Source organism: Pararge aegeria, chromosome 13, assembly GCF_905163445.1.
Source record: "Pararge aegeria chromosome 13, ilParAegt1.1, whole genome shotgun sequence".
Taxonomy (NCBI): Eukaryota; Metazoa; Arthropoda; class Insecta; order Lepidoptera; family Nymphalidae; genus Pararge; species Pararge aegeria.
This window is the reverse complement of record NC_053192.1, coordinates 4,619,857-4,676,787: the sequence shown is the minus strand read 5'-3', so window position 1 is coordinate 4,676,787 and position 56,931 is coordinate 4,619,857. Positions and strand designations below refer to the sequence as shown.

The window sequence follows — 56,931 nt, the reverse complement described above, 5'->3', positions numbered from 1 at the left end:
TAATTCACACACGACAGAAGTGAAACTTCTGAAAAGTAGCCTAAGATAGATTAGGATGGATCTAGAGTATTACTATACTACATTTATCCTAATACTCCTGGTATTAGGATAAATGTAAGATTTATTATTTTTTTACCAAACTTCATAATTATTAAAAAATTTAATGTAAAATATTATATTCAATGTAAAAATTAATAAAAAGTTATTAATATTTTTTCCTAGAGCGAGCTGTTACCTTGGCCAACGAATTAGTTTGGCCATCCAAAGGGGCAATGCTGCCAGCATCTTAGGAACTGTGCCCCGCTGCGGTGGTTTCGCGGACGTTTTAGATTTTATTTAGTTTTAAATAGTTTATTTTAGGTTATATTTATATTTTAAAGAAACAATATTACTATATTTAATTTATTTGTTCTTAGTTTTATAATTAATTAATTTTATATTCAATAGGAAACAGAATGTGTGATGTAACCTAGGAGTATCTCATTCTCTGCCATACATTAAAGTATTTATTTCTTTATCGTGACTTATTTTCGTTTCATCGAGTTTCAAATTGCGATTCTAAAGAAGTTTCACTCCTATCATAAAATATATGCAGTACCTTACTAAAAAAAAAGGACTTTTTGACTAGTTGAGAAATATAATCTGTTTATTTTTCTTTTTAAAATGGATTATTCACTATACTACTAGTATAAACACTCACCTAAATGATTAACTTATTCGTAATTAGAGGAAAAAGTTATCTTCAAAATGGCGGTTCAAGCCCATTACTTCAAGAGTTCAATTCCAAAATGTACTTTGTTATTCAGTATTCTACATTTTAATATTGTTGTTGATTTTTCCTGTTTGGCAAAAAACGGTTCCTCCAACTTGTTTGTGTTCATTAATTGAAAAGAAAGAATAGTAGTATTTCAATTTATATTCTGTTTTTAAATTTTCAGTTTTTATTCCTGATTGTGCTAGTTTTGACTAGGCATAATTTTGTCAAAAGATTAAGCACATTTTGGAAATAATAGTAATGGTACAACATAACACTATTACTAAATTTGTTTTTTTTTTTTTGCCTTTTATGAGAATGTTATGATTTATCATTTATCTTTCATATTGTTACTGCAGACCATGCACATATCAAAGAAAAGAACTCTTCAATTTTGAGATAATATTAAGAGGAATATTCTAAAACGCTAAGAAAACCACATTTCATAAAAAAATATCTACCTATTGAACATCATAGCATTATGCATTTTATTATGTTTTATAAAATTTCTGTATTTTTGATTTAGCTATAAGTTATTACGAGTTTAATATTAATGTTTCGGTATGCACCATATTTTTAATAATAGGAATGCACCAGAATTAAATAACTCTAATTAATTATTTCTTAGTAACAGTTTTATGTTTTATTTACATCGTTATATGTAAAAGTGATGAATGTGGAAAATTTGCGCGACTAGCGTTGAACGCTATTAGCTGCATAATAAATATAAAGAGCTCTTATAAAATTCGTATGCTATCCAACCACTGTACAACTTTAATGGTGCTTGCACTCTATTGTCGACATTACAGGCTTGTTACGGGTTCTATTACATAGATTTACATGGTTATCTATAATTTAATTGGTTGCAATATATTATTTTATCAAAGACTTGTTTTTACTTATAGTCAGTTCTAGAAGTTAGACCGATTTCGTCCCTTGTTGTGGAGCAGAATGTGCGCGTAGAAGTTTGACTCTTTGACATGTTTGAGTCGCCTCGGACTTGATTGTATCTGCGAAACAAAATTAAAATATTTTACATACTCAATAAAACGGTGAACGGTATCCATTTCAATATCCATGTTTAATCTATAACTATCATTTAACATTACTAAAAACGATAATTAATTTGAGTAACTAAAAGCTACTGAAGTTTTATTACACTGAGAGATGTCATGCAATCATGCCAAATAAACATTTGTAAATATTATACCGAACCATATAATAAAACTAATGGCATTTCCTCTAATGCTTATAATTGAGACCAAGCAAATGGCCCATCTATCACCTTATAGGTGATAAATAATAATAAATAAATAAATAAATATACTACGACAATACAAATATAATATAATACATCGCCACCTAGCCCCAAAGTAAGCGTAGTTTGTGTTATGGGTACTAAACATTACTGATGAATATTTTTATATTTTATATATATATAGAAAATACATATAAACACCCAGACACTGAAAAACACTTCTGCTCATCACACAAACATTTTCCAGTTGTTGGAATCGAACCCACGGATAGATATCGGGCTTCGCAGGGCGTGCAAGGAATATGTCTTGCAACGTGCCGCCCTGTGTGTATCAACCTGAGGGGTAGGTGTAAAGCCTCATATGCCTATTATTACACTGTCAATCATGCCTTTTAGACCGGATCACAGCAACGCAACAATGATGCTTGGCGGTAGAAATAAACATGAATGTGTAGTAGGTATTCCCCGAATGAGCTCTGTGAGGAAACACTATACTCATAGTAATCTAATAAAAAAACTAGGTACTTCGAAAAGTTTTAAAAATTCTATTAAAGGCTCACGCTCATTAGACTTTGCTGAACCACACTGCACCGCATTATAAAACTCTTTTCTTAGTATTTCTTACGAATGTGATCATCGCCATCATCTCACTACCGTGTAATTCTTATGTACGTCAATCAATCAAAAGTGCCACCTATGGGCCTTGAATAAAGATATTTTTGACTTTGACTTTGACTTTGAAGTATATATTATGGCATATCCATTGCTCGTCTTAATGCGCGCGAGCTTCAATATTTAAAAAGCCCGTTGTATTAGTTATTTTAATACTTATTGATTAAACTTTAAAATTTACAGTTCTTTTAACCAAATAAAAATATTTCAATAAATTAAACCGATACCTAGATAAAAGAGCTTTTGTCAAGTCTTTGGTATGAGTTTAATTTCAACCAGGAAGGTACCTCTTCAATAGGTAGTTAAGCAATTCAAAGAATCTCCCATGTTAATTTGCGAGATATACGTGCTGTGTTAATGATTAAAGCCCAAGTGCTTAGAGAAGAAACTGTGCCGATTATAAATCTAAACTACAATTTAGATGCTAATTAAAAACTAGATTTAACAGGATTGGTTAAGATTGTACAACCTCCATAAGATAACATAAAAAAGGCAATACTATTTGTAAAATTATTATTGATGTTAATGCAGGAAACTCCTGAAACAAAAGCAATACTGGCAAATATTGCGCTGGGATTAGCATTAAAAGTCGACGCTATTAATGAAAAATACGATTAGTAGCCCTCTAACACCTGTGCAAAGTACAGAATCTTATACCTCAGTCTTAAAAATCGAGAGACGATTTACATCCAAATTTATTTTAAATTCAATTCATTTAAGACTTTATTTGCTCAGTGTTTTTCTTATCTCCAAACAGGGACTTGGAGAATTACAATTTCATTTAATTATTATCATTATTAATCTTCTTTTTCAACTCAACTGTAGGTTTTCTTATAATTTTTCTTTTCTTTATATTTTTATTACATTTTGTTTACCATCATCATTATATTTTTCAAATACAAAATGTTAATGTTCTTACAAGTCGGATACATCTACAAGAATTTCTTCCAACATCTTGATTAGTATTAAATTTTTACAGTGGTTATTGGATTTAATGTCATCGATCATGTTCTTTGATATGTCTTTATAAAGGTTTTTAATTTTTGCACTATTGGATCAGTGCTTCTCATAAATTCCTCCTTGATACGACACCAAGCGATGTAGACACAATAAATGTCTCGTTCACGTTCTTTACAATCTATTCTAAGATATAAACGTTCTTTATATATTTGTTTAAAATATAAAGAACGTTTCCAACATTGGTTTCATTAAACTTCTTCGTTTGAAAATTATATATATTTTACAAATTTGTAGTATTAACGTCTTTGTTACTATCTGAATCGGGGCAGCAGGTCCTTATAGTGTCTAAACTGTCTCTTTGCTTGTATTCTCTAAGGTTCTTGTGTAGTTGGATTCTAGGTGATACGTGCATCATGCTTCCCATTGATCCTTTCCGCCTTTCAATACTCTCTTTGATCCTAAACGAAATCAAAATTAATCTTATACCATTCTCTACATGTTCTTCATTTCCACAAATATATTAGGGCGCCATTTATAATGACATTTAACAGAATTTAATAGCATGTTCTTATATTGACAAATGAACCGTTGATAGAGAGTGAAATAAATGGACGTTCCCAATACATGAAAAGACAAAACTATCAACTAATGGCAAAATAGCATCTTCGAAATATGTAAATATTGAGCAATCGGAATAAAATAGGACTTTTTTTTGTCAAACTTCGTATGTAAGGCCAGCAACTGCATCGTCATTCTATTATTGAAAAGTCTAGCAGTAAAAATATGTTAATATTTTGTTCTTAGGTATGCTGTGTTTATTTCCGTCAGTAAACCATCCACAAAAATGTCAGGTTAAATTTTCGAATCAACTTTCTGCACACACATTCTAAATAAATTAATTAAAAATACATATCGTCTTCCGTAAACTATTGCGCGTATTGTAATAAGGTAGTATTAAATGGCTTTCATCTAGAATCTTAACCTTTTAAAATTAACTCATTTTAGTTCAGACTGGCAAAAATAAATTGCATTCGATTTTAACCATATCAGAAACATTGCCATAAAATAACGAAACAGTCTTAAAGCCTAGTAAATTTATAAATTCTGCCTTTTTTTGAATAAGTAGTGGAAGATACTTTCCTGATAGTTAAGGCCTTAAATTAAATTCATTATAATTCTAGATCATCGGACATTAAATTGACATTATAATCTAATATATCACTTAAGCTGAATCTAAATACATATTTTTTTAAAGTACAAATCTATGCCTTTCAATGGGCTAAAACATTGTTCTGTATGTTTGTAAAATTTATAATTTCACAGGTTTTTTTGAAATAAATGATTATGATTAAGATTATCAAGATTGTTCTCATAACCAAAAGTTTTAATACAAATAAATTTTGTAGTATTTTTCAGATTCATCAGGTTCTGTTCTTTCGTGCAAATTTTGTTTTCTTAATTTTGTTTCTTTCTGTCATTAACATACAAAATTTTCATAAAAATCACAATTTCGTATTTTGAACAATAAATAATTATTGACTCTGAACATCTAGCAAGATTTTTGGTTTATCTTAGCGTAGCGTAAAGTTCACTGAGTTCTGGAGGTCAGAACCTTATATAATATCTTCGAAATTAACAATAAGCTTTAATTTAATACCAAATTCGATATATTTGACACCTTTTATGAAGATGTATTGTGTATTTTGAATCGCTCTACATCTAGACTGTTACAATCATAACTTATCCATGGTCGAGTAAAAAAAAATACAAAACAAACCTAACCTTTTCTTCATCAATCTGAATATCTTCCGCTTGCAGACGAATATTATGAAAATGATGAGCCCGGTGAGCACGTTGTATGCATCGGTAAAACACCAAAATTTATTAGCCTCGGGGTAGAATGTGCTAATCACTTCCAGCAGCCAGTTGATGCCCATCACAAGGAACAGCTTCACGTAAAGTAGGAGCCTGGAATAAAACACAAAACTGTGCGGACATTGATTATGGTTATGTTAAATGAATGGTAAGTGTTAGGTTATGTGAAATGTGATGGTAAATATATCTCAGACTGAACATAAGACCGATGTCTCCATCTTGTACAGACTAAAAATGAAAATGTGGCTACACAACATTTGTCTGCGTAGGTCGACTACTTCGGTCACATTGCTTGGTAAAATGCCAGCAGCATAGAAAAGCTGACCAGATAAGAGAGGGAGTCGATGCACCCATCTGTAGTGCTATAAATATGGTCAGCAAGAGACAGACCTAGCAAAAATAGTGAAGGGGGTTTTATCGCATAGCAACGATCCTCAAAATAGCAAGAAGAATGCGAAAAGAGAATGGTAAATGTTGATAAATGATAATTCTTGGATAGAACGATAAAAGTAGAAAATCTTATTCGGAGTTTATTTGAATGATCCAATCCGCGGAGCAAAATACCTATCTTTAATAAAAAAAAACACAATAACACAAGTTACTTCGAAAATAATTCAAGTGGTTTACTGGGATTTTTTACATATCTTCTGTATTAATTCTCAAATGTAATAGACGGCATATATATAAAGAGGCCTTAGTGCCGTGCCTTAGTGTGCTTGTTTGGATTATCGATGATGACGATGATGATAATATATAGAAGAAAAATATGTATATTATACTTACTGGTTGATATATATTGATATCTAAATCTACGTCATTAAAAAATCTCATGTTTGTACGAATTTTAACTTCGTTGGCGTTTTAACATCGAGCTGACAAAGTATTCGAATTTTTAAAGTTAGCCAAATTAAAATCTTACAATATTCTCATAGTATCGCCAATGATATTTGTATTATATAAAATATATATAATATCATCGAGATCTGGCCGCATATATTATGTCATATTGGTAAAATTCAACCATAAGCGATTCTCATAACATACTAAAAGAAGTATACTTAACATAAAAAAAAATATCCTGAAAACTACTGCTTATTTAAAATTTCGATTAAGATGAAAATATTGGTTACATCTTGGTAGATTAACTTATTTTGTTATTGATGAGATCACAGAAAGCCAGATAAAAGAAATATTGGAAAGATCACTAATAGCTATTAATACAGTTTTACCTTTGCCTTTCGCTATTTTGTCGGTCGTGAGTGGCACTCTCCCGGGACTTCAGAACTGAGGTCTGTCTCTTAATCTGAGTAATCTTAACCGCGGTCAGGATGAAAAATAGAAGGTTCGCGAACCACAATAGGATTATCGGTGCGTAAAGGTACAACAATCTGCTTCTACCTGAAAGTTGAAATGAACTTTAATGGTCCTACCTAATATTATGCTTGCTATAGTGTGTTTGTTTTGTTTGTTTATCCTTCCCTCACGCCAGGACTTAGCAACTAATAGAGTAGTAGATAAGAGTACCTACCTAACATTGGCTGTTTTTGGCAAATACTATGGGAAACGTTTGGTTTCCTGGAAAAACTAATAAATCTTTTTTTTTTTGTGGTGAAGTTCTCACGGATAGCAGCGCTCCACGGGGAGGCACAGTGTTTATGTCGGGCTCGTACCGGCTAAACCCCAACGGTTCCAACAAGTCGCCTGGTGGCGGGGCCACGGAAACGCTTTCGCACACAAGCACGACCAAGAAAAAAAACTAAAAAACCTAACCCAACCTTCGTCCGAGTTTTAAGGGCATAACATAGCTGTTTTATGGAAGTGGAATAAAGAAAAACTATCAGTATCACCCTAATGAAACGTGAACAGGGAATATTGAGAGTGCCAAATATTTTTGAAAAAATTACACACAAAGCAGCTTTTCTTCTTTATAAGATATAAAATAGATATAAAAGTCTGCTTACCAGACAAAAAGCATCCTTGTCGTCTTATCATTGGCAGGAACGGGTTTGGTGGTAATCCGGAAAATTCCAGAGAAACCATTATGGCAGTCAAAAGGGTCGGTATTCCAAACGCATAGAGTGCGTACGCGCAGAACTTTGCTCGCAGGGACAACTTCTCAATGGTCATACCACGTTTCCCACTGAAACAGATTATTTAAAACTATTTTTCCCATCATTATCAGCCCAGTAAAGATTTTTCTTTCTTTGCTAAGAATGAGCAGTGTTATAGCCGTAGTATCGATGGTGGAGTGCAGATGGGAAAACTTCTGACCCCTTAAAGAATATCATAAAGAACTCTCAGGCATGCAGGTTTCCTCAGCATATTTTCTTTTACCACTGTAGCAAGTAATATTTAATCGCTAATTCCGACAAGTTAAATGTGCGAGCCGGGAATCGAACTCGGCCCACCCAATAACAAGCTAATGTCTCAACCAATAATCTATTCTTATATATTATCTCTAAGACCTTTAGGAGATTAGCAAAAATAATGATATGTAAGAAAGAACGCAGAGCAAAACAAATAATAATGCGAGAGGGCGATGTGACGCGGTGAGTCGGGTATAGTTATAATGCGAATAATAATTGACTTACTTAGGTTGTACGTGGATAAACTCTTTCGGACCCGTTATTAGTTAATATAATTAATATATGGTGGAGTATAATATAGTGGCGTCAAAAGAAAGCAAACATTGATCGTTAGTACCGATGTTATGCGATTTTTGTAGTTCCGAGTTATAATTTTTTGAAAGTTCTTATGATGATGTAGGTATATCATCTCTGTTAACTATTTTTGCTGCAGTACGAAATTTTTAGAGCAAATTTAACTACAAACAAATAGGAATAATTAAATCATAGTAGGTAATTTACCTAAGCTACAGTTCAATACTACTACTTCATAACAATCATTTAAAAAAAGGAACAGCTAAGTAAATCCACAAAAAACAACGAATCTGGCAACATACATTGCATACAATAGGTTTTTTTTCATCATCATCATATCAACCGATAGACGTCCACTGCTGGACATAGGTCTTTTGTAGGGAGTTCCAAATTCCACGGTTCTGTGCCGCTTGGATCCAGCGGCTACCTGCGACGCGCTTAATGTCGTCTGTCCACCTCGTTTGAGGTCGACCAACGCTGCGCTTACCAGTCACAATAGGTCTTTAGGTACTAAGAAGAGATTTGTATTCTTTGGTGCTACCTACGAGTTTTCAAAATGTACAAAATATATGATTCACCTGAAAGTCCACCAAATGTCGAAGCACATGACATTCAACCAGAAGAAGGCGGATTGCAGACTGAAGTAGATGACAATAGCTGAAATAAGAAAAAATACCATTCAAGCATAATTCCGGAAACTTATACATATACATTGTAATACCTATCCCTATCCCTATCCCTTCCCTACTAATATTATAAATGTCAATGTAAGTTTGTTTGTTACGCTTTTACGCAAAAACTACTTAACCGATCCTGATGGAACTTTGTACACATATTGTTAGAAGTGTTAGAAGTAAGATAAGATACTTTTTATGCTGACATTAAGCTCGGTTCCTTTGGGAGAGGGGATGAAAGTTTTTGACGCTTTTACACCATAACCCCGACAAATTATAACCGATTTAAATAATAATTTTTGTACTATAGAGGTTAAAATATGTGTTTAATTTTGCCCAAACTGTGGTTGGAGATAGAGAACAGAACTCTTCAGCGGACAGCAGCAAACCCCTCATTTAGGCTTAGCGATACTGAATACTTTTTTTTTTTAGAACTGCAACTAAATTTAATGCCATATTAAAAAACAAAATCAAACGCAGACGAAGTCGCGGGCAACAGCTAGTTATTATATAAATATACACACTAAATTCTCAACACCAGATTTTATACACACAAAATTGGTTTAGTTTATTCTACATCTTAATAAAAAAGTTTTATTTACTGGAGATATAGAAATAATAACCTGTCATCATTCGTATACACATACGTATATATATCTGATTCCTGTCGTTTATCGAACAACAAATTGACCGTTGGATTCAAAACAAAAACTTATTGAGCTTAAAATCGATTACAACTTTTATAATACATAACTGAAAGTTATAGGTGGTTTAGAAATAGCATAACTTTTTTAGCTATGAGTTTGAGTATATACTTTACCATTCTAAAAATTACTATTGATCTGCTCGTCGTATACTATCGTGAAGAATATTGAAAAGTTTGCTTTAAGCATTAAAACATAAAGCTCACATTCCACTACCTTAATTTAAGCCGATTTGAAAGACAATAAAATAGTACAGATTATATTACGAATACAAAATGATATATATATATATATATATATATATTTTATTTTTTTTCTTCTCGCCTGTCATTGATTACATTGTTCCTCTTTCAAGTTTTCTATTATTACTTTCACCAAGGGTAGTCTGTAAGAGATTGCTTTTGCAATAAGACCGCCTTTGCACACAAATGTATTTAACTTTTTTTTTTTTTTTTTTTCAATTGTTTTTAATTTTACTTTTTTTTTTTCTTGTATTGTTTCTAAGTTTGTGCAATAAAGTATTCTAAATAAATAAAAAAATATGTTTTTCTTTAAAATGTCTAATTAAATATCGATTAGAGTTAATTAATTATTTTGGAAGCATCTAAGATAAGACTTACCTTTAGCTTAGTGAGTGGTATTTAGTAAGTATAGGTTATTAAGTAAACTAAGTTTAACAACCGTGTGACAAAACAACACAAAAGAATCAGTATTTCTGTAATTATCACACGGTATCACGTGACTGAGTCACGTTGGGTCTTGGAAAAGACAAAGGAAAATAAGGTATTATTAGTCTAAGAGACCCGTTGGATAATCCAATACTACTATACTTCCACGGATTTGTGTCTCTTTCTGAGAGGAGACAGGCAGGGTGATTACGTATCTCGCGACAGCAATGCGACAGGCGTAAATCTTGCAATCACTGCTGTCAAACGTCACTTTTCCATACAATAAATAAACAAAAGTGACGTTTGACAGCAGTGATTGCAAGATTTACGCCTGTCCCATTGCTGTCGCGAGATACGTAATCACCCTGACGTGCCCTGTAGTAAGTAATGGATGATGATGACGATGTTATTGAAAATGAATGAATTATTTTAGGAACGAACCTCTCGAATACAATATAAAGGTCTGAGTTGGTAAAATATAATCACATATAATATTTCTTACCTGTCTTATAATAAAACGTTTTTGTTACTTTTTAGTTTAAAGTTTATTTTAAATTTTTAAGCAATAAATAAAAACAGACTTACATATGAAAAATATGTTTTTAATTTATTTTTTTAAATTTCGTTTATCACCTTTTTTTATTTAAAATTGTAAAAATGTCCTCCTTTTATTATAAGACAAAGAAATAGAGTTATATTAAGAATTATATACTTAGATCCGCTTAAACTTTATTTTTTTAGTACCTATTGGTTGTAGTATAGCAGTACGAGACGTTACGTTTTAAAGAGACCGTTTGATAAACCACTGCAACAACAACTAAGTATTATTACATAAATTTATCAATAAATATTTCAATTAACAGGTAATAAATATTATACAACATCTTAGAGGTAATCTTCATAAATTGCCTGATTATAACAGGTTTATTTTGCCGAAAACACATAAAGTGTGTAAAAAAAGGAATGAATAAATACATATTACCTATTACCTTTTTTGCAATGAGTAAAAGACAAAAAGCATATATTTTAAGGAAATTTAAAAGAGATTTTTAGCCAACAGTTCAAAACAACTGTTTGCTAAAGAGTGTATCTACTGTGTTATTTTTAATGTAATTTCTTTTTATAGCAGAAGAAAACTTTAATTATTTAAAAGAAAACGTTTGAACTTTTTTCTACTTATACTACAATATAAAATCATTAATTCGTAGTAGCTTTTTTCGTTGAAGTCATATATAATATTATTATTGCGAACTCGCCATTAAAAAAATCAAGTTCTAAAAGGATGGCTGATGATAAAATGTTTGCCAAAAATATAATTTGAACACTAAAAAAAATAATTAACAATAAAAAAAAGAATTAGTAAAAATGTTTATAACTATTTACTGTATAATCCTTATCGAATTTTTAAATATTTGCTACGCGTTGGGAATTCTATAGTTAAAATCTATATTTAAAATAATAGACTACGATTCAAAGAATTTCAAGGTAGACCTACATCAATGAATTTTATTTTTATCTTTATTTTCGAATGCTTCTGATATTTTCTACATATTACTACTTATAATGTACAAGGTTACAATAAAAATGCCACTAAACTGACCTTGGTTTTGTTGATGTTTATGGCGGCCTCTTTGGACTGTGATCTCACTTGATAGTTAAATATGTTAACCTAGTATGCTATGCCTAGGTGTCATTCACCCATATCCCCTTTTTATAATATAACACGGCTCGGGTCTTATATTGGAATGAGAAGGGCTTATGACTAAGTACCCAATGCTGGCCAAGTGCTGATTGGAAAACTTCACACGCCTCTGAGTCCGCCTTCAACGTTAAGGAGAACACCGCTAAGCAAATGATATTTTTGAAAATTCAAAATTAATTTAGTCTCGTCAAATTCAATTGCTTGATATTTAAAAAAAATATATAAGTCATTATTATCTAGATACCAACTTATGTTATTGTGAGGGTTAAAATTCAGAATGGCTTTCCAGATCATAGTTGTCATAATATCATAATCACTCTCCATTAAGCCTAATTAACTTTGGTTTAAAACCATAGGTAAGAAACGAATAAATTTCGATTATTCCAAAATATAGTAATTTCAAACGTAAACGTCATACGTTCATACGTCAAAATACACCATAGTCAAAACATCAGATATTATTATCTCAAAATATTCGAAATCACCGGTTTTCACCTCAAGCAAGCCAAATCATATCCATCAGTCAAGTGTTGTCTATGAACAGGTTGATCACAAACAATACTGCTTAATAATAAGAATGCGGAATTGTTTCTGTTTGTTTATTTATTTGTTTGTTTGTCACCTAAGTTTGGCAAAACCACAACACCAATCTGTTGAGAGATGGAGGCTATAGCTAGTGCAAAATTAACAAATAATAATATATTGTTTGTCAGTCTGTGCGAATCAATCTTTCAATGGATTGTCGGAAACAGGTGATTTCGAATGTTTTGAGCATTTAATATCCGATGTTTTGACTACGGTGACGGATACGTTAAAAATTACTATTTTTTAAAACATCGCAATTTATTAGGTTTTATACTGGTTATGTTTAAAACCATAAATATAATAGTAAAAACCTAATAAATATCTAAAACAGGTTTAGTAGTAATTTTAAATGGCAATCGATGGTTCTGATAAATTGAATGACTTCTTTTACTTATCTGCAGGACACTTAGGTTAGGTTAGCCAGCCTAGGCCAATTGCCACCATATTGGAAAATCCATGTTGACAACCAATTTAGGTCAAGTTTATTGCTCTCATCGCAGCTAATATTAAAAACTAGTTGGAGCCCTCGTTCTTCGATCGCGTTTATTACTATGTACCATCATCATCATCATCACATCAACCGATAGACGTCCACTGCTGGACATAGGTCTTTTGTAGGGAGTTCCAAGTTCCACGATTCTGAGCCGCTTGGATCCAACGGCTACCTGCGACGCGCTTAATGTCGTCTGTCCACCTCGTTGGGGGTCGACCAACGCTATTACTATGTACAAATAATAAAATTTGAGTGTCTGTTTGTTACATTGATATAACCGTTTTAACTACATGTGTAGAATATGAATATATATACCCAGAGGCGTGCATAGCCCTTGGACCCAGGGTATGCACAAGGTGTTTAGCGCAACATTTAAGTTAAAAACTTTATTCTTCCTATCTGAAGGCCCTGTATGACCCTAAGGGTAGGGTATACACCAAAATATCGTTTTGTACAATTTGTTTCTGTCTGTCGAAGCTATCGTGATATTAAAACAATTAAGGATACTTATACCGAAATTCCAGAACTTCTATCTTAGAAAAGTTTTATTTAAAAACTAAATCCCATTTTTTTTTACAAGAATACACAACTTAAAAACCTGATTTGATAACAAAAACAAACGCGGGCAAAGTCGTGGGCAACAGCTAGTTTTTAATAAATCCCGTGAGCACAGTTTGTTCTCCGACTTAACAGCCTATGTTAATTTTCTTCCTTGCAACTAACTCTATGCGAAATATCAAGTTGATTGGTTGCTAAGTTATGGCGCGAAGGAAGGACAAATAAACAAACATACTTCCGCAATTATAAAATTAGTAGATTTAGTAGGTATAACTACCTACTAATCATACTAAAATTGATATTGATAAAGAAACCGTGTACACGACTAATATTGCAGCATCAAAAACCATTCCAACAAACCATTTGACGGCCGATTGGCGCAGTGGGTAGCGACCATGCTTTCTGAGTCCAAGGCCGTGGGTTCGATTCCCACAACTGGAAAATGTTTGTGTGATGAACATGAAAGTTTTTCAGTGTCTGGGTGTTTATCTGTATATTATAAGTATTTATGTACATTATTCATAAAAAAATATTCATCAGTCATCTTAGTACCCATAACACAAGCTACGTTTACTTTGGGGCTAGATTGCGATGTGTGTATGGTCGTAGTATATTTATTTTATTTATTTATTTATTCCACTTTAGTAGTGTTGCTCAAACAGGCAGTTAGACCCTTCATTTATTTTAGCAGTTGACAGTAATTATTCTACCTATACTTCCTAAACGTTTAACATAAAATGGGATAATTTGAAAAGTTCGTGAGCTAGCAACATTCCGCGGATGTAAAGAGAGACGTAACACTGTTTTTGGACACAATGCACTGCTTGCAATAATTGCTGAATGCGGGTTCTGTCTGTTCTTAATTCTATGTAAGAATATACTATATTAATTAATATTGATAAAGTTTAGCACGTAGGTTAGTAAAATATAGTTATAATGTGTGTGTCTACGCTAGTGCAAAAGGAAAATTCCTGTAATACTAGACGTAAGTTGAAAAATAAATAAATATATAAATAAAATACTAAACAATATATATGGTAATACTGTGGTTTGGAATCCTAATACTTATTGTGGCTTGAAAATTTTTGTGTACAAAATTCCATCATGAATATTCAAAAGAACTTAATAAAGAAAAAAAACTTAATCGAGCACCAGTAAAGGTTGTATGAAAACAAGTTTATAATCCGAACAAGAAGTAAACTTTGAGAGTATGCTGTGTTTAGGTATTAATAAGAAACGAGAAGTGATTTTCAATAAATTGGGATCAAAACTGTGGCTAAAGCAATATAATTTTTTGGATTGACTTTATTTACCGAATCTACAATAAAAATTACACTTGTGTGTAAGTATATTATAATTTCTTCAATCGTCATACTCCACACCAAACAGATCTAAGGCAGTATACAGACACACGTTTGGCTCCGACACCGGAGCATCAAAATTCAAAATTCAAAATTCATTTATTTCAAGTAGGCCTAATACAAGCACTTTTGAAACGTCAAGTCTGTCCGTGTGTAGTGACTCTACCACCGGTTCGGAAGGCAGATTCTACCGAGAAGAAGCCGGCAAGAAACTCAGCAGTTGCTCTTTTCCAACATCAAAAATTTACATTTTATATTTTAACATTCATTTTTCTATCTTGTGAGAGATGAAAGCGGAGCCGGATGCTTCCAAGCAACCTTGTCATTAAGAAACTCATCAATTGTATAATAACCTCGCTGTAATAAATGTGTTTTAACACATTCTTTAAACTTATGGATTGGTAGGTCCAAAATTACCTTAGGAATCATATTATATTATCCTCAGGAGATGGTGATTTTACAATGAATAATTGTTAAGTTACTTATTAATTGTTGCTACTTAAAAATCGCGCTGCCATGCGCTTTAGGGTTGCGATGCCGCGTGGAAACCGATTTGGAGTATAATGATGATAATAAAATCACCGGGATGAGCCCGCATACTTTGACAATTCAAATTTTATTGAAAAACTAAATTGTTTACAATTGCTAACTTCAGGGTGTCGGTTTTTCGTGACGGTGTGCGCGCGCATCGTAAAAATTTACCCTCATCATTTTTCCCTAACGCGCCAAAAGAAGTATAACTGCAATAATAAATATTTATTAATTGTAACTTAGCTTTAAATAATATTTTATGTTTATACTTTTAAAAGTTTGTGTAACGTAATGACTTTTTACATTTTAATGCATGCTGTGATAATCTGTTAATAGTTGAACATTTAATGTGACTCATTAATGTATCTACTGTTGGTTGTCCATTATAAATAAATGAATTCACTAGACCTTTTATCGATTTGGTGCTGTCACTTAATGTTGCCGCAGCATACATTTTTATTTTACACGCATAAATGGATTCCTTATCAAGAATCATTTTAGCGATAGTGAATATTCAATTTACGCCGAAAGCCCGAAATCCGTAACACACCACTAATTAAATATCAATAGATAAAGTAGGTACCACTAGGTACACGGGATATGTAAGAGTAAATAGAGCAAAATGTTAACTTCGGTGAAAGAATACAGATAATGTCGTACTGCTTTGATGGTTACAGCCGACTTACTGAATGCCACGCACAATGAACAACTATAGACTTTCGATATCATTTGTGAAATAAAAAAAAATAAAAAAAAATCAATCTACAGAATTATCTAACAATATTATCCATTATTTTTAATTATCGAAAACTCTTGAAAACTATTTACTAATTTATTAAGAACTAGCTGTTGCTCGCGACTCGTCTGCGTTTGATTTTGTTTTTTGGTGTAGCATAAAATTTAATTGAGTTCTAAAAAATTTAAAGTATTCAGTATCGCTAAGCCTTAAATGAGGGGTTTGCTGCTGTCCGCTGAGGAGTTCTGTCCTCTATCTCCAATCACAGTTTGGGCAAAACTAAACACATATTATAACCTCTATAGTACAAAAGTAATTGTTTAAATCGGTTTTAATTTGTCGGAGTTATGGTGTAAAATCGTCAAACACTTTCATCCCCTCTCCCAAAGCAACCGAGCTTAATGTCAGGATAAAAAGTATCCTATATTACTTCTAACACTTTCAAGAATATGTGTAGGTTAAGTAGTTTGACAACAATTACAATGAACAACTGTTAACATTGTAAAGTCAACATCTCCTGAGGATGCTCCGGTTTCGGAGCGAAATGTGCGTAGAGGGTAGGTATATTGCCGAAGATCTGTTTGGTGTGGAGTATAAGGATTGAAGAAATTATAAAATACACCACACAGATTCTCCTGCTTTTCGCGGAGTATAGCAAATTAAGCTTAATTTTGATAATATATCATGGATTTCCGCAAAGTAACACCTGCTTCTATCCAATATCCGAAAATTCACCCGTCAAAATATCAGCTTTTTTCAAAAAGTTGGTATGTTTTCTATTCGTTGAAATCTCTACTTTTCGATGGTGAATAAAAAATGTATATAATATATGTTGCAATAGTAAATCTTCTTATTCTTATCTATAGATAACAGAGCATAAAACATGAGTAGATACTTACTGCTTCCAATACAGAGGTTAATACTGATGTTATCCACGATTAGCAAGATTTGCATGGTAGCAAGGCAAGCGAAGGCGACGAAGAGGCACATGAGGTACGTCATCAAAACTCTTCCGTGCAGGTTTCTCAGCTCAGGTAGCCAGCCGTAAACCCCAACAGTCGCGAGGATAAACACGCAGGATATGATCATACCTTTAGGACAAAACAGAACCTCTTTAGTATAGTTAACGACTGTTGCCGACACACCACATGGAAATATAATGTTAAAATATAAAAAACTTGGTAATTAGTAACACGTAATTAGTTAGATTGGCAACACTGAAAATAAAAATAAATAATAAATAAATATACTACGACAATACACACATCGCCATCTAGCCCCAAAGTAAGCGTAGCTTGTGTTATGGGTACTAAGGTGACTGAGGAATATTTTTATGAATAACATACATAAATACTTATAATATGCATATAAATACCCAGACACTGAAAAACATTCATGTTCATCACACAAACATTTTCTAGTTGTGGGAATCGAACCCACGGCCTTGGACGCAGAAAGCAGGGTCGCTGCCCACTGCGCCAATCGATCGTCTAAAGGGGAAGGGGAGTCGCTCGGTCGCAAGCCGCACGTCGCCATCAACGGGCATCCATTGTGTGTAATAAAAGTGCATCCTATGATCCTTTTAAAAGGACTTACGCGTTTGATTTCAAGCAACACTAAGCGTACGAGTCTCCGCTTGCTCCATCCGATACAACGACTCTATCGTTTAACTTTAGAACAAAGGCGCTATCGATCTAGTACTGATCGAACTGGAACGGTCAAGAGTCAAAAATTGACTTGTAAAATAATACAAAAGCGGTATAGCAATCGATTAACTACAGCAGTGATGGGTATCACTGCTGTGAAGTAATCCGTTCATTCCCATCACAGTCTCCGACAATGTAACAACTTTACTTTGTGAGAGACGTTTATAGCTTATGTTCCGACCCGATTGTTCACTTTAATCAGGATAATAGTAAAAAAAAAAAAAATTGAAAATGGCGATTGAGAGAACTATGCTCGGAGTATTTCACAGGAGTGAGGAGTGTTGTAGAAGAACTAGTGCACCGACATAGATCAAAGTGTCGCAAAGCTGCTATGAGTGGGGCACATAGCCCGAACCGATGGAAGATGGGGTTCCACGGTGCTGGAGTGGTAACACCGCATCGTTAAATGCTGCGTTTGTAGACCCCCGTCGAGGTAGACAAATGACATCAAACGAGTTGCAGGGAGCCGCAGCACCATACCGTCGTATGTGGAACTCCCTCTAAAGACCTACGTACAAACGTCCACTAAGCTTCTGAGCTTCTAAGTAGATTGTTAATTACAGGTAAACCCGGAGTGTATCATACATTCTTATGACCATTTATATCAATCTTTTATTTGGGAAATTGATATATTGGCGGTTTTACTATTCGGCGAACTATTTAGATTTATGCTGATTTCGTATTAACGCTCAGCGGTATTTACATACATTGTTAATTAAATTATTATTTTGTTTTGCTAAAGCTTGGTATTCAGTAGAGCTGACTAATAAAACTCACGTTTTATTGTAACTCAGCTAGATTAAAGCTTACTACCACTATTGGAGAGGCCTCGCGTTTTTGTTCAGCGTCAGGCATGTTTGCTCAGGTGCGAACGGATGACTTTCACGCCAATTTGGGAAAAAAGACTACAACACTGCTGGCAAGACCTGCGCTCAAGCTTTAAATGTATTCTGATTGTGATAGCGGGTACAGTAGACTCCCCGAACTCATATCATACTCAGATACTTTAACAAGGTGCTTTTCATTAAATTTGGCACAAAAGGATTCGCGTGAAATACGTTTATATAAAAGTAAAATTATGATACTCTCCGTCCTTTCAACTAACTCTATGACAAAAATCAAGTTGATAGAAACAAAGACATACACTCGCATTTACAATTTTAAGTAAGGATTATTATTAATATTTTATGGAAGAATTTTGACTAAAATTATAAAATAATGAAGGAAGTTGGTTCTTATATTGGCACGCAAATTATTTACTAACTTAATAATGGCAGAAATGTGAGATTCACAGAATTAAGAACATATACAAACCGTGTTCACGACTAATATTGAAGCATCAACTCCACCACTCTACTTTGGAATGGTTTCTTGAACAAACGGTTAGTAAATTCATACCATTTAGCAGTTGACTATAATTCTAAGCGTTCACGATAAATTGGGAGATTGGGAAAAAAATTGTGAGTTAGCAACATCCCGCGGGTGTCAAGTGAGACTTGCGCGTTGCGTTTTCACTGTTTTTGGACACAATGCACTGAATACAATAATGCCTGAATCAGGATTCCGTATGTTCTTGATTAAATAATCAGATTATTCCACTGCGTGGAAGATCATAGAATTGAAAGGTGACCTTTATAAATCTGTCAGAATTATGCTCTATCTACGCATCATGAAGATTACTTAAATGTTATCGGCAAAAATGTTACACTAAAATGCAATATCACTCATCGTTACGAGACGGAATCTCTAAAATTTTAATATAGTTTTAGAATCACTACGTTCATCGCAAAATAAATGGGTATACTTTATAGGTAACAAAAATAGAATGGAATCCGGTTTGCTAGGTTTTTATGCGGAATTAATGATGACGATACGATATTAAAAGAAGCGCGAACTAAAAAAAAAAACAGTTAGATATAAAATGTTTAGTCGCGCACTAACAAAGAGTAAACAGACTCGGCAGGGCTATATCCCTTGACAGGGTATATTATTAACGTGTCCACCTGCTAAAGCACGTTAACATGGAATAATATATATCCAATACAGTATATATACTATCCAAATAAAGTATGTGAATTACACATATATTATTTGGATATTATTTCCTCTTGTGCGCCAGTGCTCTGATGTCGATGAACCTATGGGAGAAGATGAATTTTTATCCTTTCCCCGGGGAGATAATTGTCTCCTTTATATGCTATGCGTGCTGATCGTTAGTGTATTTTAGGGGAACAATGCTTTATGTTGACCCGTTAAAATGCCTACACCCATTTGTCAACTCAGGTTTAACGCTAACTTTCGATTTTCCGTCAATGAGCCGTAGGGCTAACTTGTAGAGGAATAAAAAAGCCTTCCACGTGAGTAGCCTTAGTATTTTAAATTGATTCGCCCACAATCGAGGAGTCATATTCGCATATCAAACTCGGGCCTAATGCCACTTGTTTTAGAGTCGCAAATCCTAATTCAGATTTTTGTTTTACACGTTTTTTGTTATAACGTTCCGTTAAAAGCCCGAGCTAAAAAATCGTAGGCAAATTTCAAAAAACGAGTCCTCGATTGCGTGCGAACTGATCTTGTACTAACGCACGATCGACGGTGACGGGCTAACGCACATCAAGATTATCTCTGCAAAGGCAAAAGCCGCGACCTACGCGTTTTGCCCGGTCCTCGAGTCCCGCCTCCCGCTGCGTACCAAGCTTGGGGTGTATAAAACTTATATACGCCCCATCTTCACCTATGCCGTGCAAGCTTGTTAGAGCCCAACAGTCGGTAGCTCTAAGGGTGATCACAAACATGCCTCGATGCGTAAGGAACTCCACCATTTCAAAAGACTAACATATCTAACCCTTACACGCCTTCATTAGCCGACTTGCCCAGCGTATGTTTGATCGAGGGGACATCTCCGTAATCCCCACATAAGAGACAATGCCCCGTGACACGCCTGCCCTACAGACAGAAGAGCCTATTTAACGAATCTCCTGAATGACCCAGTCCCTCAAGAAGAAATCCAAAATGACATTAAAAATAAAAAAATTAATTTAATTTTTTTTTTTTATTAAAATGACATTGATGACAATAAATGAGGTAGACGACGATAGCCCGTCCCCTCATCCCCAGGAAATGCCACCAAATAGGTCTCAAATTCAAACAAAAAATTTGAGGTCAAAAGAAGAGCAACCAGAGCAGACCCAACGACCGAGCCTTAGTCAAGGCACGCAGCTGGACACCTTCTGCAGAGGGCACATCGAACATGTGCGAACACTTTGACGATGACTGGGACGAATCCTTCTAGGTGTCGTTTCACAGTTTTTGTAACAACTTACTTTATGACACACGACATAAAGACTTTTCCATGCTCTTATTTGAGTGAAGTTAGTGTTGATGTTAGGCCTAAGTATAGTTTCACTTTTACTTACATGAAGAGCTAACTTCATAATTCTGTTTTTCCTCCTTAGTCTGCGCTAAACAAACCAAAGCGTCAAAGCTGGTCGTCTGCGAACCATCCTCGTTTTCTATTATAAACGTGTCCACGCAATACTTGTCCTGCGTCTTCAGCAACCATGGTGGGATGTTTTGTTGCATTTCCGTGTAAAGTCTCCCATCCTGAAAGAAAAAAAAAGGTGTAGTTCAAAATATTCTATTATATGCTATATTGCTGTTGAAATGGCAAGTTTTATGTTTTTTTTTATATATGTAATTGTTTATGGCAACTATGCCGATATAAAAACACTTAAAACGAACAACAAAATATTAATATCAATAATGGTTTATACTAAAGCATAAGTTTCAAGATTTAATTAAAATCAAGCTTTGAAAAGGTTTGTTAAAATGTAAAGGAAAAAAGCTTTTGCATGTAAATAAAACCCAGATATGAACGCGCCTTTGGAACCATAAAAAGTTTTGCTCTGGGTCTGACCAAGCAAGCAGTCTGTAAATTGCACCTAAAGTAGTTAATGTTTAAATATCAAAACAACTTTTTTAACACTTTAAGATAAAAATCATTTTTATTATCTTTGCCTAAAACAAAATTCTACCAAAGTATTAAGAACGATACCCAGGAGAAAGTGCAATCGAAATCATAGTTCCGACAGTAAATTACGCATATACGATATAGATTTTAGATAAAATCGATTGAGTGGTCAGAAAATAAGATAATCTCTAGAAGCAAAGTAGTTGAGTTTGTACAGTTTTTATGTATGCGTCTGAATTATAATATAATTTTTATCGCCATCATCAAATTAACTGATTGGTGTCTACTATTAAATATAGGCAGTTCATTTGAAGCCAGTTCAAAAGTACACAATCTAAAACCGCTAGTCACCAGTTACTTCCAGCAACTCGTTTGATGTCGTTCTGTTCACTTCGTTGAGGGTCGAACAACACTACGCTTGCCGGGTTGCCATTTCAGCATCTTGAATCTATAGCATATAATAATCGATTGCTGAACTAAATGCCTCTCCTAATGGAAGGATTTGTCTTGTTTCCTGTTTCCTTGTGTCCTGTTTGCTGATCGCAGTAGATGTTAGAGGACGCTGCTACCCGTTCGCAACTGTGACATCTTTATTCACCACACCTTTGAAATTAATATTTTCAACTCCAAAATCCATAGGTGCTTCGAGCTAACTGCCCAAGGAAATATGAGGGTTGATTTATATTAAGAAAAAGATGGATGACCGAATAGAACTATCCGGTTTGTGAGATTGAACCATAGTTTAAAATCTGTGTGTCCTTAGTAAATTTGAATTTCGAAAAGATAACGTTATTCGTTCTTTAAAAATAAAGTCTAGTCTTAAACTTGACGTACTTTCTTGACGTATTTTGACTTTGTCGTATTTTCTAAAGCAGGGACGAATGGACGATGTAGTAAAGTATGACAGTAAGGACGATGTCAATCTTCTACTACGCAAAGTATTCAATTAAGATACTACTGCTAGCCAACGTACAGCCTTGAATCACATAATGTTGATATTTCCCCTTGAATATTTATGGAGTATTTAGTTTTACTTATTTAACACTATTAATAACACAAGTAATTAAAATGCACAATGCGATGTTGTATTTGTGTCTGAATGAAGTCTTAATCGATCATTGTTTTGATTTTTCTATATGTAATGAAACTTTAATGGAACTTCTTAATACAGGAAGTAATGTCTGGTCAAGTCTGGTCTTTGTCTGATGAGATGCTTAAGCCGTAGCTAGTTACCACCCTACCACGTCAATGCGAGGTGCGTAGAAACTGATAAGGGGTATAGGTTTGATTTAACTGCCATACCCCTGAAAGGCTAGCCTGCTATTATCTTGGACTGCATCATCACTAATTACTAGCAGATAGTGCAGTCAAGGGTCTGTCATCATATTACAAACAAAAAAAAATGTTTCAATTCGAACCGGGAAGGACGGATATTAGCACGTTCATCCAAACAAACTCTTCAGCTATATATACCTAGATATAGATTATAGTATAGACGTCTATGGTCGTCCGGTATACAACGGGTTCCTCGGGCGTCTTACAAAGCTAACAAGAGGGACATGCCGTGGTAGTTTTTAGTTTGGGTATACCCCCTTTAGAGAGACGAGTCCCACATTGTCTCCGTCCAGCCCAAAGGTCGGAGGAAGCAAAAAAGCTTTTCCACCACGCCAAAAAAAAAAAATGAAGTCTTTGGTAGTTTTAAAAGAATTTCTTAATGATAAGGCTCTGCTAATCTCTCAAAAACAGAATATTAATTGTTGAATTGTAAAAGGTTTCTTACTCACTTCTTCTAGGTGGAATTTGTTTTTCGAACCGGTGATAGAGGCACTAAAAACAGACAGACTTGACGTTTCAAAAGTTCTGTAGGTCTTGAATACAAGGATTTTTGTCATCTAATTTGCCTCACTTTTGAATTACGTTTAACTTCAAATTTTCCTAGAAGCTCATTATAATTTCCGATCAACATTGCAGAGCACGTGTGCATTTACATAAAACATGCTAAGAAAAGACAGATCCATCGATTAATTAACGCGGCTTTAACTTATGCCTCTTTGTATTGACATTAAAATGGAGAGTATTTTGTTCAGTTTTTTTTTTCTTTTTTAGAAGAATAATTTTCGGACCAACCAGATGCCCCATCTGATGTGAAAAACAGAGCAATACTTCGCAGGCCATGGAATTTTGACCAGGATAAGCATAAAAAAGTAAAACGGCGTAAAATTACAGAATTAAATTTTAGGGTATGCATTGCTTTTGCGCATGTATGGAGTGCACGGCATTGCCTACAACGGACCGCCTCGTGTCCAACCTAAGACGTAGGAGTTAAGCCTCATGTCCCTGTAATTACACCGGCAACCACGTCCTCCAGTGACAGATCGGAACACAGCATTGCAAAAATGCTTTAACATCCCACAGCTGGTCACCGTTTCTGGAGAGACGGTTTTGGAGCATAAACCCACCACGCTGCTCCAATGTGCGTTGATAGGCTTTAACGACTATTACCGCAAGTTAGTAATAATAACCAGGACGGCCGGTTTAACATGCTCTCCGAGACACGGGGGTGGAGGCTACTTAAAATAACTCCAGCCTGGACCTATTAAATTCCTTGACACAAAATAACATAATTGCACGCCTCGTAAGCGAAGTATTGAGGTGGGTATTACTGTCAGTTACGTAAACTGAGTGATTGACCGACTTAAAGTATCACTTTTTTTATTCTTTATTGCTTTCATTAGTGAATATAAATAGACAAATGTTGAGAAACATATATTTTGCTACTATTCCTTTCTTTCTTTCCAACTATTTATATATATTTTTAGTAGTAGTGGAGCTTTTTGGGACCGAGCTCGTCCGGGAAAGTACTATCGCCATGTTGATAACTGCCGCTAAGCAGCATTTTTGCAATGCTGTGTTGCGGTCTAATAACGTGGTTGCCGGTGTAATACCAATAATAATAGCCCAGCAGTAGACTGTGATAGTCTAGTCATGAATGTTAAAAGTTAGCTTAAGAACATGCATTATTATTGTGACTGTAGGTATAATACTTTTAAATATATGTACTACCTGCTTTATACTGTATTGCTGTTTAATGGTTAAAATATGATATTGTATATATTTAAACGTATTATATTTTAGAGGAATGTGCAGCGTCCATATAATCTCATGTGAGTTTCAGGATGCGAAGAATACTAATTTTAATAGTTTGTGTAATTTAAAAAAAAAAAAATTAAAAATTAACAAAAAATCTATCGTGTTGCATATATTATAAAAGGCAATTTTTCATATCTGTAATTTATTGTTTTTTTTTCTGAACAATGCTAAAAATAAAAAATTAAAAAAAACCCAAAAAATTATAAGAAAAGCAACCACCCTCCGCTTGCAGGGCTTTTGAATGCCCAAGCAACCGGCGGTCAGGGCTTCAGAGTGAGGAACCTCCTCACAATACGCGCCGTTTCAAGGACTACTGTATCCGACCCTTGATCCAACAACCAAGCGAAAGCTTCTTAAGATGTTGGTTGAAGCTTTTCGCGAGAACACCATTGATTGAAACGACGATGGGAACAATAACGGTCGACTCAACATTCCACATGGCGGTAATCTCGTGAGCAAGGTCCAAGTATTTAGATACTTTTTAAATACTTGCAAAGGCAATTTATTATTAGGTTTTTAAACCACACTCCACAAGTGTTTTAATGGACAGTTTAACACAACGATTTGTCTGTAACAATCCGTGACCAATTGTGTGTATTACCATCCATGAACAACCTTTTACAATCGCACTACTCGTAGGTAAATAAAATAATGTATACACGCTACTGACTACTCTTGAATAATTTATGCCAACCTACTAATTATTTATTGTCTTAGACTCGGATGAAACTGAGATGTTGTTACATATGAAATAAATCTAAAGCAGATTTCCTCATGCCTTCACTTTTGACGACCATTCTGGCGCGACGGTGAGCGCTGTGACTAAAGCCCGGGCTCGATTCCCGGCAGGGCAAATTTTTGGGAATTTATAATTTCTGAAATTTCTCTGGTCTGGGAGGGAGGCTTTGGTCGTGGCTAGTTACCACCCTACCGACAAAGACGTGTCGCTAAGCGATTGAGTGTTCTATTGCGATGACGCGTATAAACCGATTAGGGGTAGTACCATACTGTCTAACAGGTTAGCCCGCTACCATTTGAGACTCCATTATCACCTACCACCAGCACGGCTTTACCAACTCTCAGACCACTGGCGCACAAGTGGAAATACTATCCAAATAATAGTATTAATAAACTTAAACTAAACTAAATAAGTTCAATTGATTAGATTCTCTCACACACACGCACGCTCGCACACACGCACACACACACACACACACACCACAAAATACATAGACTCTTACACACACACTCGAAATCAAGTTTAACATGTTGCATGTATCCCTTTTTTGTATCTTATTTTATTTTAATTAATATTTTTGAATGTATTTAGATAAATATCAAGTGAACAGTGGTAAATTTTAAGTTTTGGAGGTGGGCGTGATCACTGTTACGCATTTTCATACTTTTACAGTGATCATCGTTTCATTCATTAGTGGTTAAGATATGTTATTGTTCACAAAAAAAAAAAAAAATTAATAAATAAAAATAAACGGGGTAAACTTCTTTTAAACTTTGTAGCAGGTGGACACGTTATCCCTTGTCAGGGGATATAATCGGGGGATATATTTTTATCTCCCGCCCGTGCTAGCCCTGCAGATGAGATAAAAAAAAATCTAAAAAAATAAATAAAAATGAATGCCTAAATAGCTTAACAGAGTTAGATGGAATTAAACTTTTTTTAATCAGCAGTATAGTCATCGTTAGTTAGTTTTATTTTTAATACTAATAATTGACGGACAAAGCCGATGGCTTACCTAGTTGTGGAAAATCAAAACCTATAAACACGAGAGGTGATAGCGTTCTAGTGGTGAGGACTTCGGCTTTGCTTCGTGTGGCCGATCTCGAATGCCTCTAACTTTTCTTCGTCTGCATTTCCATTTCATAAGCCAAGCCATTAGATTATCACTTGTCCAAACGGTGAAGGAAAGCATCGTGAGAAAACCGGCATGCTTTTGTTCTCAAAGACGTGAATGTGGGAATTACATGATATCTTAATAACTTATTAATTATCAATTATTAATAATAGTGTGACATTAAACCGTAATTCTATAATTATTGTAAATCCAGTTTTTGTGTTTCTCTCTATTCGTCCTTTATTTTCCTGTGTAGTGGTGTACAAATAAAGAGTTCAAATAAATAAAAGAAACGAAATTATTCTTATGTTTTAAGTTGACAAATTCTAATATTTTGATATTTTTTTCAGTTCTAAGTTGACATATCCTAATATTTAAATCAATTGCAATAATAAAATTTAATTTGGATATAATAATTTAAATTAAGTAAAGAATAATTTTCGAAAAAATTTAAAGAAATAAAAATAATTTCGACAAATTCTATTGCAATGCCCCCGCGAGCATGCAAGGAACACTTCCTGCAACGTGCCTCACTGTGTTGATCAACCCAAGGCGTTGGTGTTAAACCTAATAAGCCTGTAAAAATTTTGCTTACTTGCAGAAATAAGCATAGTAATTCTCCAGACAAGCTCTGCCACAAAAAGTTCTACTTCTACAACTACTTTTAAACGTAAACAAAAAAAAAATCACTTACAATTCTCAAGTGGAACTCCATAGTTATTTGCGAAACAACAATGCGTGCTTCCGGGCGCCGGCATATCGGCTTTCCTTCGGTATAATGAAAGTGTTTTGACGTATTTACATTTTCGACTCGTAAATACTCATCCAAAACTGGTGGATCGAACGTGCCTTCAGTTAATTTGACGCATTCTCTCGTGATCCGATGATATCCGTATCCTAATGGACAACATTTGGATGCACAAGTTTTTATCTCACACACACAGCCTCTCACAGTGTTATTACTATCAGTGTAGTATTCAAACGTATTATACAGTAAATCATTGTGATATATCACCCCATCTGGCATATAGACACCGTCTGTTATGTCTACACTGTTTTTTTTGTCACAATTTTTCGACACAGTTATTGTCATAAGCGCGGTTAAAACGGCAAGTTTTAACATTTTGTTTAATTTTTTTGTAACTTTAACCTTCGTTGTTAACTGTCTGTGTCTGTACTGTGGTTCTTGTCACGGTTGTAATTCTGACATCGTGCTTTGTAACGATTTTAAAATGAGTAGTCTGAGAGACAATATTAAGATTTCCTATGAAACGAATGCATATATTTCTTTATATGTAAATTAACACTGGTATGAGAATAATTATTCTGTTCTATGCAATTATTTAAACTAAACTTAATTGACAGGTCTAAAAATACTGTTATGTTGCTCAAAGAATATAACGAAAAGTTTCCCTACTCTAAGAACGGCCAATTCAGGTTAGAGATTTGCAGACAACAGAATTATCACCCTAAATGTTTTTTTTAATGTTAATCATACGAAGAAAATGTACGCATTTTGGTTTATTTATCCTAATTTTACCAAAGTTATTTTAATGTATAAGTATCTAAGAAATCGGAAATATGTTATAATCACGGAATTAAAAAGTAATTTCAACATTGTTCATCGTCATTCTTGATGACTTAAATACGCGAATGAAAGAAATAATAATTAATATAGGTTAAAATTTTTAAAGCCGATTAATTACAATGATTTCGTAAACACCGTACAGTTTACTTAATTAATAGCCCGTCTTAAATTTTGGTATTCGACTCTTGCTCTTTTCAATGTATTCGGAGCTGTAAGTAATAATATTACTTGAATGATACCATGGCATCAAATCCACCGACACTTTTGGTAATTTCATTAATGTATGTGCCCACATAGAAGCCTGTATGTAAACAATTTGTCAAATTGCAATTTCGTACTAATTTCGTATAAAGTTTACGTCAGTTAACTTGTAGTGCTTTTCGATTCGGAAGATAAGTTTCCACTAATGAGCTTTATATGTTTGGTTGTTTGAAAATAGATACTACAACTTTAGTTGGGTAGATACCTTTATATTCATGTTTTCTATCAAATCAGAATCTAGGTTGGTTTTGTAGGTTGAATGTGTTTTTAACTTATGTGTTGAAAATCAAATTTCTGTGAACTTCGCTTGCTATTATCGTTCATAGTAATATTATTTTAAAATGTAAATTTTATATTACCTAACTAGAGATTCCTAAACTTAGTATTATAATTCTGAAATAAGTGCTTAAACAAAATTGAGATAATGACCTTTTAGATGTATTCGTTCCATAGGGAATGTAACTCCGGTCTCTAGGACTATGTGTTGATACACTTATTAAATGAAAATTTAGAAAAGTAACAGGTAACGCGATCAGGGATTTCCGATGAATAGGTGTTTATGCGTTAACACTTTGGATGATTTATAACCTGGTGGCTTCATGCTAATTATTAGTAAGTACCTTGTTATAGTAAAAGTATACTGAGTAGATTACACAATTATACTCAAAAATGACTCCTCGTTTGCGGGCGAGCAAATTTTATACCACGGCTACAGGACTTAGGCTTCGCTTTCGGAGGCCGAGTTCTAAGTCCAGCACGCACCTCGTACTTTGGAAGTTATATGCGTTTAAATCTATTAATATCACTTGCTTTACCGGTTAAGAAAATTTCCTGAGGAAACCCGCTTTCCTGAGAGTTCTCCATAACGTTCTAAAAGGTATGTGAACTCTACCCATCCTCGGTTGGCCAGTGTTGTAGACTATGGCCTAAACCGTTCTAATTCTGACAGGAGACCCGTGGCTTTCGTTGGGTTAGCCAGTGGTACCACGGCCTAAAATCTTCTTATCCTGGCAGGAGACCCGGGGGTAGTACGAGACTCGAGTACTACAGGAGACGTGTAAATTGTTATAACGCTTACGGAGATGAGATTAAAGTGGAAGGAATGATTTTGTTAAGACCTTTTATAAGTCCCACTTGACCCCGTAACTCCGTTTATCTAGTTTATAATAAGTAAGTAGCCTACTCTTTTATTTAATTTTTCACGCATTACTCTAGCCCACCAATCCGCATCTGCGAAGCGTGGTCTATGTACTAATACCGTCAGTCATATGAGAGACGAGGCCTGTGTCCAGCAGTGGGATGTTAGTGACGGTGACGGCAGATGAGAATACCGTCTCTACCCATCTTCAGGGGTGTCGTTCGAGGCCACTAATGGAATATAACAGACAGCAGCGACCTCTGTGCTACTACTAACATCACCTTCAACAAGTCAAACCGCCCTGACGCACGACGGTGGCCCCATCGGCCACATTTCGGCTCACATTTATGGGGTTGCCATAAATTACCATCGATGATTTAAGCTGTGTTATATACATTGAATTCGTTAATAATTTTGATAGATTTGAGACAAAAGTATAAAACCCTAAGTATTTTTTTTAATCATCTATTAAACTAAATGCTTGAATATTATGGTATTTCATTTTCATTAATATGATAATTATAATTTCAGGTATCTTTTCCAACAGAATTATAAAACACATAATATATATAATAAATATAATATAAGTTTTAAAAATCAATTGTTTACACTAGTTTATAAACTTTCTGCGCACGTGATATTAACCGAAAACTAGTAACATTGCCCTATTGCCACAAAGTAGTTGCCAAACTTTTGTTGAGATGGCGCTTGTTAAAAGGAAAACTTCGAAATCTTTGAAATGAACCTCATCTTACTTTACCTAAGATTACTGATTATACCGTCTGCCCAGCGGGGTGATTTTGGGAAATTCTTCCCGTTGGCTGTTGTATACTTTATGGTATTATTTTTAATTTGTATAATATATGTCTTATAGTGTATAACAGACTTGTTATGTGTAGGTATACAGAATACTTTGCCTTGTCCACTTTCACATACGCGATCTACATTTTAAGAACTAAAGCTGTGTGCATATTGGCAGACTATGTTGAGTCTAATTGTATGGCAAACATAGTTTATATGTGATTAATGAGACAGTTCTTGAAATGTGAAACCTTACTTAATAATATACTTTAAGCATGCGTAAATCCCAAGCAATTAGTACAAATTACACTACTAGGAATTAACTAACAGTTAATATATTTAATTAACTAAAACTTTTTGTTGTCAAAGTTTCTACGTTGTGAGCTAAGTGCATGTTCAGCTTATTACAGGTAACACTACAAAATAAATTTCTAAAAATACATATTTTACTAATTAATAAGTTTATAATGTTAAAAAAAAATTGAATTAAAAAAAAATAAAAAAAAAAATTAACATTAAAGTGCGAGTTTGTTTAAGCTTATTAATATTATGTTATAAACACCTATTAAGGTGGTATCTATAAATTGCTGTGCGAATCTGCGTTTAATTAAGCAATTTAAATTCACGTCCGAATTAGACCCAAAAAAACCAGCTTTATGGCTGCGTAGTATTGATGGCTATTGTATTGGACACAAATCTTAACTAAACTTGACTTAAACTTGTATTCTTCTTACATGAAGATAGACTTACTGTTTTTGTGCTATAAACTCGATCACTTGTTCCATATTTAGTTAGATGCGTATTTGTTTATAGCTTTCACAAAAAACAACCAAATAATTGTTTTCAGTGCTACCTATTAAAGAAGCTCCAGTGCAAAATTGCATGCTTCCGGGCCAGATAATCTGAGCATCTGCCAGACAGTAAAACATTTGAGTCCTATTTAAGAAGTTTTTAGTTAGGTAAGGTTTTATAGCAGCGGTGCTGTCGAGGCCTTGGCGAAGTGGAATCTCGACGAATCTATCGTAGGGAAACGGGCGCAGGCTCCTTACTGAATAAGTTGCCCACCCCTTAGAAAACCTTCGGACGATTGATGCGTGGAATCCGTCATCTGTTGGAGATGAGTCCAACGTAACGATAGTCCAATTAAGTTGGGGTTGGACGGCGCATGTTGTGTTCTCAGTGCGCCTTCGGCGATTTGTAGGGGAATTTTAACATGTCCAAGTGGAGGTTCTAGCTGGGACGCGGATGTATGCAAAACCGCTACGTGACTGACTTGGAACACCGTAGAGTTATAGTCGGTGTGAGTCCGACATAACTACTGTGCCTCCCCGTGGCGAGGTATCTACCATGTGGAACCCACGAAATAAAGAAAGGTTTTTTACTACCTCTACCAGTATGAGTACGACTTAGGAATTACTAGTTTCCTACCTATGTTTTCCCCAGCCGACTCACAAGTAATACACTAGTCTGCGGTCGCGGAAGAACTGGTTTGCCGGGTTTTACCTATAACAATTATATTTATTTACGTGCTATCAATAATCAAAAACATTTTTTTTAAAACCTCAGAAATTAGCTACGTACGAGAATATATTAATCTTATTTTAATTTTCCCGGCTAATTCAATTCCCACTGCTGGGCACAGGTAAAATCTAAGATAAGAGAAAAATGGTAGAGTATATATATACCCGCCAAGTTGCTTGAATACGTAGGTTATTTGTAAAGAATAGTATTTGTTAGTTACGAAACATTTTTTACTCTTTACCTAAGTAGTTAAGATATAAATACTCAACTGGTTTTTTTTCGCAGAAACGCGTATATAAATAAGTAATATATATTATATTACATAGGTATCTACAATATATGTTAATGACTGCGTTCGGAATAGTGACTGGAATGAAATCACGATGCCTGATTCCCGTGTCGGTCCAAAAAATATTAGGTGTAGGACTATTTGTATAGGCACCGACCTGGAATAAGGAAGTTGGCATTGACTCCTTTGCCCCACATGATACCACAATATTGACTAAATCCCTAAAACCCTTTAAAAGAGAAGGCCTGTTCCAAAAATAATAATATTGATAGCACGTAAATAAATATAATTGTTATAATAGGCTGTGAATAATCCGAACAATGAATGTTAATACCAAACTACAGCAGTTCTGTGCCTCTTAAAAAAATCTGAATGGTATATTATAATGCTGGGAATTTTGTAGCATCGTCCCTTCTACCTCGGATGTATAAAAAATAGGTTAAAGTTTATTTTCCCGGGGTTTAGTATCCTTGGTCTTCCAGCGCAGCTAGCATGGGCAGGAGAAAATTATGATCCCGGGAAAGGACAAAAATGTATTTTCTCCCACAGCTTAATCAACTCTCAGTGCACTGGCACACAAGTGGAAATAATATCCAAATGATATATGAGTGATAATAAACGGGGGTAAATTTCTCCTTTACCCGTTCCCGCGCTTTAGCAAGTGGACACGATAATTATATATATCCCTTGTCAGGGGATATAATAAGGGGATATAATTTTTAGTGTGCTAGCCCTGCTGGATGCAAGACTTGGCTGACAAGCCGTGCTAAGGTCATAAAAGCTATTTTCTAACGCTCGAACGCTGGCCGGTTGCTTTTCCTTATAAATAAGGTTGGGCGATTTTATGCTCGTCTACAGGACTCGAGCTATATAATTGCCAAACATCAAGATCTCATAGTTTTTTCAACAAATCTAATAATATTTTTTTTCTTCGTGGTCTAGTTATTGTTGAACTACTCGTTTTAATACTTTGTTTTGTATATCACGAAAATTAAGCTTAATTTGCTTTACATCGCGAAAAGCCGGAGAATCTTTATGGTGTAATTGATAATATCTTCAATCCTTATGCTTCACACCAAACAGATCTTCGACAATGTTCTCTCTACGCACGTTTCGCTCCGAAACCGGACCATCCTCAGAAGATGTTGACTTAACGATGAATACGATGAATACTTTACAATGTTTTGAGTTTTATCTTCATTTTTTTTTAATTTGTAATGTGGGTACAGATACACAATGATGTTCTATCAATAAAGTGTGAAATAGCAACAGGTTAGTTAAACGATGAATCAACGCTGTGTTATCTATTCACTTGATTCCTTTGAACTAATTTCCCTATAAACGCTTATTTATTATCTGTTATTATAGGTTTATCCACTTCTTAGGTGTCTACTTCAAATCTTTCGTCTTTAAATTATTATTTTTTTACTATTTTTTTTCAGGTTAGTATTTACAACAGCAAAACTAAAGTTTATCTTAAACTAAAGTTTATATTTCTAAACGATGGACACTAAACTTAATGCTCTGAGTTTACGAAATATCTAAAACACGCTGATATTCTAATATTAATGAAATACCAAATATTAAGCGACCTCAAGAAACAGGTTTCATCCAAAGTGCATTCACATTTCAATCGAGAAAATAGTATAAAGGGGACAAAAGATTAACTAACGTTAACTAATTTAAACAGCCACGAAGATCAGATACACTTCTACAGATATTAATTAAACAGAACACTTCACTCACGAAAACTCCGAAAGATCACAAATTTTCCGATTAATTAGGATTACTGTTTACGATCGTTGAACAAGTTTACGGAACGTCTAGTACAACTACAACTTGACGTGGCGAGATCGGAATCGCAACTGACTATCAACTCACCGACGCTGATCAAAATTATCATCAACGATGACGAGTTTTTTGACATTAACTTAATTGATTGCCGTTATACGGTGGCCATGATGGATCGGCAAACTTCATATTATGAGAATCTTAATTGTTCTCAGTAGGATGACAATTGCCTACTATGGTTTCATCAATAAATTGGGCAATGAATAGCAATTTAGTGCCAAGTAATAGAAGAGATAAGGTGAAATGATATGAAAGCCCTACTAGGCTTTGTAGAGTTTGACAATTCTTTGAGATTCTTCATGGAACCTTAAGTACAGGAAATTTGTATAATATTTAGGTGACCTGTCCATTCGATGAATACTGTAGTCTTCATCGAATATAGTGCAACTTATTGAGCTACCTTGTAAGTCCATCCGTCAGTCCGTCCAGTCATAAAAATGTTTTTTTTCACTTAAAGTTAAAGGTTACACACCTATTAGGGGTATTATATACCTCTTATTGGTTTTAAGAAAAATGTTTGTGTGAGGAGCATGAATGGTTTTCAGTGTCTGGGTGTTTATCTGTATCGGAATTTTAAAGTATTTATGTGTATTATATTCATAAAAATATTCCTCAGCTATCTTAGTACCCATAAAACAAGTAACGCTTCCTTTGGGGCTCGACGGCGATGTGTGTTTGTCGTAGTATATTTATGTAATTCATCTTTCAAACAAAAACAAACAAAATCAAAATCGGTTCTACCGTTCTGGAATGCCGCAGACAGACACAGACACGTCGAACTTACACGCTCGTCGTTTTTGCGTCGGGGGTTAATAACCAAGAAATAAAACTCGATAATCTGTGAACCCGGAAACTTGTTTAACTGCCGGGAGGGCAACCTTGGATTAATTGATCACAAAGCGTCTCGAAACCAACATTGTTCAAGTAGAAAGTGTATCGAGCAGGGTAGCGTACCTTATACTCACAATTGCCAAACGATTTTCGCTGAAGGCCTTACAGCTTTATGCACGGACATCGGCATTCAGCATATCCCGACGGCAAAGGCAATGTTGGTAAACCAATATAAAAACTCCTCCTTTTGAAAGGCCATACTTTGTTGTTAAACTACATGGACATCTTGCAGGATTCAAGAAGCGTGGAAGAAAGTTATGTTTGCGACCACATTAGAACAAATTCTCCAATTAAAACAACTCACGATTAGAAATTATAAGTTTTACTTCAGTAGGTAACGTACTAAATAATAAAAATAAATATATCATTTATTTTAAGCTTTACCCATAAACATTAAACATTGTACTAAAGATGGTACCGTTTACATTTAATTAAAGAAATTTGTTGTTTATAAAGAACATAAACTACATATATCATGACAGATAGGACGGACATAAAAGGGCATAAGTATTTAAACTTTTTTTTGTGATAGAGCTCGTCGGGAGAAGTAAGACTTGCTTCACACCTCTGATTTAAAACAAGTAAAATATCACTTGCTTCAACGTGGAAGGAAAACATCGTGAGGAAACCTGCTTGCCTGGGAGTTCTCCATAATGTTCTCAAGGGCGTGTGAAGTCCACCAATACGTACTGGCCCAGCGTGGTAGATTACGGCCCAAACCCTTCTCATTCTGAGAGGAAACCGGTAAGCGGTCTAAGTCGACAGTAAAGAGAGTAACATTGGCTTTTTGTCCCAAATACACAAACGGTTCCCACGGGGTTTTGTTAAAAACCGTAATAAACGCGGATAAAGAACGCCGACAAAACCTCGTAATTACTAATTTCTTTCTCCTGCTTTTTGAGTGACCATAATCATAATTTCGTTTATAATTTAATCTTATTGATTAAGCACTATTATATTTTGTCTTTATTAAAGGTTTTCTGTGTAGGTTAAAGGTTACTTAATTTTATTTAGTTACCTAATTTTAAGATCTTTTGTTATGTACTCCTTTATATATATTCTGTTGCGTGTACTTTACATGTTGTTATTTTCCTTTCTTTCAAACGAAAGATTTATTATTGTTATTAAATCATTATCATACTTTTCTAATATGTTCAGTCCTAGGTGAATTGAACATATTAGAAAAGTATTATAACCGGACTAAAAAAAGCATGATAAACTCGCGTACGGAATCATAAAAAAATCCCTAAAACCTATCGGAGTATTAGTACGTCTGCCTTTTTTGGAAGTCGGTTAGTACAAAGAATATTTTGGCTTGTCTGTCAAATTACCTCGTATCAGACCGCAGACGCACGTTACGTGCGTGTGTTTACGTCAAACCATGTATAATGAGCTAAATGGAAAAAACTGTTCTTAAAAGCTTACGTAGAAACATATATTTTTTATATTATTTTGGGAAAATGGTTCATTTGGGTTTTATGAATACATTTTAGCTATATTACTAAATACTGGCTGTTCCCCGCGGTTTCACTCGCGTTACCGTGCGTTCCGGTCGTAACGTTATTTTTATCAACTTTTATAATACAATAAACACTTGACACCAGTTGACACTTCTAAATGTCTCTTAAAAAGTTCAAAGTTTGTATTTAACGTTTTGTTTTGTATGTAACGCTTATAGAAAACTCCTATTAGTGGGTTATAAGGTTAAGTTAATGATAAATAAGCTTGGGTATGTGTTATTCCTCTAACCAGGAACATTCGAAGACCTCCCCATCGCAGCGGTGTGCGCTGTGGTTTTACGAATTTGGTCCCGGATTCGATTCCCTGCAGGGGTAATTTGGGAATTCATAATTTCCTCTGGTCTGGTCTGGTAAGAGGCTTCGGTCGTGGCTAGTTACCACCCTACCGACAAAGACGTCGGTCGCGCTAAGCGATTTAATGTTTCGGTACGATGTCGCATAGAAACCGATTAGGGATATGAGTTTAATAATTGCTATACTCCCTAACAAGTCAGCCCGCTACAATCTTAGACTGCATCATCAGAAAGGTTGTTTTTTAATTTTAAATGAAAATGTGAGATGGTGAAAACAAAAAAAACACCACGCTAAGTTTATTGTTAGCTTTATTTTGGGCCAGGGCGCGGTTGGTACCCTCATAACTGTAGTTCGATGTAGTTAACGCCAATATCTCACTACTGTGTACACATTGTTCACGTAATGTCCGCATCAAAAGTGCCTATTTGAATCAACAAATATTTCACTTTGACTTATGTTGGCCACGCTGATACTCTATACTTACTCATACGTCGTAATATTTTCACTGTCTCACCAACAAAACATGTTGTAATCCTTACATACAATATTAATGTAACATCAAGATAATCTTACTTAGATAGTGAAAAATAAATTTTAGGAGACTATGAGTAAAATACCCGCGTGGCCAATATAGCATGACGTTACGAGTTAGAAATTTGGCTGGGTTGCGACGAATTGGAACACCGTGGGGTTTCAGTTGGAAAGAGTCCGACATAAACACTGTGTGGTCTCCATAAGGACTTTCCCACGAGAAAAAAAATTTATGAGACCGTAAGCACTATTTATATTATAAACAGATATAATAAAAAAATAGTTATAGATTGCCATCGTGAAATATTACGTTAATTAACTCTTCATCTTTGAAAAACTGGCTAAGAAAAGATAACGGCTGTAAGGCTACATAATTAATTAAAAAGTAATAAAATCAAATGATTAATTAATTATCGACCTCAATCTTTTGTATTACATAATGGGAACGGAATGATATAGTACGTATCAACTAAGTCCACTTAACGTGGGATAAGAACAAAAAGACTATCATCATAATCATCATCAGCCAGTAACTGTTTAGAACATAAACCCACCATGCCGCTCCAATGCGGGTTGGTGGGCATTGACTGTATTGTCACATGTCGACAGAGGTCGACACCGCCAACTTTCTGACTCCGGGCTGGTACTGAAAATTCCATAATAGAAAAACACAATACCTTACAATACCTCGAATCCTTGGACGGGCCACAAATTTATAGCCCGTCCAAGGATTGGAACCCAGGACATTACCAAAGAGGCAGCAAGTCAAGAAGATTATGAGAATAGCTCATTTAATTCAATGTTTTTTTTTTCTACTAGCTCACTTTCGAATACACAGGCTCAATACTTATGACAGTTATTAATTAATACAATGGCTGTTTTAATTAACGGAAAAGGATAATCCTATTATATTTCTAAGTAAACTTGTTTCCATCTTTTCAGTTCGCTTTTTACACGGTGTTTAATTAATTTGGATAATCTTTTTTTTTAAAAGATTTTATTTAACTTGCATTTATTATTACTAGCTGTGTCCGCATTTATTACGGTTTGTTTAGAAACCGTTTATTTTACTGGAATAAGAAGAAGCCTAAGTTACTCTTCGGCCTTTCAACTAATTATATGCAAAAAACAGTTAGACTGGCTGCCTAGATAAACCTCATGTACACCGGCCACCTCACCCTTGAGGCCATAACTCAGCAGTGCTGCTTACGGTAAAATAATTTTATTCATTTTATTTCTATTTGAACAACTTTATTGCATAACTAGCGGACCCGCGCGACTTCATCCGCAAATAAGTCGACTTAAAAAAACCACGTCAGTTATGCCTATCCAAAAAATCACATCTCCGTTGCGCGGACATTTAAAGACAAATGGGGATTTTTTTGGGGACGCTTTTCCGGGATAAAAAGAAGCCTATGAGCTATGCCAGACTATATTGTAGGTATCTCTGCCAAATTTTAGCCAGATCGGTTCATTCGTTGTGGCGTTAAAGCGTAACAAACATCCATCTATACATACATCCATCCATCCATACATCTTTTCTCACATATTTTCTCATTAATAATATTAGTAGGATGGCACGCATGCATTCGACCGTTGTCCATATGGGACAACGGCTGAATGCAACGACAAAGCCTTGCGACTTGCTGTTATCTGTGAAGAATTATGTCCTTGATCTCCGACAATATGCAGATCTTTATTAAAATAAGACAATACATGCTCGGACAGACAGACAGACAGACAGACAAAAATTAAATAAAAATCTGTTTTGGACTCAGTATCGATTATAAAGCTTCCCACGGTCAAAATTTTCAAAATATATTAAATGTACAGAAATCTTCCAGTTACAGTTTTATTATAAGTATAGATAAAGGAACACTTACATTAACATAAATTATATGTAAAAGGCGGCCTTATCACTAAAAGTGATCTCTTTCAGGCTACCTTAACCAAGAATAAGGCAATGAGAGACGGAAAATCGCAATTCTAAAAAAAAAAAAAGAAAATATACATAAATAATTAAATAAAATATATAAATATAATACATATTATTATTTATGCATAAATACATATACATATAATATTAACATGTTTATAGTGACAAATAGTGCCTCCTTACACGACTTTTAAAACTCGCAAGGGATTTAGAGCGTCGATTGTCATCATGGAGTGCATTCCACAGCGTTGCCGCTATTACTGTAAAGGACTCCGAATAACATAATGTACTTAAATAAGAAAAATGTACTTAACTGTACTAAACTTTGGGTAGAATATTTATGTAGAAAACATGTTTCTAACCCGAATGAGTTATTTCGAGTTGTGTCACAAAAAGATCTGTTACTAGGTACTTAAATTTACATGATTATATTTAAGTTTATATTAGTGCTGAGTTATAATTTTTCACGGTCGAGGTATGAATGAAATTACACGTTTTATTACTCTGTAATTGTTGACATCCCATGTTGACAACGTGTGTAAAGATAAAATAAACTAGGTAATTTAACTAGTCCTATGTACATACCCATTAATAATATTTTTATGAAGGACAATAATATCTGTGTCACCACTGTCATAGTTTCGCTAAATAAATGGTTATTTCTGAAGCACGCTTGGAAATTTCAGCATTATTTTGACAACCTTCTTGGGAATGAATCGAAATTGTTGTATTTGCCCAATATATTAATATAATTAATATATGCGGCCCGCAAAAGTTGTATGAAAACACAAATCTGTCGTGGTTAAGCGGCCATATAGATTACATAGTAAGCTCTTATCTGTCGTGTATTTAAAAATGGAACGATTTTTCAATCAAGGACTTATCAAAAGTTTTTTTTTTAATTTCGAAGTGGCTTGCAAATAGACAGCTGTTTATACAAAATAAAAAAACAAATGAACACTGCTGCCGTATTGTACTGTTTTATCTCATCAGATTCAGATTCATCATCGGGTTTTATCCGACATCCCAACTCTCTCATAGTGGCGACTTCTTTTAACTCACCCAACCTTAGCGCCATTGTCAACAGAAGGGCTAAACATATCCTTTGCGACCCTGAAGATCAGATTACTACTCACAATGTTCCCTATCAGAACTCACAATCAACCTCTGCACTGCGTCTTCGCCGGCGAAGACGAGGGTCCCGATTTCTAAAGTCATCCGGTCGCTGTGGGCTAGCATCACGATCTCGGAAGCGTGCGGGCTAATCACCGACCGTAACCCTTTCACTCCAATCGTTGCCTGAGCCGAGGTTCGGCCCCACATGAGGCGCTCTCAGGCCGACGATCTCTTCGCTTCTTCGAGCCCTAGGGTTCAAACTCTTGCTGGCAGTGCCCCATTCCACCACCAACAAGCCCGCGTTATGCTATTAAAAATCATTAGTGTTAATCAGCTATACACAATCCGAAAAAAAAACATTCGGGTCTTTATCGTTTGGCCTAGGAAAACCAATTAGGATTATGGCTATTAGGGATATATCCACCAGGTTGCGGCTTTGATATTATTATACGTATTTTACTACTTTATATTATACTTATTTTTAATAATTAATACTGAATTTTCAGTATGTGACAATTTAATGCTTTTAGTGATTCACGCGAAAACATTTAACTACGCACTTATTTAACCTATTTCATTTTTTCATTAATTCAAAAGCACTCGGCCTTCGCGAAATATTAATTAATCCCCGATGAGTTAACGCTTGATGTTCCTATACTCAACATAATTTTTGCCGTGCCTTTTTTGGAACAGGTTTTGTCTTTTGGGAAACAGAGATTTACGATTTGGTAAATAGGTACCTTCGATACACTGCCGTAAGTAGGCCTATAAATTTATTTTATCTTTAATCGAGCAATTTAAATAAATAATAATCTATATATATATATATATATATATATATATATATATAAATGAAATGTTGTTCGTTAGTCTTATTAAAACTCCAGAACGGCTGGACCGATTTTAACAATTTAGATCTTGTAATATACGTGGAAAGGTTGGTTCAAACGGTGGGAAAAATATTAAAAACGACAGCAATATGCATAATTATTCTGTAGGTGTGTCTGACATACAATTCCTCTTACACAGCTGGACCGTTTTGATAATTTTTTGTGTGTGTAATTCAGTGGGTACCTGGATGGTTGAAAAATTACACCCGGTAGGTGGCGCTGTTTTATCGGTCATGACGACGTATGCCGGGAACGCTAATTTGTAATACATTTATTTTCACGTGTACTTTATAAGAACTTTCAAATCGAAATGTCTGCCTGTAGTTAGTGACTCTACCAACCTTTCGCAAGAGAGTTCTATCGAGATGAAGCTGGCATGAAACTCAGCAGTTGATACCATTGTTTTAAATCGTATGAGACGACTTCTTCCCAGAAACCTTCTCAGATATCAGCATCATCTATATTTTCTCGGTTCCTTTAAATCTTTCATTCCAACTTTCTTGAATAAGCGCCATCTGTTAGTTATACTAAAAACTAAAACCAGGCAATACTGTATACAAATAGCGCTACCTATTAACGACACCCATCACCACATACTACCTACCTTAAAGTTTGCTAACGCTCTGAAATGAACAACCTACATTCGCTGTAGTGTTAAAACCTACCGTTAGATGGCGCTTAAATAAATAATTACATTTAATAAGAGCGCTTTGTTTGCTTTTGAGAAATCCTGCGGTAGGCGTTTTTTGCCACGTCAATATTTATCTCTATGAAAATGTATAGGTATCGAAATCAGTTTAACTGCCGAACCATCTAACAGAAGCTGTGTTTATCAATCCCCTGGGAACGTTGATTTCTGCAGTACTTAAAAGTATCATTTAATCTATTGGGTATATATATTAATTATAATCTATATATTAATAAGTGAAGCAAAAACTTTGTATCCCTTTTCACAAAAATTGCGCGGTTGAATTTGAAATTTCCCACACAAAGAGTCAAAAGCAGCATATTTATTTTTGCATACAAACTAATTCAAAACATTGTAAATGTTGGATAGAAGCAGGCGTTATTTTGCGGAAATCCATGATATATTATCAAAATTAAGCTTAATTTGCTATACTCCGCGAAAAGCAGGAGAATCTGTGTGGTGTAATTTATAATTTCTTCAATCCTTATACTCCACACCAAACAGATCTTCGGCAATATACGCACGTTTCGCTCCGAAACCGGAGCATCCTCAGGAGATGTTGACTTTACAATGAATAATTGTTAAGTGACTTGTTGATGATGGAAGATCTGTTTGGTGTGGAGTATAAGGATTGAAGAAATTATAAATTACACCACACAGATTCTCCTGCTTTTCGCGGAGTATAGCAAATTAAGCTTAATTTTGATAATACATTGTAAATGTTTACTGACAACCCTATTGAAGATAAAAGACCGACACGCGCATAGTACTTGCGATACGCGAAACTTACCTACCTAATAAAATGCTAGGAGTCACATTATTTAATTTTGCATGCGATGTGGGTGTATTTGATTTCGTTCAGTAAAAACAATGACAGTGGTGTGCTGAAAACTATTAGGTTTTCGGTTTCACAGATAAGTCCCAGAGACAGTACATAACGTTCCTCTAGAGCCTGAAAAGTATTGTTCAGAAAACTGACCTTTAACACGTTGTATGAAAAAGGAGTGTAGAATGCTCAAATTTTTTTTAACTTATGCATAAAACAATCATTAAATCAATAGGTTATCTAGGTTCTCTCTATTATAATGCATTGCTATTTAATTCTGTTTTAAAGTTAACTAATTCAGTATCTCGGTTGAATATTCATTTCAATTACTTATGCTGGGGTATCAGTGCATAGATTATCATACGCAATTAAATACTGTATTATTTAACTGCATCGGTGGTCTAGTGGTTACTATTTCCGATGTATCACGAAGTGGGGATTGGCTTTGATTACCGGGTCGGTTCTTAAATTGTAAGATTATCTTATTCTGATAAGAAATTGACAGAACTGACTTGGAGTTTGACAGCCATATATTAAGTGTATTTATGAATGAATGAATGAATGAATACACTTTTATTGTACACCAAAGAAAAGAGTAGTTACAGAGATGTACATACATATCAAGAGAGCACAATTTGGTGGCCTAATCGCTGCATAGCGATTTCTTCCAGGCAACCAATGGCATAAAAGGAGAAAACAGAAAAGAGGTAGGTGGTGCAATAAATAATATTTAAAATTATACAAATATATAAATTAAATATATATATATATATATTAATATAACTATAATATATATATATATATATATATATATATATATATTACATATAAATACAAATAAAATATATAACATAAATACCTATATATTTATGTGTATTATATTCATAAAAATATGCAACAGCCATATTATTACCCATAACACGAGCTACGCTTACTTTGTGGCTAGATGGCGATGTGTGTATTGTCGTAGTTTATTTATATTTAGTTTTTTTATTTGAATAGTCGTTATTCGCCTCCGTGCCTCTGAGAGCATGTTAAGCCATAGGTTTTTAGCACCGCTAACTGTTATCATGTGATTTAGTATTTTTTTTTAATAAACCTGCATTTGGGCAACGTGGCGGGCCTATAGTCTAAAACCCGCTCCTAAGTGGCCTGGGTGCTGGGACATTTATACGACGAAATGACGACATTAGGTATACATTTAAATAAAATTAGAGTGTCTGTAAATTTAAATAACTCAACACCTTTCTAAATTTCCACCTGTCTTCAGACGTTTAACAAACCTGTAACCACAAAACAACGAAAGTATGAAAAGATAGAAACATCTTGTATGCTATCATCCTTTGAACGATGCTACTCGTAGTTCAGGCACTTATCCCACGCATAATTAAAAATCGTCCTAACACAATTGTAATAGAGTTTTAATTAGTTTGCATATAATTGTATACCTATTAAGTATTAGATATGCAATATAATCAAGTCCTGTATAATTTTATATCCGTGTAGCGATAGGATAAATTATTCATTCACATAATAAGTACCTATTATAATCTTACTGTATTCTTATATTCATCATCACTGTCATCATCTTGTGGTAGATCTATGCTCTATCTATTACTTATCTTATCTTATGTATCTTTAAACGAGCAATTCATTTTTATAATTGATTATAATTGTCATGAAATTTAGTATACAGGAGGTTTCGGGGCGATAAATCAATCTAGCTAGGATTCATTTGTAGAAAATGACATTTTTTTTGTGTTTTCCGGTAATAACCGATTTGGTGCAGACGCAGTTGCACGGGTCAGCTAGTGTCTTACCTAAGTCTGTCTACTATCAAAAGGGAGATCTGTGCCCAGCTGTGGGATATCATTGTGTTCTTAAGCTGATGATGATTGTTAAGTATTCGAATACATTCTATTCATGGTATGTTCTTCTTTCATGCAGCAACAGATAACAAATCCTGGATTTTTACTTATCCCTATTAATATTATAAATGTGAATGTTAGTTTCTTTGTTACGCTTTCACGCAGAAACTACTTAACCGATCCTCATGAAACTTTATACACATATTCTTGAAAGTGTTAGAAGTAATATAGAAGCTTTATAACCGATTTAAATAATTATTTTTGTACTATAGAGGTTATGTGTTTAATTTTGTCCAAACTGTGGTTGCAGATAGAGTACAGAACTCCTCAGCGGACAGCAGTGAACCCCTGATTCGAGGCTTAGCGATACTGAGTACTTTAAATTATTTAGAACTACAACTAAATTGAATGCCAAATCAAAAACAAAATCAAACGCAGACGAAGTCGCGGGCAACAGCTAGTAAAGATATAAATACTTCAAAAGCAAGAATTGCTTTAGCTACTTTCATTTCGAAAAAATAAAAGAAAAACATTGCATCATTGTTTTTTATCCAATCAAATCGATAAGTTGATTGAAATTAAAATTGATCTACCCAATAAAAAGTAATCCAACGACGAAAGATATGAATTAACCAAATTACTTTATAAATAACGCTCGCAAGATTTTTCTACTGAAATTATTGAGTGAAGGACTGATTCAAACCAGACTCATCAAAAGGTAGGTATTTATGTATTTTAAGAAAATTGCCTAATATTTTGCCGGTTTGTGAGAAAAAACGCTTTGTACTATTTTATAAGCAGTCTGAATGACGATTACAAACCGATTCTTGAAAACTACATAAATACATCTCATGAGAATTGGTCTCATCCTTATTGTAAACAAGCGGATGCCAGTGACTTTGCCTGCGTTGGATTTCTGATTACTTGTGAGTAAGAAGTGTATTTTTCGCGTCATACCGCTCACTATTTTCGCTATAAAAGATTCCTCATAACAGAAAGATACGATTATATACTGTCGCGAACCTTTTTTTGATACTGTTTAAGAGTGTCACATTCATTTTTTTCATCCAACTCTAACATTTTATGCAGCGTTTACCAAGATAGCTCTCAGATTATTTGTTTTCGACTTATTTGAAACTTATCGTTATATTTTAGCGAATTTACAGAATATCTTTACAAGCTATGGCCTATGTTTTATGCTGATGATTAACTTATATTATTGGTAAGTTTTATCAAAATTCGTTCAGTAGTTTTTGCGTGAAAGAGTAAAAAATATCCATAGATTCAACAATAATTTACGATTTAACAGCATCATTGTTGTTGGGTGTGTGCAAATGAAACCGGATCCGATTGCTTCCAAACATCCGTCTCATTCACATGTTTGGTCTCCAGGGTTGACAGATACGACCGTATGATTTCCTACATAGTGATTATTGCGCAAACAGTACATAATACAGTAAATTAATACATAAAATAATACAGTTCATTCCCTTTTTAGCGTTACTAAGTCAACAAGGACTGTTCGATATAGTTCCGCCATGTCCGTCTAAACGTTCGTCCGCGGCATCATCAAAGGCTGATGATGATGATTATATATGGATGATTAAATATATAAGATGGGGATGAATTCTTGGCTCTCTCATTATGCGTTTGTGTTATTAGGTCTTGCAAAAAATTGGGAGCGAAATTGCCACATCAAAAAAAAAAATCAAACCCTATAGAGTATCATCATCATCATCATCATCAGCCATTGTGCGTCCACTGCTGAACATAGGCCTCTTTCAAGCAGCGCCAACTTTTCCTATTTTCGGCTTTCCTCATCCAGTCGATGCCTGCCACTTTTCGGAGGTCGTCGCTCCATCTAGTAGGGGGGCGTCCGACACTCCGTTTACCGACACGCGGTCTCCACTCGAGAACCTTTCGACTCCAACGTCCATCGGTCCTCCGACAAACGTGACCAGCCCACTGCCACTTTAGTACGCTAACACGAAAGGCTATGTCAGTTACTTTAGTTCTTTGGCGAATCACTTCGTTACGGATCTTATCCCTCAAAGAAATACCAAGCATAGCTCTTTCCATAGCACGCTGAGCGACTTGAAGTTTGTGAATTAGCCTCGCTGTCAGTGTCCACGTTTCGGCACCGTAAGTCATGACCGGCAGGACGCACTGATCGAAAACTTTTGTCTTCAGGCATTGCGGTATGGGTGACGAGAAGACTCGGCGGAGTTTGCCGAACGCTCCCCAGCCCAGCTGTATTCTTCTATCGATCTCCTTCTCGAAACTGTTTCTATCCAACTGAACGATTTGTCCAAGATATGTATATTCTTTAACAGTTTCGAGAATAGACCCATCGACAGTGACTTGCCCCGGAACGATCAGATTATTAAGCATAATCTTGGTCTTGTCCAAGTTCATCCGGAGGCCGACATTTTGCGAGGCAGCATGAAGGCCATCGATCATTTGTTGAAGCTCCTGCAGCGAACCCGCGATGATAACGATATCATCTGCAAATCGAAGATGTGAAATAAGCTCACCATTTATATTTATGCCATGTCCTTTCCAATCTAGCGTTTTGAAGACATCTTCCAAGGCATTTGAAAATAGCTTAGGAGACAGGATATCTCCTTGTCTCACCCCGCGATGCAATTGGATAGGTCTTGTAAACGCGCCTTGTACTTGGACAGACATAACAGCTGCGCTATACAAGCATTTCAGCACCTCGATGTAACGCCAGTCTACTTGGGATCGCTGCAGGGATTCCACAATTGCCCAGGTTTCGATTGAGTCAAACGCTTTCTCATAATCCACGAATGCAAGACACAGAGGCTGGTTGTACTCGTTGGACTTCTGTAGAATTTGCCTCAACGTGTGTATGTGGTCTAGAGTACTGTATCCACTCCGAAACCCTGCCTGCTCCGGCGGCTGGAAATCATCGAGCCTACGTGACAACCGGTTCGTGATGACCCTTGAAAACAACTTATAGATGTGGCTTAGGAGCGAGATAGGACGGTAGTTCTTGAGGAGTGTTTTGTCACCCTTTTTAAAAAACAAAACTACTATGCTCCTATTCCACGCCTTCGGAGTTCTCCCATTCTGAATAACAGAATCAAAAAGCCTCTGTAGCTCCTTAAGTAATGGCGTACCTCCAGCTTTTATTAGCTCTGAGGTGATTCCATCTTCACCTGGGGCTTTTCCATTTTTTTGTTGTTTCAGGGCCAAAACGATCTCATCCAAACTTACCTCGGGAAGATCGTCAGTAAAGTGGCGGGTTAGCTTGGCTCTGGGATCTTGGTTGCATTCCTCTGGCTGAGGAACTTGGGACTCATATAGTCGACCGTAAAAGTCTTCTATCTCAGCAAGTATATCTGGCTTAGTGCTAACAATTCTACTACTTGAAGTCTTCAGCTTAGTCATTTGGCTTCTTCCAAGACTTTGTGTAAATACCTTGGACCCCCTGTTTTCCTCTATAGCTTTTTGTATGTTTTGAGTATTTAGGCACCGGAGATCTCTACGTATAGATTTTTTTGTTTTTCTATTAATGGCTCGTTGTTCTGCCGGACTTTTAAATACATTTCCACGCCTCTCTTTCATAAGCTGAAGAGTCTCATCTGAGAGCTTAGACTTTTTGCCCATACGCCTTGTACCACAGAACTTATAGCCTTCTTCCCGTATGATATTTGCAACTGTTTCAAAATCCTCGTCAATATTGCTTAAAGGTTCCAGAGCTTGAAATCTGTTTGTTAGTTCCATCTGAAAGCGATCTGAGCCAGCCTGGGTCTGAAACATTGTAGGCCGGAGTGAAGACTTCATCAAACGTTTCCTTTCCAGCTTATAATCGATATTTAGAGTGCCTCGAACAAGTCGGTGATCGCTTCCTGTATTAAACCTACTGATCACAGAAACATCTCTAAATATATAGCGTTTATCCGTTATAATGAAGTCTATTTCATTTTTGGTTATGTTATCCGGGCTTTTCCAAGTCCACTTTCTGTGTGGCCTTTTCTTGAAAAACGAGTTCATCAAGAACAAACTGTTCATCTCAAGAAAATTTACCAGCATCTGGCCCCTGTGGTTTCTGCTCCCATACCCATGCTGACCCAAAACAAATTCGGGACCGCTCTGTGTGCCGACTTTTGCATTAAAGTCTCCCATTATAACGCTGAAGTGGGCCTTAGTGGTGTGGTTTAAGGCTTTATAAATATCATCGTACATAATTTCGACTTCGGTATCCGAGTGTGATGAAGTTGGAGCGTACACTTGTACAACCTTCAAAGAGTATCTTTTGGTGAGTCTAATTATAAGATACGCTACCCTTGACGATACACTGGATATCTCTACAACGTTATCAATGAGGACCTTATTGACGAGGAATCCGACGCCACCATGAGATGGGCTGTCTCCTTGTCGATAGTAGAACACGTGTCCTGATTCTAGAGTTGTAGTATCCTCCCCCTCTCTACGGACTTCACTTAACCCCAGAATATGCCATCTTACATTTTTCAGTTCTTCCTCGAGTTCTGCGATGCTTTCATCGAGCCTTAGTGTCCTTCCGTTGTACGTCGCCAAGGTCAGTTGTTTTTGGTAGCCGGCTTTTACCCGGAGATTCTTAGCACCCCCTGCCCCACCATCCCCTCGACCGCTACCAGAGTCGGAAGAAGTGGGGCCGCCGGGAACTAGGGGCCTATTTTTTGTTGTGCTACTCATAAGGATAATGCCCTAATCACCACGCTGGGCAGGCGGGTTGGTGATCGCAGCACTAGACTTGATTGCGCTGATATCGCTGCTGCCCGACATCGGCAACTGTCATTTTTTCAAGTCTAGCTAGTTTAGTTTAATGGTTATCCCGCCACTAGTCGGCCGCCAGAGCCTCGTTCGTCAGTCAGCAGGTGGTACCACGAGCAGGTGAGGTTGGCATTTGGAGTGTCTAGATGAAAGTGCACTCCCTTACCTCCTAAAATTAAACACATATTATAGAGGTTATAATATGTGTTTAATTTTGTCCAAACTGTGTGTGTTGGAGATAGAGGACAGAACTCCTCAGCGGACAGCAGCAAACCCCTCATTCGAGGCTTAGCGATACTGAGTACTTTAAATTATTTAGAACTACAACTAAATTGAATGCCACATCAAAAAAAAAAATCAAACCCAGACGAAGTCGCGGGCAACAGCTAGTAAAGATATAAATACTTCAAGAGCAAGAATTACTTTAGCTACTTTCATTTCGAAAAAAAAAGTAGCTAACACCGATTTTCTATTATGCTATGATTACGATTATGCGCCGTAAATACTCATTTATTTGTAATGACTACGTTTTTGCGGCGCTTGCGTTTGAGACTCTACATGGTCTTTGGACACGAACAATTTTAGTAACATCGTGTCGTCTGGCGCTTGTTTAGCCCAACGGCTAAGTCTAGCAATTCAAAGGGGCCAGCATTTTGCGTACCATGCCCATAAGTGAACAGTTAGACGGCTTATATTTTTTGTAAATATTTATCATAGGTTGTTCTTATTAATATGTGCTTTCTGATTGGAATTATATTTTCCACTGTCGGAATAAAGCTTTTCCGTTTGTGATAAGCAGAGCAATTCTTTATTAAAGCTCACAGTTGTTATTGGATACCTCAGCATATATAAAGAAGTGAATTAATCTATAAACTATAAATTTTCTATCTGTGACGCGAGCGACTCTGCTGTTCGCAGAATCAGAATTTTAAAACACGAACCCATTTTCATAGTTGCGCACAGCATAAACATAGCGTCTGCGAAAGGTACAGAACTGATTTGTGGGATTAAGTATAATATGATTCCTTAAGTAATTTTGGACCTGTCAATGCATAAGTCTTGGAAGCTGGCCGCTCCGCTCACATCTCTCAAAGATAAAAAATTAAATGTAAAAATGTATAATGTAAATGATGTTGAAAAGGGCAACTGCTGAGTTTCTTGCCGGCTCTTCTCGGTAGAATTCGCCATCCGAACCGAAAGTACAAGTCAGTCTATTCGTAGAGTAGAAAAGGTGACTTGTCCATTCAAAAGGGCTTATAAACTGTTTGAAAAAGATCAAGCAACTCTAGGCGCCACTAATCAAGGCTAAAACCTGGCGCCAAATGGGCGTAGGAAACGATTGAGGTGCTAATAAACATGAGTATCTTTTATGGATTGCTTTAATAACTATCAATAACGCGGCAATTATTTAAGTTCATACTCAGTAGCCTAATAAAATGAAGATGACGTGCTTGGTTATTTACTCACATAAATGAAACAGTGCAGATATTTAGAAGTTATTTATTTACTCGAGATTTATTTTAGTTACCTACTAGGTAAACATTTTTCACACTAACACTTTACTCTCACTGGCAACGCATGCGTGTTGCCAGTGATGACCTATGGCTCTGAAACATTGTCGTTAACTACGGGCCTCATAAGAAGGCTCAGAGTCACTCAGCGGGCGATGGAGAGAGCTATGCTCGGAGTATCTCTACGCGATCGAATCAAAAATGTGGAGATTCGTAGAAGAACCAGAGTTACCGACATAGCTCAACGAGTCGCGAAGCTGAAGTGGCAATGGGCTGGGCACATAGTTCGGAGAAAGGATGGACGTTGGGGTCCCAAGGCGCTGCAATGGCAGCCCCGAACTGGTAAGCGCAGCGTTGGTCGACCCCCAACGAGGTGGGCAGATGACATTAAGCGCGCCGCAGGTAGCCGCTGGATCCAAGCGGCACAGAACCGTGGAATTTGGAACTCCCTACAAAAGACCTATGTCCAGCAGTGGACGTCTATCGGTTGATGTGATGATGCTGTTGATGACTTTACTTTCGTTTTATTTAAAGCAGTCTGGTGGGAGGCTTTGGCCGTCGCTAGTTACCACACTACGGACAAAGATCTGCCGCTAAGTGATTTAGTGTTCCGGTGCGATGTCGTATGGAAACCAATTAGGGGTATGAGTACCATACCCCCTAACAGGTTAGCCCGCTTCCAGCTTAAACTGCATCATAACTTACTACCAGGTAAAATAAATAAAAACGAGCAAAATTGACGGCCGATTGGCGCAGTTTGCAACGATCCTGCTTTCTAAGTCCAAAGACGTGGGTTCGGTTCCCACAACTGAAAAATGTTTGTGTTGAGCATGTATGTTTTTCAGTGTCTGGGTGTTTATGTGTATATTATAAGTGTTTATGTTCATCTCAGTATCCATAACACAAGCTACGCTTACTTTGGGGTTAGATAGCGATATGTGCGTTGTCGTAGTATATAAACAAATTCTCTCCCCCGTATGAGAGACTTGTACGTAGAGAGACAGATATAAAGGTCCATTTGACCAATGCACTTGGTGTATTTCATAGTTATAGAACCGGTAATGGTTTTATATGATGATGACTCTATTCTACCGCAAGATTACTATTGTACTAAACAGGATGAGGTTTAATAGATATTCGCATTGAAGTTTATAGGGTGGGCGTAAATAATCAGTGTATGTTGACATTGAACATTGGACGAAATCACGAGCTAAGATAATTTTATTATCACAATATTGTATTAATTCCGTTTTACTTAACATTTATTCAATAAAATATCTACCCATTTTTAAATTGATTGTTGGATGGATCAAGCAAATAGTATCCAATGCCTTATAACCGATTTAAATAATTATTTTTGTACTATAGAGGTTATAATATGTGTTTAATTTTGCCCAAACTGTGGTTGGAGATAGAGGACAGAACTCCTCAGCGGACAGCAGCAAACCCCTCATTTAAGGCTTAGCGATACTACATACTTTAATTTTTTTTAGATCTACAACTAAATTTAATGCCACATCAAAAAACAAAATCAAACTCAGACGAAGTCGCGGGCAACAGCTAGTTATTTATAAATTTCAATCAGTAGTAGTATCTTAGTACCCATAACACAAGCTTCGCTTACTTTGGGTTTAGATGGCGGTGTGTGAATTGTAATATATTTATATATTTATTTGTTAATATTATTATTTTTGTATTTATTTAATATAATTGTTGTATAAATATAACCTAAAATAAACTAAATAAAATCTAAAACGTCCTCGACCACCGCAGCGAGGCACAGTTCCTAAGATGCTGGCAGCATTGCCCCTTTGGATGGCCAAACTAATTCGTTGGCCAAGGTTCAAACTGCCCGCTCTAGGATCACCGGAAGACTCGATGAACCTTTTTGATAATTCTTAGAAAAGGGCTCTTGCCTTCGGCCCCACGGTCCCAAAGTCTCTACTCCAAAAGGCACAAAAATGAAGCTGCTATCCAGGTTTTCATATTTACGCCTCTTGGCCTGCTCGGCACTGGTAGCAGCCGAACCTACCATTGTCGAGGTGACCTGGATGTGTGATGCAACTAGGGTATCAACAGAAGTTGCATCCCACAGAAGTGACCTTCCAAGCCTCCAAGGTATGAGCGTCATACCATCAGGTCTCTTGCCATCGCTCCGCGCCAAACCAATAGGTTCTAATACAGCTGAATTATTAATTTATTATTATTATCTACGGAAGGCGGTTTAAAAAGATAACTGCTTACCTCTTGGACGAACCACATATTGAACTCCAGAAAAACATCTCCGTTGCAAGGAACCCCATGTATCAACTGCAATTCGCCATCCGTCAAATTGATAGTTCTCTTATATTCGGTCATAAACGATACATTTAAACCTTTCACTTGTAAAACGTCGTAACCCTTGATACAGGATTTTGTGCCATTTCTCTTCAAAAAAACCTCTCCCAAAGGACAACACTTTCTAAAACACTTCTTCAGATCACATAAACATCCGAAGTGCTTTGGTACTCCACTAACATTTTTACTATAAACGTAATCTGGCGGGAAACGTGTACCGTTTTTCACGAAAGTGCCGTCGTGAATAAGTTTCGCGTCAGACAAATCCACGCTCTTCCAATCATCGCATAATTTCGCACTTGCTACAAAAAATAGTTGCACAAGGAATAGAATAATCATGTTTGGTATTTAAAATAGCCCAAAGAATACGCACAAAATTACGCGGCAACGTTTTTTTTATATTTTTAATTCCAGCATGTCTCATTTAGATCGCGCGGGAGGTTACACTGAAGTTTCTGAGCGACTGGTGTTTTATTTATACGATGGAGTTTACACACTCTCGATTGATTGGCGGAGTTCATTCATTTGTACACCCGAGTATTGTTACTTATTTATTTATTTATTCATAAGATGATAAATTAAATTATGTGTTAGAATTAAAAATTCTGTCTAGTGCCATTACAATAATCAATTATAAGCGTTTACAGCATTATCGTTGTTATTTCCGGTCACATTATAAAAAAATAAAAATAAAAATAGTAAGTAACTAGAAACTATTAAAAATAATAATGTTAATATGAATTAAGCTATTATAATAGATTGATAAGTAATATTCAATTAAAATTAAAATTTATAATAAAGATAGGTTATTATTAATATTTAATTCACATACAATTTTCTTCTTAAAACTTTTTAGGGTATCGTGAAAGATATCAACGTCGGGGTTGGTCAGGTGTGAAACAACTAGGTATTAGGTATTAACTATCAATTAGGTATTCGAGTAAGATACCTAATATATATACAACGTGTAACCGAATTACGAAATAATGTTAAAGGGTGCATAAATATATTTCATATGGAATCATCCTGTAACAATATTAGTTCAAAAAAAGGATATTTATTTCTCCATTCAAACTAATTCAAAACATTGTAAGTTTTTATTATGACAACCCTATTGAAGATAAAAGACCGACACGCGGATAATACCTACGCTACGCGACGCGTACTTAATAAAGTGACAGGAGTCACATGATTTTAAATTTGCATGTGATGTTAGGGTTGTGTTTCATTTCTTTCAGTAAAAAATACGGCAGTTGTTTACTCAAAAACTATTAGGTTTTCGGTTTCACACATAAGGCCCAGAGACAGTACATAACGTTCCTCTGAAGCCTGAGATTTGATCATTTACACGTTGTATAGATAGGCATGGTTGTCAGTAGAGGATACACCGAGGATGAAAGTTCAGTGCAACTTACTAAAGAAGATACCGATAAGACAGAACCAGTGGTTGCATGTATCCCAAAGCGTATTAAGTTATCTCAAACCATTTCAAAGTAATAATATTTGACGACCCAAGCTGAGGAAAAACCATTGCTCCTGCAACGACGCCCTTCAGACCGGAACACAGCATTGCAACAATGCTGATTAACACCAGAAATAATCATGGCGATAGTACTTCCCCGGACGAGATCAGATACAAAAAGCTGAACAGCCAGCATACCAGCATACGGGTCTGGCATGTATGCATTATGTGTATTGCCTGAAGTTATAAACGATACTGTCGGATCTAGACTGTGGATTTGTAGCCACTGAACTTTGCGGAAACACTGGTCAAAAATAATAAGACACAACAAAGTACTCACGTATATGTAAATTGATTGCCTGATTGCAAATCACAAGATGTAACCTTCAAGTTTCTTGGAACTGGTATTAGTATGAAGTCATTTTGTATTAACAGTTTTGGGCTATACCCTATGTATAGTGACTACTGCCGCACGTTTGAGACTAGCAGAAACATCCTGGAGTTAATGCTGTTTTGCCAGTTCTAGAGTCTGTTTCGTCGATTCTAACTAAGCTGGTCACAAGCCTTCTTGTTTTTAAGATATGAACTTCAGTACTAATTACCACATTATTTTTCGTTATTGAAATAGGTTGATTTTATCAAAACTTTCTTAAACGCTATGCAAATCACGTTGCTCATTCATTTGATTAAAAGGATTTTACTGATAACGGTTTGTATGTACATAACTTTAATATCGTTTACCCAATCAAGTAATTTACATACAAACCGTTATCAACGATCTTTAGATTAGTTTACCGTTTAAGACGTTTTTGTCTTGGATCACATTTAAATATTTATTTAAGCTTTTTACGTAACATTAAAAAAAATTAAAAATCTAAACTAAAATTACTCTAAAGACTTTAACTACAGTAAAGGTTAGGTTATATGATCACAATGAATGCGGCCCTTATCATTTAATCACATTGTAGTCTGGAAAAATAGAAATGAATGGTTTACATTAGTGTTTTCTAGGGAGTATTGCTAAACTAAAATGTGGCTTATGGCAGATGATTCCACCGTACCGAAGTTTTAAGTCAGCAATTGACGGTAGCTACAACAATTGAAGGAGCAATTACAGACCGTAAGTACCTAGGTAGTCTTTTATTTTGGTAAAACTGACGGTAGTAATACTTAAATTATTTTGAAAACTTAAACGTTCGAAAGGACATTCAAGAAACTTAACAATAAACTTAACCTAACAATAAAATATTGTTAAAAAAAAAACATAAAAAACCAAAATATACCGACTTACACTTATTTACTACTGAACAACTCTAACGATAAATGAATATAAATAACAGAATATAATGAATAGAATATGATAGAATATAAAAGAAAATAATAGAATAGAAGACAATAGAATAGAACAAAACAGAACAGAATGGAAGATTTGGTCAAATGTTAGTTAACGACGTTATAGCCTGAGGAGGGCGGAGTAAACGTTGGTGCTAGTGCTACAACCTGCTGATGAGTTTATTCTTAACTGGCATAACTCTAACAGTTAGCCCGCTAAAATTTATGACAGCATTAAAAAATATATATACCTCACAAACTATAACTTTGTGATTTTCCAATACGCTTTGTTAATTAATATTAAGTAGGTGCCTTAATTATTATTATTGTAGTGGGAGGTTTAGTCCGCCGCGCCTACTGAATTTACTAGGAAATAAAAAAGTTATGGATTATAAGTAAAATGTTTTCAAGCTCGTGGGTAAAATTTACGTAGTAGTTTTTAACTACTATTCATTATGCACGTTATCTATATTTTTTATAGTGTTGACCTTCGCCTACCTGATGGAAATTATTATGTACACTTTTTTTTCCTATGGATTACTAATGTTGCCCGCGGCTTCGTCCGCACTTGTTTCGGTTCTTCTAAATTAACTTAAGTCCGCCTCTAGGGCGCCTAATGCGAGGTTTT

General features: G+C 35.4%; 1 protein-coding gene across 4 annotated transcripts; it reads right to left on the bottom strand.

Moving 5' to 3' along the window:
- Positions 1 to 1,258: 1,258 nt before the first annotated feature.
- LOC120628528 (G-protein coupled receptor Mth2-like) lies at positions 1,259 to 53,932 on the bottom strand. 4 transcript variants are annotated; one of them, XM_039896912.1, is made up of 8 exons: positions 53,417 to 53,932; positions 21,314 to 21,500; positions 17,091 to 17,282; positions 8,758 to 8,836; positions 7,481 to 7,659; positions 6,749 to 6,917; positions 5,427 to 5,612; positions 1,259 to 1,764 (listed from the first exon to the last, which is right to left on the bottom strand). In XM_039896912.1, exons 1-8 carry the CDS (start codon positions 53,846 to 53,848, stop codon positions 1,650 to 1,652), a joined length of 1,539 nt encoding a protein of 512 aa, XP_039752846.1. In that variant the 5' UTR covers positions 53,849 to 53,932; the 3' UTR covers positions 1,259 to 1,649. The 4 variants fall into 4 exon arrangements, with proteins under 4 accessions (XP_039752846.1, XP_039752847.1, XP_039752844.1 ...); XM_039896913.1 differs by lacking the exon at positions 53,417 to 53,932 and adding an exon at positions 27,565 to 28,031; XM_039896910.1 differs by lacking the exon at positions 1,259 to 1,764 and adding an exon at positions 3,901 to 4,102.
- Positions 53,933 to 56,931: the final 2,999 nt, after the last annotated feature.

Coding starts and splice junctions, on each gene's coding strand:
- LOC120628528 (XM_039896910.1), bottom strand. CDS start 53,848: ATGATTATTCTATTCCTTGTGCAACTATTTTTTGTAGCAAGTGCGAAA. Junction 8,837..17,090: donor TAACCTCTGTATTGGAAGCA/GTAAGTATCTAC, acceptor TTCTTATTTCAG/CTATTGTCATCTACTTCAGT. Junction 5,613..6,748: donor CAAAATAGCGAAAGGCAAAG/GTAAAACTGTAT, acceptor GTTTTATTCCAG/GCTCCTACTTTACGTGAAGC.